The sequence below is a fragment of the Arvicola amphibius genome, chromosome 10, assembly GCF_903992535.2.
Source record: "Arvicola amphibius chromosome 10, mArvAmp1.2, whole genome shotgun sequence".
Lineage (NCBI taxonomy): Eukaryota > Metazoa > Chordata > Mammalia > Rodentia > Cricetidae > Arvicola > Arvicola amphibius.
This window is the reverse complement of record NC_052056.1, coordinates 56,356,168-56,419,153: the sequence shown is the minus strand read 5'-3', so window position 1 is coordinate 56,419,153 and position 62,986 is coordinate 56,356,168. Positions and strand designations below refer to the sequence as shown.

The following is a 62,986-nucleotide window of genomic DNA, read 5'->3' as shown; positions in this document are numbered from 1 at the left end:
ACCCCGCCTCTACTTCCTGCCTGGCTGTCCTGCCTATACTTCCTGCCTGGATACTGGCCAATCAGCGTTTATTTAAAATATAATTGACAGGATACAGACCATTGTCCCACAGCACTTTCCCCTCTTTAAAAAAAAATAAGAACTCTGAATCTAATATCTTTTGTTTTCTCACCATTAGCCATAACAACTTATAACCAACATTCTAAACAAAGGAAAATATCCATAGTCCATTATTTTTTTTGGGAGGGGGGATGTGGGCATAGTTTTCCAGGCTACTTCCTGCTGGTTGTGGGCACTGGTAATCTTCTGGGGACCTAAAGAAAATTTATAATTATCATCAAGTCATGACTGGAGTATTCTGTGAGGCTTGATCATCTCAGGCAGCTGTCTTGAATCTGTTCAGGATGTAGAACTCAGACATCTGGGCCATCTGCTCCTATCAGAGTTTTCAGGTGGTCTTCCTTGATCAAACCTGATTTTTCTTAACTCAGAATGAATCCATAGCCTCTCATTTTCTGTGGAAACAAAAGCAAAACCTCTTCTCCAAAGTAACATATCTTTTGACTTCAATTTTGAAGTCAAGGTATTTTCAAAATACCTATCTTGGATTAATTCAGCAGCATTTATAAACAAATATCTTTTAGTAGCTGTTGCTCCTTCCTCAGCATTCAAACAATTCAAAGAGAGCATAATAATAAACAGTATCCAGATTCTCTGTGTGTTTTCCATCTTTACATGTCTTTATTTTAACCTCTAATTCTTTTATTTTTAGTTTTTGGCTTTTGAGACAGGGTTTCTCTGTGTATGTTTGGCTCTCCTGGAATTTACTCTGTAGACCAGGTTGTCCTTGAACCCACAGAGATCTGCCTGCCTCTGCCACCCAAGTCTTGGGATTAAAGGTGTGTGCCACCAGGCCTTGAACTCACAGAGGTCTGCCTGCCTCTGTCTTCCAAGTCTTGGGATTAAAGATGTGTGCTACCACACCCAACTACTCTCTTTTTTTAAAAAAAAATTTTAAGGACTTTAATTTGCTAAGTCTTTAATTTGCTAAGCAATATGGCTAGAATTAAAGCCCTGGCTTTGGCGGCTGGATCCAGACCATTTCTTAGCTTTCTGAGATTCCAGCCTCATGGCAGAGGTACTGGCCAGAGCCATGTTTATTGCTACAACTCTACGACATTTGAAGGTCCCTGCCACCACCAAAAAGCATGCAGTTAGCTTTTCATTGACACCACTTAAGTGTTTCGTGGCAGGACCTCTTAAAAGAGCTGCAAGGTTTTCAGCTAAAGCTGAGACAGGAAGCCTCTCTTAAATGAGAGTACTTGCTTGCCTCTAGCAAGCAGAGCAAACCCGTGAAAATGAGGCTATCAATAAACTGTGCTTAACTATTCTTTTTCTATCTAGAATTACTTCCCAAGCTCTCTCAAGCTTTTAAGTAGATTTGGTCAGCCCCATGTTGGCACGCCATTCTGTTGTCGTGGGTTTCTGTCCTGCCTGGTCCTTGCATGCCACCACTGCCCGGCTTCTTCCTCCTTTTTCTAAGTAATGGCAGATACAGCCATTTGATCTGATCGGCATTGTCAGCAGAATTTATTTTTCTTTTGCTGTTTTTCTTGTCTGAAAAAATGGCATTCAACATATTTTTATGAAAAACCTGGCAGAGTATGATCATTATTAATATTCTGCTTTATCTTTTTTATTTTTACTAGATTTTGGAAGTATGAGAATATTAAGTAGCACACTTTGAGTTGTAGAGTATCATGAATGTAGATGAAAATACTGTAAATCAGAATGTAGAAAAACTATGGAATAGACTTAATATTTTTATTAGTTTATATAATTTAAAAGTAATTTATGTAAAAAAGTAATTTATGTAACTAAGAAATAGTAATTATGTGACTCTGTGTTCTTTATTGGATTGGCTGAAGATCAGTCAGGTAATGTTGGGGAGCTGGATTTTGGGCATTGGCTTTTCTGACAGGAGATTTTGTTCAGTTGTGCTATTTTGACTCACAGAAGTTCTCTTGTTTATGGAGTATTTGATTATCAATTGTAATATTGCAGAAACATAAGCTCATATCATGTGAGAATCAGAAGGAGTCCTAAAATTATCTACTGAAATAATAATAATAATAATAATTATTATTATTATTACTACTACTACTATTATTATATTGCAGTTCAAAAGAGCTGCTGGCCACACAGCAGGGACTGACTTCTTCGTTTTGAGTAGGAACAGAAGCCCAGGGGTGATATCCGACTTGTCTACAGCTGTAGCAGTCAGTAGTAAACTGTAGAGACATGTTACTGTATCCCAAACTTTCTTTATTCCTTCTCTGTTAACCTTTCCATTTAGTGAGGGCAAAAGTCTTTGCATTTTAAAGAGGAAACAATGCTTTTAAGGCATACCTTCAATGGCAGAGTTGTAGCAAACAGCTAAATCTTTCAGAACTTTGAATGAATGTTCTCCAAAAAAATGTGATTTTTAATAAAATTGTTTATAGAGCAACAATAACAGTAGGGAATGGTGGCACGTATGTATGATCATAGTGCTTGGCTGTGGATGGAGGGGTCAGGAGTTCGAGGCCACCGTTAGCTAAGTAGTGAGATTCAGACGCCAGCCTGGGCTACCTGGGATTCTATCTCAAAAAACAGCAATAGTGAAGTTAGTACTTTAGGAAAGACCCACTGCCTGGGACTACATTTATTTGTTGACAGGTAGTATTATAGGATGCCAAAGAAGATAATTTTCTCAAGAAACACTGATTTTGATCTTTCATCTTGCCTTTTATAGGACAACAGATCAGAATTTTACTCTCTCAGTGTGTGAAAGGTCTAATTATGACAGCTGATAATATTCAAGTCATTTGCTTTTTATGTATAACTATAAAAGGACACCATACTATGCATGTTTTAGAAAATGTTTGGTCACATAGTTGTATATTTGTAAATAACTCCATTCTTTAATTACATGAGCACCATTCTTGAGTGTATGTTTTTCCTTTATTTATTTTAGGTTATTTTAATTATGAATTATACGGGTGCCATTTTTGAGTGTATGTTTTTCCTTTATTTATTTTAAATATATAACATCATAATAGTGTACTTTCTTGTTATCTATTTAAGACAAGTCTAGTAATACTTTTCAGAAATACTTTCAGGAGTATGCAGGATTTAAATATTATCCTACATCTGGTAATTTTTTCATATAAAGTATTAAGATTGGATTTATAACAATAATATATTTTTTTCTGAAGTAAGAAGGAGAAATACAGTCATTGGATTATTCCTCATCCATAAAGAAAAGAAAAAAAATTGGCTTGGTTACATGGTTGTTTAATATAAATTCTTATTTTGCCCCACCTGTGTTAAAAGCAGTTTATTGTAGTTATGTTTTCAACTTTAAATACTTAGTAATTTTTTCCTTTCTTTCTCTTAATTTTTTTTCTTTTTTCTTTTTCTTTCTCTTTTTGAGACAACATCTCTCTATAAAGCTCCGCTGTTCTGGAACTCACCAAGATCCTCCTGCCTCAGCCTCTTGAGTGCTGGGATCAAAGGCATGCGCCACCATACCCAGCCATAGTACCCTTATTCTTGAAGTGAAGCAGAAGTAGTTCGTAAGGAACATTTTAAAAAGTTTCTTTTGAGATGTTGGGGGGGGGGGTATGTTGCCTAGACTGGTCTTGAGCTCCTGACCTCAAATAATCCTCCTGATTCAGCCTTCAGAGTAGTTGGGACTACAGGCATAGAAACATTAAATTCTAAATTTTCATGATAAAGCCAATTGTGCCATATTAAAGTTAAAAATCAAGTAAACAAGGCTGTCCTCATAGTCTTGACGAGAAATTAATCACTGTCCTTTTAGAATGAGGTGCTTCTCATCTGTGACTGAATAGAAATTACACTGAATTTAAATTCTTTTATTGATTTTAGTGGCTATTCAGTTTCTTTGAATGTTTTGTAATAATCTGTGTGTGTGGTGTTGGCATCCTGGGCAAGCACGTACCACTTAACTGCACTGCAGCCCTGTGTGTCAGAATATCACTGATGTTGGCAATAAGAGTTTAAAAATTATTTGACTTTGTACTATTTTAGTTTTTAAAAAGATGTTACTATAAATAGTGCATATCTAAGGTGACTGGCGTCTGATGAAGGCTGTGTTATGTTGTACTTTCTGTTTGTACTTGAGTTTGTCTAATCTTAAATAAAAGTTTATACCTTTGCATGTGACAGCTGGTTATTTCAGTGTTATGACGGTTATTGTGCCCATGTGTCGGTGAAGTTAGAACAGGTTTTAGTTCAGAAAGTCCAGAGTGCTAACATTGTACAAAGAAAGTATGAGAGTCATTGGTTCCACAGCCCCACTCTCTCTCAACAAAAGAAGCATGGGGATTTTATCCAAGGCATCTCTGCGTATTCCTAGGAGGGTGAGTCCACTGGGAAGCACACTCAGTGCATTAAGGAGTACATTCCTGGACATGATCAGGTTAAAGTCCTAGTTTAAAAGAAATGGTAGACACACGTTATTTTAGGTGTACTTAACTCTAGGTCATGTTACAGTGATGGGCAGAAATGCCTCTGGGCATGCTCAGTTGCTCTATAAAGTTTTGTAAAAATTTTTTGGATGACAGTTTGGCTGTTTTTAAAAAATATTTAACTTTATTTTATGTGCGTTTGGTATGAGGGTGTCAGATTCCCTGGAACTGGGGTTACAGACAGTTGTGAGCTGCCATGTGGGTGCTGGGAATTGAACCTGTGTCCTTTGGGAGAGCCAACTGCCGAACCATCTCTCCAGCCCCTTGCTGTTCTTTTTTTTAATTTAAAGATGTATTTTTATTTTATTTGTATGGGTGTTTAGTTTGATGTGTCACCACATGTGTGTGTTTATAGAGGCCAGAGGGAGGTATTAGATTCTTTGGAACTGGAGCTACAAGTAGTTGTGGGACACCACGTAGGTGCTGGGAACTCACCCTGGATGCTCTTAACCACTGAGCCATCTCTCCATCCCTGAATCAAAAAGTTTTAGCTGAGAATAAAGGAATGGATACAGTAAAGGTGTATTCACACAGGCCTTTGCCCGTGGAGGTGTCTGCCTTTCCAAGTCACTAACAGATGCCCTTTGGCTAGTGATCCTTGATTTATTTTATTTTATTTTATTTTATTTTTTGAGACAGGATTTCCCCGTGTAACAATCCTTGCTGTCCCAGAACTTGGTTCATAGACCAGACTGGCCTCAAACTCACAGAGATCCACCTACCTCTGCCTCCCAAGTGCTGGGATCAAAGGTGTGTGCCACCACCGCCTGGCCTGATCCTTGCTTATTTCTGCACACAACATATGATGCCTTTGCCTAAGTGATCATGACAGGCCTTGCCTGGCATCTCATACTCCCTCTTTCCTTTTCTTTTCTTTCCTTTCCTTTCCTTTCCTTTCCTTTCCTTTCCTTTCCTTTCCTTTCCTTTCCCCTTTCTCCCTTCTTCCCTTCTTCCCTTCTTCCCTTCTTCCCTTCTTCCCTCCCTCTCTCCCTCCCTCCCTTCCTCCCTCTCTTCTTTCCTTCTTTCCTTTTCTTGAGACAGGGTCTTCTTGTGTAGTTCTGGCTCTCCTGGAACTCACTATGTAGACCATTTTGGCCTTGAACTGATCGAGATCCGCCTGCCTCTGTTTCCCAAGTACTGGGACTAAAGATGTGCGCTACTATACCCAGCTGACTCAAAACTCTGGAGCTGTGGTGGGTGCCCTGGTCCCAGAAGGTAGTCCCAACAGAGGACATAGTACCCAGTGTCAGGCCAGCAACAGTTATCAAGTTGTGGAAACGGTCAGGCAGTGGCTTACCTGACAGCCCAGGAAGCTTTGAACAGCTGAAGAACCTCCAGGGCAGGAAGACAGGAAGTGGAAGTAGAAAAACCAGAACTGAAAGCTGTAAGGAACTAAGGAAGACAACATGCTAGTCCTGGTCTCTAGAAGCAGAGAGCTAGCAAATCCCAGGCCAGAAGGTCACAGACCCCAGGCTGAGAGTTGTAATACAGGCCGCTTGTCAAGGGCTAAGGGTTCTGATCAAGGTCTATAACACTAGGAGGATTTTGATACTCAAGGCATGGACAGAGACAAACAATAAAGGATGCCACTTGTTGCCACTCACTGCTGCCCAGTGCATGCCTGAGAAAATGGAAACCTGTTCAGCCAGCTGATGGTGACAACGGGGATCAAGCCTAGACCCTTGTACACACCAGAGAAAGATTCTACCACTCTCTTAGTTCCTAGCTTGAGTCCTTCCTGATCTCAGGCTCTTATAGCACTGTCATCAATAAGTATCAAGATAATTAATGCCAGTTGTAATTCATATTAACTCTTCTTCAACCTGGGAGCACAGTCTGGCAGCAGGTCTCCCTACCTCCAACATTTTTCTCGGGTTAAAGGACTAACCCTACTATGCTTTATGAACTGAACTTTTGAGAAACACAGCTGAGCCAGATGTCTTTTGTCCCACATAGGCTCTCCAATCCTCTAGGCACTCTTCTCAGCGCCTCAGTTTCCCCAAGCTGCTGCTGACATTGCTCCAGTTAAATGTCCAAACTAGGATAATCAAGAATTGAGGGTGGAGTTGAGTGGAGTATTTTGGCACTTTTGCCAAGAGACTAACTTCAAAGAAAGAAGCTTCAAGGCCCTGCTATCTTCATGCTCCTGCGAACCCTGTTTCTCTGGGACCAGCAACTCCACTGCTGCAGGGACTGCTTTGTGGCTAGTTCTCGGGCAGAGAAAATCCTGCTGAGGGAAGCTCTAGGGAAACGCTGATATCCAAGGTCCTTAGTATTTGAGTCTCCAGAGAGGACCAGCCCTCGGGCCAGAGTGCAGGAGGGGCATAGTCACAAGAGTACAAGAGCCCCGTGGCGCCGGGTAGCACAGGCGGTGCCAACTCCTTGTCCTCGCCTCTGGGCACAGCACCCTGCTTGCGCGGCTGTCCGTCAACATCCCTGCCCCGCCCCTCCCGTAGTCGGACCAATCGTAGCCGGGGGTCGGGGGTGAGGCGCCGTAGCCGGGTCAGGAAGCCGGGAAAGAACGGCCTGGTGCAGAGGCCACCGATCGGGGCGTTCACATCCTTTCGAAGGGCGTGCTGCGGGTGAGACTCGAGACCCGGTGAGTGCGAGCTGCGACTGTGCAAGGAGCGGGGCGGAGCTTGTCCCGGGAGCGCCAGGTGCCGCGTGCCTCGTGCGCCCCTCGGCTGCTGAGCCCTGTGTTCCACGCGAGACCCCTCCACCACGCGTCCCTGGCGACTCCAGCCCGGTGTGGGGAGCTGCGGCTCCGGGAGTCCGGATTGCGTGTCAAGGCCCCAGAGCAGAGGCCCCGAAGGAAAGCGCAGGCAAGATCCTCAAGCCCTGGGCTGCGGCAGCCGGGGACCAGAGGATCCCAGCCGCTGCAGAGATGGGGCGGGGCGAGGTTGGGCATCTCCATCCTCAGTTTCTTCACTTGCTCCAGCGCCGCTGCACCCGGTAGCTGACATCTGAGGTGGCCCGCACCCGAGAACGCAGCCAAGCCCCTGTACCCCCTCCCACCCCGTAACGCCTTTCTTTTCTTACACCCGGTGCAGAGAGCTTGGCTACACAGCTCTCAGCCGTTATCACTTGTCTCATCGCTGCCCTGGGAGCCAGCTGTCTCTTGGCTGGTTGTCCTGTGATACTTTGGACTAGTGTGGCCTTACTGAGATGCAGTTTTGAACACATCAGGGTAACCATAAAGGGAGAAACGAGTATGTCACGGGACTCAGTGTAATGTTGAATTTTTTACTTTCTCCTTGATCCAAATCCAGAAGGGCAGTGGTACTAAGGGGATTACGAGGCAGAATTTTGCATAATGAACATGAAATTGTAATTCCCCCCTTGCCTTTCATCATTTACTTCGAAGGAAGAATGTTACCATATTTCCAACAGATAAAGAACCACACTGCTCGGGTGGTCGTGCCCTCCTCCCATTGTCATTATTTGTCATTTGGAACAGGGTGTGTTTGAAGCTGGCAGAATGCCTAGACTCTTGTGGCTGTCTGATTCCTCTGAAGGGGATGGCACACCATACTTTAACTCTGCAATGCTGGGCTCTGCCCCCTTTTGACTGGGTTTGCTATCTTCTTTCCATGTCTGTTATTCTTTTATCTCCCCTGGGTTGATAAAGTGCTGTAATTTGTTACTGAATAAGGAAACGAAGGGATAGGGCACCGAAGAGGGAATGGTTGTCCCAAGTGCCCCAGAATCGAACTGTCCCAAAAGAACGCAGGAAGGCACAATTCAAAATTCATTTTAGTACCACCAGCCCTTACGAACTGTTGTAAGTAATACCCCCTGGCCACTCTGTTTATGGTTCTTCTACTTGACTGTAGACTATAGCTATCAAGGGACCATTAATGAACAGGAGTATCAATCCTATTCCCGTAGATTCTGGTATAATTTATTGTATGGGCCCAGGGCCTCATATTTAAAAGTTTCCACAATGATTGTTAATTTGCAATGACCTATTTTTCGCCCTTATAGCACTTACTGTTTGACTTACTAAGCTTTTCCATTTGCCACGCAGCCTCCATGAATGTACTGGGTCCTGCTGTGAGGCACTCGGATTGAGAAGGTCTAGGTGAGTCAGCACTTTGGGTCATTTGATGTGGAAGTATATGATGGAGAAATGGGAGCCACAGAAAGGAGTCCTGCTTCATGTGTTCACATTTCGTCTTGGGCTTGAATGGATCTCCATTTCTTTCTGTCCAACTTCCTCTGTTAAATCTCGAGTTCTTTTTTTATTTGTTTGTTTGTTGAGGCAGAGTTTCTCTTCATAACCCAGGCTATCCTGGAATTCACTGTGTAGACCAGGCTGGCCTTGTACTTACAGAGATCTACTTGCTTCTGCTTCCCGGGTGCTGGGACTAAAGTGGTGTGTCATCATGCCTGGCTGTTTCTCAATATTTTAAAACTTCAGTTTTTTGTTTTGTTTTGTGTCAGAGCTGGCTCCAACAAAGTCAGCCATGGTACCAGGAAAGGGCCATGAGAATCAAGGAAATGGCAGATTGAAAGAAATTAAGACAGAAAACACAGGATAGATCCAAGAGGTCTGAAGGTCAATACCACCGAGCCCCGAGTTTATTTCTCAGCCAGCATATATACTAATTGCAGGCAGGAGCCGATCAAAGAACAGCATAATCAGTCAACTACCCCCTGTACTGTTCCTGAGAGAAAGAAGCAAGTAGCTTCGTTATGTGTTCTGCGAATCCTTCTAGCAGCAAACAGTTTTAATAATTTTTAACTAGCTGTGCCTTTGACTGGCATTCAGCAGCCTGTCCAATTTGGGTTTTGTGTGGCGCTGTTTAGGAGGGTGGACTTATTGCCTTTTCCATCTCGTGTCTTCTCTCCCCTTCCTCTCTCCAGAACCCAGGATCGTGCATTAGAGGCAAGTACTCTATCACTTATATCCCCAGCCCAGGCACTAACTCACTCTAATATGAATGTCAACTTTTAAAAGAGATTTTCTGGCCCTCAGCATGGTGTGTTACAGAATGCACCTCTGCAATGTTTGTTTCACGGGTTGACTCGTGTAAAAAGCTAATACTGTGGGAGAATTGGAAACTTAATACAGTAGACCAGGCACTGTGCTGCACGCCTTTAATCCCAGCACCTGGGAAGCAGAGGCAGGGGGATCTCTATGAGTTCTAGGCAAATCTGGTCTACAGAGTGAGTTTCAAATAACACCAACAAAAACACATCTTAAAAAATGGGGAAAAAATAAGAAATATTATCCTTGAGTTGCTTTTATTCTGATATATAGCTTCTTTATTTTTTTAATTTTTAAAATTTATTTTTATTTTATGTGCATTGGTGCCTGCGTGCATGTCTGTGTGAGGGTGTCAGATCTTAAGAATTACAGACAGTAGTTACTGGCCATGTGAGTGCTGGGAATTGAACTTGGGTCCTCTGGAAGAGCAGTCAGTGCTCTTAATTACTGAGATCTCTCCATCCAGCCCCAGCTTCTTTACTTTCCTCTCTCTCTCTCTCTCTCTCTCCTCTCTCTCTCTCTCTCTCTCTCTCTCTCTTTCTTTTGGATTTTTGAGACAGGGTTTCTCTGTAGCTTTGAAGCCTGTCTTGGAACTAGCTTTTGTAGACCAGGCTGGCCTCGAACTCACAGAGATCCGCCTGCCTCTACCTCCCGAGTGCTGGACTTAAAGGTGTGCGCCACTGTGGCCCAGCTTCTTTACTTTCATAAAGTATGGTCCTGACTGGAGCAATTAGAAACACATACAGAGTGAGCTGCTAAGAAGTGAAGATACGTGGGGTTCAGTTTAGCCTTGTCCCCACTCTGCAGCTGGGCTGGGGAAGAGCCGACATGGTTCTTGTGGGATGATAATGGCCCGGACAGGTGGAGTGGAGGAGTGGGAATAAGGGCTTCTAGGTCCAGCAGAAAGCCAAGGGGAGGGATGATGCAATCGAACTATTGTGAGCTACTTCAAATTCTCATCATGCACTCTTTCCATCTTTGTCTGTGGCTACCCTCCAAGAAATCCTCCATGAGAGCAAAATACCGGTACCTCTCTGTTTACCGGTATCAAATATCAGTTATATACTCGCTGTTTTGGGGATTTTCATTCTGTATGTGTGTTACTTTTGCTGTACGTCATTGACTTTATAGTTCCCAATTCATATGGACTGTATAGCACTTAATGTTCTCATTTTTAAAATTCTCTCCCCCTTCCTCTCTCTGTGTGTTCGTGTGTGTGCATGTGTGCGTGTTCATGTGTGTGTGTGTGCGCGTTTGTGCGCGTGCGTGCGTGTGTGCGTGCATGCGTGCGTGCGTGCGTGTGTGTGTGTGTGTGTGTGTGTGTGTGTGTGTGTGACACGCAGAGGTTCAAGGACAGCTTCTAGGAGTCAGTTCTCTCCTTCTCCCTTGTGGGTTCTGGTTATCGAACGCAGGCTGTTGGGCTTTCCAGCCAGCACCTTGACCCCCTGAGTCGTCTCACTGGCCCCCTTTTAAGGAATAATCATTTCTAATAAGTGAAGAGCTTAAGTGTTTAAGGTAGCCACGCCCTCTGGCTTACACCAAACACCATCTCTTACCTGTTTTTAAGTGTATACACTTTCTCTCACAAGGTCTGTAGTCGCGTGTATTTGATTTGCAGCCACAGGCGACTGGAGCAGCGGGTGCTGGAAACAGCCGCTAGCAGCTCTGGCCCAGAGAGTGGAAACATTGCCAGTGCTGGTGCAGAGCCGAAGCCTGCGGCGTGAGAGTGCCAGGGACCTGTTCAGAGGCGGCAGAAGCGGGAGTTGGGGAAAGGCAGTTATTTTTGTCCAACCTCTAAACAGTAAGGAGAGTGATTCTGGTCACGCTTTCCAGGACAACATCCAATGACCGAGCAGAGAAAAATATTGGTCGCGGTAGCTGGGGCGAGGATGTCCAGCGAAGTCACAGGTGAGGGCTGACCCCGTGGTTCTTGCCTTCAGAATCAGTGACCTAAGTTTAGTTCTCGGGCCACACATGGTAGAAGGAGAGAACCAACTCTTGTCAACTGTCCTCTGACCTCCTCATGCGCACTGTGGCACAAACACACACAAATGTAAATTAAAAAAAATTAAAAAGTATAAAAGTTTTAAGTAATAGATGATAATGTAGATTAATCAGGACTGCCTCTGCCCCTTCTAAATTCCGAAGATGATGTCAACTCAAGTCTGAATTTCAGGGCAATACAATAAAAAAGAAGATAAAAATGAGTATCAGTAAACATTAATAAGGGTTTCAATACAGGCAATGCCAAAGTGCCCAAGCCACAAGATGTAGGCATACGTAAAGGCAGCAGCAGCTAAGGGGTTGACATGTGAAGGTATAAATAAAATTCACTTGCAGAGAGCAAAAGTAAAGAACAGAACTGGAATGAGATTCAAGGTGTCCCTCAACAGAAAATGTCACTTCAAAGAGCACTTTTTCTGTTTTAGAAACAGACAGTTACTTCCTTACATGTCTTTTTGGTGGAAGTGTGCAGCAGCAGCAGCAGGAGAGAGAGAGAGAGAGAGAGAGAGAGAGAGAGAGAGAGAGAGAGAGAGAGGGAGGGAGGGAGGGAGGGAGGGAGGGAGGGAGGGAGGGAGGGAGGGAGGGAGGGAGGGAAGGAAGGAAGAGGGACGAGGGAGAGGGAGGAGAAAGGATATCGCAGATGAGAGAGAAGTCTAGCTTTCCTTCAAGACTTTGATGCTACAGTGCCTCGTCCATGGGTGCTTCAGTTTTCGCTTTACAGAAAGTAACAGAATGGCCTTACACTGATATAGAAATTAAGCCATTCTTGAAACAAGAATTCCCATGGTACACTAGAAGAAAATTAGAGTCTCTACAGAAATTCCTCCATTTTCTACTGAATTGTTGTTTTTTAGAAGGAAAGAGATCAGAGCAGAGCAAATGTTTCTTGGGTTTTTCTTCTTGGAAAATGTTGTGTACTCTTTTTTTTTTGGTATTTGTTTTTTTGAGACAACATTTATCCGTGTAACTGCCCCAGGTGTTCTGGAACTCACTCTGTAGATCAGGCTGGCCTGAACTCATAAAAGATCTGCTTGTCTTTGCTTCCCGAGTGCTGGGTTTAAAGGCGTGTATTATTCTTTCTGCCAACACATAAGGTGTGCAGATATCTGTTTCCTGCTATAAAAAAAGAAGTTATGGCAATTTTATAAGTCTTATAAACTTATGTTTATCTGAGTAAAAAAATAATTAAAATCATTACTGATTTGCAGCACTTCTCCCCCCCCCCCCCAAACCCAGCAACCGTAGCAACAACATAAAAGCAGCAACTGGAAAGAACATTTTGAATTTGTTAGGAGACTCTAGTCCTTTGCCCCTAAACATCTGTGATAAAAGAACCAGGACCTCTTATAAATTCTTCAAGCTAAGTGTCTTCAGAACAGGTGTCTTTCTTCTTATACCTTATCTCTTCCCTGAAGGACTAAAGGACCACCTGTCGGAAGCTGTAAACCCAAAGGTCGTTTGATGTCTTGCTGGGGAGATTGTGGTGTTCTGGCTTTCCAGTGGGTCAGGATGGTTCTCACAGGGTTCTGGGACTCTGTATAAAAACACAAGGCCTCCTAACACTCTTTACAGCTAACGAACATGGTGATGCTATATAACTTAAGCTATAAGGGAAGTGAGGTGGTTTTACTTAGAACTCTAGAAATTTAACGTTTACTTTTATTTCATAATTTCCGAATTTGAAGACTTTTTTCCATTAAATTTCTCAGGTAAATAGTTAATAAGGTAATTATTAGCATCTCTGAATCGAAGCTTGGGGTTGGAAGAAGAAACTGAAGCCGTTATCTGGAGATAAGGTATTACTGTTCCCAGGCCCTTTGCTTTGTCTCTGTGACGTAAGGCCCAGGGGAGAGAATGGACTTTTCTTTCTGTTACAGCTGGTTAGACTTTCATGTCTCTTGTTTACTGAAGGAAAACATGCCTCTTGAACCATTGCAGTCTCTCCTCGGCAGAACTCTTACAATCGCTGGCAGACTAGAAGCAAATTAAACCGAACACGCATCCGCAGCTCAAACGACGACAACATGGAGCTTTGAAGGTGGAAGTAGCATGGTGTCGGCCATGGGTCATCAGGACACAGCCGGACAATGTGGACCACTTTCTTCAAACTACGAGTCTTCTGCTGTCTGTTTGCAGTGCTAATGGTGGTGGCCTTGGTCGTCAATGTCACTCAGGTGGAGGTGAGTGCTCAGATCGGAGCCAGTTGCAGTTTTCCATTGCTGTGGCATTTGATCATTTCTAGCATCCCACTGCTGTGGCAGTCACTGAAGACACAGGCGTGAAGACAGGATGCCTCGCCTGTGGAGCTCGGGTCTGAGTGTGTGGGAGAAAATACACCAATATTTGCGATGCTTAGACTAGATAGACAGTGTCATATTCTGAAGCTTTTTGTAATTAGCTCATGAATATTAGAAATTTTTGGATTTGGGAGATTTATTTATTTCAGACAAGAGTTTCCCTATGTAGCCCTAGCTGACCTCAAGCTCAGAGATCTGTCTTTTTCTGTCTCTTTGTTTTTTTCAAGACAGGGTTTCTCTGTGTTGTAGCTCAGGCTGCCCTGAAATTCGTTTTGTAGACCAGGCTGGCCTTGAACTCACAGAGATCCTCCTGCCTCTGCCTATTGAGTGCTGGGACTAAAGGCGTGCGCCACCACTGCCCTGCCTCTTCTCTTGAGTGCTGGAATTAAAGCATGTATCAGCACACTGAGCTTGGATTTGGGAGTTTTACATAGAAGTCACTGACTGAAATATTTGTAATTCAAAAATCTTGAAGTCAGATGTGTTCCTAAACCTGAATGAACACACCAAAATTTAAGTTTGGACTTTGGATGTGTTTCAGATTCTGGTGTTCTGGATTACTACCGTATTAGGTTTCCATTGTTTATTTTATGTTATTATTGTTCCTTAGACGGCTGTTTGTTTCCTAAGGAGAGACAGAAATGTTGTGGTTCTGAGTGAGTGGGGAGGTGCGTAAACTGGGAGGAGCAGGGTGGAGGGGAAACTGTCTCAGAATATATTGCATACAAAATTTAAACAGATTTTAAAATCCGTTTTCAGTAAAAGAAAAAAAAAGAATGTTACCTACAATCATAGGTATTCATCATAGTTGGAGGTTGGAGAAGTGGCTCAGAGGTTAAGAGCATTGGCTGCTCTTCCAGAGGTCTTGAGTTCAATTCCCAGCAACCACATGGTGGCTCACAACCATCTATAATGAGCCCTGGTGCCCTCTTCTGGCCTGCAGGCAGTCATGCAGGCAGAACACTGTATACCTAATATATAAGTAAATCTTTTAAATAATAATAATTGAGGAATGTAGTAATGATGACTGGCAGTGCTTGTGAAAGTGCTGAAAAGAAAAGGAAGGAAGCTGGAGGCCTCCCTTCCCCTACTTAGCCACAGCTACAGGCTGCCTCTACTAGCTGTAGGCAGGACCCTTCTGGTCAGCTTGACCCCATTAACTCGGTTTTTGCATCCCATACAGTAAAACCACAGCTTCTAATATCTAGACCACAGAAACTGCTTTAACCAGCATTGCAGCTGACATTGGGGTGGCATTGGAGCAAAAGCCAAATCATCAGCAGCTCTTCTCTTTCCATGGGGACCAAGGAGAGTGGCTACTTCATGGCTACTTTAGAGTAAGGAAGGTGGAGCTTCCTGCAGGAGGGGATTACACAGCCTGGCCACAGGGTGAAGGACAGTTGCAGGGGAGGAATTGATGAATCTGCCTTTTTAAAGAAATTACAACACTGTTTGACCAATAGCTTATGCATATTTCTAGCTAACTTGTATGTCTTAAGTTAACCCATTTCTATTAATCTGTGAATCACCACAAGTCTGTGTCCTACTGGTAAGGTTCTGACTGGCATCTGATGTCTTTCTCTTTTGGCAACTACATAGCATCTCCTAGACTCTACCTATTCTCTGTATATATCTCTGTTCGGATTTCCCGCCTGGCTTTGCTCTGATAAGCCATTGGCCAAAAAAACTTGTGTCTGTGCTACTGGGGTTATATTTAGAAAGTGGTCTCCTGTGCTAATGCGTACAAATGTACTTTCCACTTTCTCTTCTATGAGGTTCAGTGTGTTTGGTTTTATGTGGAGGTCTTTGATCCATTTGGACTTGAGTTTTGTGCATGACAATAGATATGGATCTATTTTCATTCTTCTACATGTTGATATCCACTTATGCCAGCTCCATTTGCTTTCTTTTTTCCATGTTATATATTTTGCTTCTTTATCAAAAATCAGGTGTTCTAAGGTGAGTGGATTGATAACTGTGTCTTTGATTTGGTTCCATTGGTTCTCCTGTCTGTTTTTTTCTTTCTCTCTCTTTTTTAATTGATTTTTATTGAGCTCTACATTTTTCTCTGCTCCCCTCCCTACCTCTCCCCTTCCCCCTTCAGCCCTTCCCCAAGGTCCCCATGCTCCAGATTTACTCAGGAGATCTTGACTTTTTCTACTTTTCATGTAGATTAGATCTATGTAAGTCTCTCTTAGTGTCCTCATAGTTCTCTGGGATTGTGGTTTGTAGGCTGGTTTTCTTTGCTTTATGTTTTAAAATCACCTATGAATGAGTACATGTGATAATTGTCTTTCTGTGTCTGGGTTACTTTACTCAAAATAATGTTTTTTTTTAGCTCCATCCATGTCTGTTTCTATGCCAATACCAGGCTGTATTCAGTACTGTAGCTTTGTAGTAGAGTTTGAAGTCAGGGATTGTGATGCCTCCAGAAGTTCCTTTATTGTACAGGATTGTTTTGGCTCTCCTGGGTTTTTTGCTTTTCCATATAAAGTTGAATATTATTCTTTCGAGTTCTGTGAAGAATTTTGCTGGGATTTTGAAGAGTTTTGTATTGAATCTGTAGATTGCTTTTGGTAAAATTGCTGTTTTTACTATGTTAATTCTACCTACCAAAAGAGCATGGGAGATCTTTCCATTTTCTGGTGTCTTCTTCAGTTTCTTTCTTCCAAGACTTAAAGTTCTTGTCATACAGGTCTTCCATTTGTTTGGTTAGAGTTACTCTGAGATATTTTATGTTATTTGTTGATATTGTGAAGGGTGCTGTTTCTCTGATTCCTTTCTCAGCCCATTTATTATCCATGTAAAGGAGGGCTGCTGATTTTTTTGAGTTAATCTTGTATCCTGCTACATTACTGAAGGTGTTTATGAGTTGTAGAAGTTCCTTGGTCAACTTTTTGGGGTCACTTATGTAAACTATCATACATATCATCAGCAAATAGTGAGAGATTGACTTCTTCTTTTCCGGTTTGTATCTCCTTGATCTCCTTTTGTTGTCTTTTTGCTCTAGCTAGAACCTCAAGTGCTGTATTGAATAGATATGGAGAAAGTGGACATCTTTGTCTTGTTCCTGATTTCAGTGGGATTGCTTTTGAGTTTCTTTCCATTTAGTTTGATTTTGACTGTTGGCTTTCTGTGTATTGCCTTTATTATGTTTAGATATATTTCTTGTATTTCTACTCTCTCCAAGACCTTTATCATGAAGGGATCTTGTATTTTGTTGAAGACTTTTTCAGCATCTAATGAGATGATCATGTAGGGTTTTTTCCAGTTTATTTATATGGTGGATTACATTGACAGATTTTTGTATGTTGAACCATCCCTGCATCTTTGGGATGAAGCTGACTTGATCATGGTGGATGATTTTTCTGATGTGTTCTTGGATTCGGCTTGCCAGTATTATTTAGAGTATTTTTGCATCAATGTTCATGAGTGAGATTGGTCTGTAATTCTCTTTCTTAGCAATGTCTTTGTGTGGTTTTGGTATCAGGGTAATTGTAGCCTCATAAAAAGAGTTTAGCAATGTTCCTTCTGTTTCTATTGTGTGGAACAATTTGGGGAGTATTGGTATCTGTTCTTTGAAAATCTTGTAGAATTCTGAGCTGAAACCATCTGGTCGTGGGCTTTTTTTGGTTGGGAATCTTTTGATGACTGTTTCTATTTCTTCAGCAGTTATAGGTCTATTTAATTTACTTCTCTGGTCTTGATTTAATTTTGGTAAATGATATTTATCTAGAAAATTGTCCGTTATTTAAGTTTTCCAGTTCTGTGGAGTGTAGGTTTTCAAAGTATGACCTGATGATTGTCTGAATTTCCTCCGTGTCTGTTGTTATGTCCCTCTTTTCATTTCTGATTTTGTTAATTTGAATATTTTTTATGTGGCTTTTGGTTAGTTTGGATAAAGGTTTGCCTATTTTGTTGATTTTCTTGAAGAGCCAACTCTTTGTCTCATTGATTCTTTGTTTTGTTGTCTTTGTTTCTATTTTGTTGATTTCAGTTCTCAATATGATTATTTCCTGCTGTCTAGTCCTCCTGGGTGAGTTTGCTTCTGTTAGTTCTAGAGTTTTCAGGTGTTCTGTTAACTCACTAGTGTGGGATTTTCCCTGCTTTTTTATGTAGGCATTTAGTGCAGTGAACTTTCTTCTTAACACTGCTTTCATTGTGTCCCATCAATTTGAGTATGTTGTGTGGTCATTTCATTGAATTTTAGGAAGTGTTTAATTTTTCCTTTATTTCTTCCTTGACCTATTGATGATTCAGGTGAGCATTGTTTGATTTCCATGTGTTTGTGGGCTTTCTGAAATTAATGTTGCTATTGAATTCTGATTTTAAGCCATGGTGATCAGGTAAGATATATGGGGCTATTCCAACTTTTTGTGTCTGTTGAGGTTTGCTTTGTTACCTAGTTTGTGGTCAGTTTTTGAGAAGGTTTCATGAGGTGCTGAGAAGAAAGTACATTGTTTTATGTTTGGATGGAATGTTCTATAGATGTCCGTCAAGTCCATTTGATTCATAAGACCTGTTAGTTCCCTTATTTCTTTATTCATTTTTTGTCTGAGTAACCTGCCCAATGGTGAGAGGGGAGTGTTGAAGTCTCCCACTATTAGTGTGTGGGGTTTAATGTATGATTTAAACTTTAGTAGTGTTTCTTTTACACATGAGGGTGCCCTTGTATTTGGGGCATAGACGTTCAGTATTGAGATTTCCTCTTTTTTTTTAAAAAAAAATATTATTTATTTATTATGTATACAATATTCTGTCTGTGTGTATACCTGCAGGCCAGAAGAGGGCACCAGACCCCATTACAGATGGTTGTGAGCCACCATGTGGTTGCTGGGAATTGAACTCAGCACCTTTGGAAGAGCAGGCAGTGCTCTTAACCTCTGAGCCATCTCTCCAGCCCCTGAGATTTCCTCTTGATGGATTTTTCCTGTGACAAATATGAAATGTCCTTCTTTGTCTCTTTCAACTGATTTTAGTTTGAAGTCTATTTTGTTAGATATTAGGATAGCTACACCTGCTTGTTTCTTAGGTCTATTTGATTGGAAATTTTTTCCCCAACCCTTTACTTTGAGGTGATTGATGTCTGTCTTTGAGTTTGAAGTGTGTTTCTTGTATCCAGCAGAAGAATAGATTCTCTTTTCTTATTCAATCTGTTAGCCTGTGTCTTTTTACAGGTGAGTTGAGTCCATTTATATTAAGGGATATTAATGACCAGTGATTGCTAGTTCCTGTTATTTTAGTTTTCATTGTTAGTGATGTTATTTGTGTTTGTTTTCCTTTCTTTGGGATTTGCTGCTGTGAGATCATCTATTTTCTGTCTAGCTAACTTCCTTGCATTAGAGTTTTCCTTCTAATACTTTGTGAAGGACTGGGTTTGTGACTAGGTATTGGTTAAATCTGGTTTTGTCATGGAATATTTTGTTTTCTCTATCTATGGTGATTGAAAGTTTTGCTGGATATAGTAGTCTGGGCTGGCATCCACGGTCTGTTAATGTTTGCAAAATGCTTGATTAGGACCTTCTGGGCTTTCATTGTTTCTGTTGAGAAGTCAGGTGTAATTCCGATAGGGCTGCCTTTATATGTTACTTGGCCTTTTTCATTTGCAGCTCTTAATATTCTTTCTTTATTTTGTATGTTTACTGTTTTGATTATTATATGGCAAGGGGCCTTTTTTCTTGATCCAGTATATTTGGTGTTCTGTAAACTTTTCATAGCTTCATATACATATCTTTCTTTAGGTTTAAGTTTTCCTCTATAATTTTGTTGAATATATTTTCTGTGCTTTTGAGTTGGACTTATTCTTTTATCCCTATTATTCTTAGCTTTTGTGTTTTCATGGTGTTCCATATTTCCGGATATTTTGTGTAAACTTTTGTTAGATTTAATGTTTTCTTTAACTGATGAGTCTGTTTTCTTTATTGTAAATTCAGTGCTTGAGATTATCTCTCCCATCTATTGTATTCTGCTGTTCATGCTTGCATTTGTGGATCCTGATTGTTTTTTCATATTTTCCATTTCCAGAATTCCCCCAGTTTGTGTTTTCTGTATTGTCTCTATTTTGATTTTCAAGGCTTGAATCGTTTCTTTCATGTGTTTGATTGCTTTTTCTTGGTTTTCTTTAAGGGATTTGTTGATTTCTTCCAATTTTATGTTTGTCTTTTCCTCCATTTCTTTGAGGGAATTTTTTATTTCCTCTTTAAGGGCCTCAAATGTTTTCCTAAAGTTATTTTTAGGTAATTTTCTTCTGCTTCATGCATATTGGGTTGTTTAGGTCTTGTTGTTGTAGAACCACTAGTTTTTGTTGGTGTCGTGTTGCTCTTTGTGGTGTTGAGTGTGTTCTTTCTTACCTGGTCTACCCATCTTTTTCTCCTATTGGGGCTGTGTCTCTGGTGATCAATCATCCAGGTGACAGTGGAGCCAAGGCTCAGATGGTTGCTCCTCGTGGTATAGTCAGGGCCATGGATCCAGTCAATTCGATGTCACTAGGTGTTCCTGGAGATGGCTTGGCACTCCTGGGGGTCTCTCTGCAATCCCAGAGGTCTTTCAGGTCTGCTATCATGGAGGTTGCTGGCTCCGGCCTGTTTTCATGGAGGTCCCTGGCTCAGCTGGTTCCGCAGATGTTTTTTTTTTTTTTTTTTTTTTTTTTTTTTTTTTTTTTTTTTTTTTTTGTTTTTAAGACAGGGTTTCCCTGTAGTTTCTAGAGCCTGTCCTGGAACTAGCTCTTGTAGACCAGGCTGGCCTCGAACTCAGAGATCCGCCTGCCTCTGCCTCCCGAGTACTGCCGCAGATGTTTTTGACTTGGACCTGCTCCCTCAGGCAGTCTCTCCCTTGTACCTGCTCCTGTGAAGGTTGCTTCTCTGGGCCTGCTCTGGTGGAGGTGGCTGGCTCAGGCCTTGTCCGGTGGAAGTTACTAGCTTAGTCCTGTTCCCATAGATATCTCTGGCTTGGGCCTAGTTCTGCAGAGGTCTCTGGCTGGGGCCTGTTCCCTTGGCAGTAGCTCCCTGGTACCAGCTGATGAGTCTGTCTTGGATACTCTGTATGACTGAAGGGCGGGGAACATGGCTCCCTCAGCCCCTCACAAATGCTTGAGAGACTCTAGCCCTCTTCCAGAATTCCTCTGCTGAACACATATATGGCTAAATTTATGGAGCAGTTTCTACAGAAAAGATGGTAGCCAGCCATTTTGTTTTGTTTCTTGTAGTGATTTTTAGGATGAAAGTCTTAGATGAGCAAGGCATTTCTTTGCTTATTCAGGTTAGCACAAGAATCAATCTTTCTTTCTTCCCTTCCTTCCTTCCTTCCTTCCTTCCTTCCTTCCTTCCTTCCTTCCTTCCTTCCTTCCTTCCTTCCTTCCTTCCTTCCTTCCTTCCTTCCTTGTTTATTTATTTGTTATGTATAGTGTTCTGCCTGCATGTACGCCTGTAGGCCAGAAGAGGGCACCAGATCTGATTTCAGATGGTTGTGAGCCAACATGTGGTTACTGGGAATTGAACTCAGGACCTCTGGAAGAATAGCCAGTGCTCCTAACTGCTAAGCCATCTCTCCAGCCCAGCACAAGAATTTCTAGAGGCTAAGCCATAGGCCTTTTCATTTCTTCAGCTGTTGTGTAGCAGAACACCAACTCTCATTATAAAATGGACAGAGTCCTCCATAATTTTTGCAAGCCATCGAGTACTTTGAAGAATACAAAGTGATTCTGTTCAAGATTAATGTCTTGAAGATTAAGCATAACATCTAGGAACTGATCTCTTTTATTTGCTTACACTGTTCTCATGTTTTGCTGTAGGCAAGGCAGTGTCGGCGCCATATTGACAATTCCTTGCACTTGAGAGCTTTCAGTTATAAATATCCATCTAGGTATTTTGATAACATAACACAGAACTTGTGATACATCTTGATTATTTTAAATCTCTCTCTCTCTCTCTCTCTGTGTGTGTGTGTGTGTGTGTGTGTGTGGTGTGAATGCTGCTTGCCACAGATTGCGTATTGATGTCAGAAGACAACATAGGATTTTGTTCCTCACCCTCCACTTTGTTTGAAGCAGGTCTCTTTGTTGTTCTTCTCTAGGTACACCAGGCTAGCTGGCCTGTGGTCTTCCGAGGAGCCTCTTGTCTCACCTCCCATCTCGCCGTAGGAGTGCTGGGATATCGGGAGCTTGCTATTGCATCTGGCTTTGCATGGGTTCTGGGGATTCCAATTTAGGTTCTCAACCTTGTGTGGCAAGAGCCATCTCCCCAGCCCCAGGGAACATATCAGTGTACATGTCAGTGGGACTAAGCACAGTCACTTGTGCAACTACTCCACTGTCTCTAGAACTTCATTCTTGTTGGCTGAAATTCTGGATCTGTTAAATAATTGTCCTCCTCTCCCCCAGCTTCTGTCTCCTAATTATCAGTTTTCTGTTCTATGAATTTCGTGAGTCTAGATGCTGCACATGATAGGATCATATTTTTTGTGACTTATTTCTATTAGTGTAAGGTTTTCAAGATTCATCTCTATCGTAGTATGAATCACATTTTTTTATTTCTGGATTGGATCTCATTCTGTAGTCCAACCGATCATGGCACTCACTCTATACCCAACGTGGCTTCATGCTCTTGGCAATCCTTATGCCTCAGGCTCCCGAATGCTGGGATTACGCATGTGAAACACCATTAACCTTTGCTTCTTAGTTGAAATGTTTAGAGTCCTTATATTTAATGTATTTGTTGAGAGGATCATGGTTATACACCATTTTGTCATTTATATTCATCTTATTCCCTTCCCTTTTTCTGCTTTGTTTCACATCGAGAAATTATTTTAATCTGTTTTATATTTTTTGGGGGGTTGTTAGTAATAAGTCTGTTATTTTTAGTAATTCTTTTAGGGCTTACAGTATATATATTTAATATCACACTCTGTGGTCAAATGGTATTCTACCTCATGTAGTATGAGCACCTTGCTACATGGATATTCATTTCTCCTCTGTGGTTTTTCTGCTGTTAACATATACTTTACTTCTGCATATCACATACACCCTATTGTTTAAAACATGGTTTTCACATCATTAAAAATAATAAAAACCTGGTATGTAACACGTGTATGTAGCACATGTATGTTGCACATGAATTTGCTTTTTAGTAGCGTTGGGTCTTGTTTGCGGATCTGTATTTCAGTCTCAGAATAGTTTCTTTCTTTTGAACTGTCTTTGACATTTCTTGTGATGCAGGTTTGTTGGTGATAAATGTGTTTACCTTTGGTAGATTTGCAAAAAAAATCCTATATAGCCATCAAAAATATTTACTACAGCTTTGGCTTTAGCATAGTTTTAGTATTATAGAATAATTACACTGAAAGTAGAGTTCTCAGATTGCCCTTCCTCATTCCAGTTTCCTATTACTAAAATATGACAGAAGTGGATTTTTTTTTATTTTGTATTTTTATCTTCCCTGAACAGTCTCTCAACCACATCTGCTCTACCACATCAGCTTCGTGGCTCTGTTTGACTCCATTGCATAGCCCTGTCATAGTTTATGTAGCATCCAACTGATGAATTTTGTCTCTAAGGACAGTGCAGTAGTCAGTGTTCTCTAGAGGAACAGAGGTGATAGACTAAGTGGATATACATTATATATCATATATATTACATAATATACACATATGATGTATATGATATATATTCCCCATTAGTTCACCAACATGGTGTATTTTCTTCCTGTTTCTATGGGAAATAAAGCTCACCTAGGTTTCCAAGGTGGCGGAGAAGTAGCAAAGTGCATGTTTTTTCTGACTGGGAATCCCGTGCTCTTTATTGTTGATGCCACTTCCTTTATCAGAACTAGGGCATGTAACCATCATGAGACATAGGCAACCTCATTGCTCAGATGTTAAAGCTGAAACTCAGTGGCTTGAAAAGTTCTTGTTAATCTGGTCTCTGCTTATATCTCCATCTTTCCTTATCTGGAACTTATAGTTCCCCTCCTCACATATTCTTTTTTTTTCCAGTTTATTTATTTTTTATTAAAAATTGCCATCTCCTCCCCTCCTCCTCTCCCTTCCCTCCCCTCCCCTCCACCCACACCCCCACTCCCTCCCTCTTGAGGCCAAACAGTCATCAGGGTTCTCTACACTATGTTGAGACCAAGGTCCTCCCAACTCCCCCCAGGTCCAGGAAGGTGAGCAACCGAACTGATAAGGCTCACACAGAGCCCGTCCATGTCGTAGAGTCCAAGCCCATCGCCATTGTCCTTGGCTCCTCGGTCAGCCTCCACCATCAGCCACCCTCAGAGAGTCCGATTTGGTCACATGTTCCATCAGTCCCATTCCAAGTGGACTTGGTGGTCTCCCATTAGTTTTGTCCTGCCGTCTCAGTGGGTGAACGCATCCCTCATGGTTCTGACTTTCTCATGATCTCTCTCCATCCGCTCCTCATCAGAACTTTGGGAGCTCAGTCCGGTGCTCCAATGTAGGGCTCTGTCTCTATCTCCATCCATCGCCAGGTGAAGGTTAAGGCTCACAGTGAGCCCGTCCATGCTGTAGAGTTCACATTCATTGCCGTTGTCCTTGGTTTCTCAGTCCTCCTCCACCGTCAGCCACATTCAGAGAGCCCGGTTTGGTCCCCTGTTCCATCAGGCGTTTATCCTCACATATTCTTAATGCTCTCTGTGGCCCCAGGGTCTTTGGACTGTCTATTCCTTTTCCCTGCCACTTTTGTCTGGTAAACTTATGCTCTTCCTTCAGCTTGAACTTAAATATCTCTGTCTTGTGACTCAAGTTCGATTTTATGTGGTTCCATTGCCTCTGTTTTAGTTTGGATCTCAAATGGTTTCTAAAGCTCATTTTTTTCGTTCAAGTCTTCATCCAAATGTATTGGTACTTCCTGCAAATGATTATACCTAGGGGATTCTGAACTTATCTACAGAGTGACCGGGTGATAGACTCATCGCATAATTTGCAATGGGGAGGTAGTGGGCCTAGTTGGAGATATTGGGTCACAGGGGAGAGCCAGTGAGATGTGTAGCAGACGTGAAGTAGCCTCGCTCTCCCCGTGTGTGCCTACCACCGTGCTCCTCTGCTTTCCCACAGGGGTGCACTGAAACTTCTGAAAGTGTGAGCTGATTTTCTCAGGTATTTTCTCACAGTGACAGAAAGCTGACAAACACACCTCTGTGTGCTTCCACGTCAGCACACAGGACCTACAACCTGTGTTGCCAGATGTGTCTGTCTCCTCATCTGTCTGCCCCAGTCATCTCCAAGGAACATAGGACATCACTTCTAATTTGTAAACCCAGGACCAGCTCCTGCTGAGTAGTCTGGCCTCTTGGAATAGGCAGGCATATTCCAGGTTACTGGAACCTCAGCCACTTCTGTGGGTTTTACCAGCAGCCTGTTTCACTCCTGCATGGTTTCCCACTTAACACCTGCAGCTGGGGTATAGACTCTGCACTAAAAACAATTTTATGTATATAAGGAAGAGACTCTCCCAGCAGTGAATTGCTTGATAGTGGCCTTGATGTTGGCTTTATGTTGCTACAGCCTTCTTCCTGTTCTTTGCAGTAAACCCTGGCCTTGCCCACATGACTGGGAGGTGCTGGAGGACAGGAATTAGCTGTGCTCCCCACCAGATCACCTCATGCCAGGTGGCATTCGAGTGTATGAGGAGCCAAACTAAATGAGAACTGAATAACTGTCTTGGCAGCTGATAACATTTTAAGACTCACCAACCTGCTCCATTCCCAGCCCAAAGCTTGCTGCTCAGAGGAAAATGTCACTGTCACTGTGGTAGTCCTTTTTTTGTGGTTTTATTTTTTTTTAAAAAATTCTTCCCTTACACATTATATCTCGATCGAAGTTTCCCCTCCCTCCACTCCTTTCAGTTCCTTCCCCCAGTTCCCTTCCTGCCCTTCCCCCAGTTTCTTTCTTTCTTTTTTAATATTTAACTTTGGTATGAAGGTGCCAGATACCCTGGAACTGGAGTTATAGACAGTTGTGAGCTGCCCTGTGGGTGCAGGGGATTGAACCCAGTTCCTCTGGGAGAGCAGCAGTGATCTTGACCCCTGAGCCATCTCTCCAGCCCCTCCCCCGTTTCATTCCTCCTATGTTTCCCTTCAAAAAAAGGAGTAGGCCTTCCAGAGATATCACCGAACGTGGCATAACAAGTTACAGTTAGACTAGGAACAAACTCTCATCACGGGTAGACAACCAAGTAAAAGGAAAAGGGTCTCAAGAGCATGTAAAAGAGTCAGAGTCACCCCCACTTCCCACTCTTAGGAGTCCCGCAAGAACACCCAGCTAATATAACCATAACTTATATGCAGAGCCTTAACAGGTCTGTGATTGTCACTTCAGTCTGTGGGCCCCTGTGGGCCCTGCTTAGTTGATTCTGTGGGCTTTGTTACTGTGGTATCCTTGTTCCCTTTGGCTACTACAATTCTTTCTCCCTGTCTTTTGTGGGACTCCCCTGGCTCTCCCTAGTGCTTAGCTGAGGGTCTCTGCATCTGTTTCCATCAGTTGCCGGAGGAAGCCTCTCTGATGACAGTTGGGCTAGGCACCGATCTATGAGTATAGCAGAATATCATTAGGAATCATCTCATTGATTTTTTTTTCCAGTCATGTTTGATTCTATCCTGGGTCTCTGGGCTGTCCAGACTCTGGTGTCTGGCCATCCAGGCCATGTTAGGCATTGGCTCCCTCTTGTGTGAATCTCAAGTTGGACCGGTTATTGGTTGGCTGCTCCCACAACTTCTGTGCCAACTTCACCCCAGCACATCTTGCCAGCAGAACAGACTGTAGGTTGAAGGTTTTGTGGATGGGTTGAAGTCCCAGTTTCATTACTGGAAGCCTTGCCTGGTTATAGAAGAAGGCGTATGCAGGCTGTGTATCTCCCATTACTAGGAGTCTTCGCTAGGGTAACTCCCGTAGATTCCAGGGAGTTTCTACCGCATTAGGTTTCCATCCCCCCATCCCTAGAACCCCTCAATTCCAGTCTTCTCTCCTAGTACTCTCTCCTTCCACCCCACCCCCTGCCCAATCCCTCCTGTTCCCATTCTCCCCTGCCCCCAGTGTTTGTTTCTCATGGTTGTAGGGGTAATGAGTTCAAGCTCAAGGTCCCACGCCAATCCAGGGCCAGAGAGAGCCCTATTCTACCTTGCAGTGGCCCACCTTCTCACTGGCCACACGGGGTAGAAAGCTTCTCCTCCTCCTTCTCCTTTGCTTTTTTGAGACAAGATTCAAACTGTAGCCCAAAAGAGCCTGGAAGCTGCATCGATCCTTCTACCCCATCCCCCAGGGTTCTGAGATACAAAGCATGGGCCACCATGCCCAGCTTTTTCTCTGTTCCTGCGAAGCCACTTGATGCCACTGTGAGAATCTGTTCCAATCACCTCATTTGACCCCAGCTTCCTTTCAAAAGACTCATCTGTGAACCATCGCTTTGAGATGTGGACATCAGTGTGTAAGTTGGGGACCATACCTGACCCTGTAGGAACAAATTTGGATGGCTTCGGGCCTTCCTGTCCCCGAATCACCCTACCCCTTCATTCTTGTTATTTAGCCTTTTATCCAGAATGGCTTTTAGTGTGAGCGATGCTGCACATTACAGTTTATTAGGCTTTAGTAAGAAGCAGGATTTCTGAATTTCCTAAATTCAGTGAGAGACCAGTGGCCTGGAAGAAGTCAATCAAAATATGATGTACAACTGAGATCTAAGGTGTATGACTGCCAAGAGTTGCCGTAACCCCTGAGAAATGTAGGTTTCTCTTAAATACATCGATTCATGTTTCTCTAGTAATTAAATGGATGTAAGGAGGGAGTCTCTGGTCTAGCTGTTAGAGCTGGCGGCAGGTGGTAGAGTAACTCTGTTTCCACACCGTGTCCTGCACTGTAAGAGTTGTGTGACCATTGGAAGGCACTTAGCTGCCCTGCGTCAGTTTCCTGATTTACAGGTATGAATGATAAAGTGTCCTCAGTGGATCTGCCTAGCACACTGGAAACACCCCAGCAGATGCTACATGCTGCACAGGACGGCACGGTTGGTCAAGATGGTGATGCTGAGATTTGCGTGCCCGAGGCTTGGCATCAGCAAATAGTTTATGGCTACCATTTCCCAGTTACTGTACAACTGGCTTTCCAGAGTTGATTAGTGGAAGCAGATGGTCTTTCTTTTTGATGAGCGTTTGCTTCTGGGATTATTACTACTTTTTTGTTATTTTTAAATTGACACATCGTATCTCCATGTTAACGAGACCAATGGGATCAGATGTGAGATCTTTTTCTTTACTTTTTGCTGTTTGAAAATAGAGCCCATTCTGTAGCCCAGGCTGGCCCAGGACTCACTGTCTAGCTCAGGGTGATCCTCCTGCCTTACCTTCTCAAGTGCTGGATTACACATGTATACCAGCAGGCCTGGCACAGTGAGATTTCACTGGTGAGACAATGCTTATCTTTGTTTTCAGTTGTGCTGTGAATTTCATTCTCTCATTGGTTTTAACCTCTTTGATGTCAGTGTGCTCTGACCTTGGATCAAGGTCACAAGTGCACAAGACCTTGGATTTGTGTTTAGAGTTTTTACTAAATTTTTTTTTTTTGAGACAGGGTTTCTCTGTAGCTTTGGAGCCTGTCCTGGAACTAGTTCAAGGCTGGCCTCGAACTCACAGAGATCCACCTGCCCCTGCCTCCCAAGTGCTGGGATTAAAAGTGTGCGCCACCACCACCCGGCTAGTTTTTACTAAATTTGGTATTTTTTTTTTAAAGGAGAGAAATCTTTATTTTCTTGCTTCACAGATAAGTCTTAGCTGAATTGGTTGCTTTTTGGGGATTAGTCAAAGAGGCCGAATCCCCTGTTTTCATCTAGCTCTGCTGCCGCTTCTTTTGCAGTTTTGTTGGGACTTTGCTAGCAGAGGTAACTGCGGAGTGGTGCCGACCATGTTTACAGAAAGTCCTTGCACCCTAGTTAACGCAGTCTAGAAACTCTCTCACAGATGCGCCCACAGGTTTGTCTCCTAAGCGGTTCCAGATGCTCAAGTTAGTTAGTATTAACCCTCACACCTAGTCAGCACTTGGAAATCTGCTACCAGTTTTCCCAGAAAAGGCCAGTCCCATTTGCTCATCCCCATTGATGATCGCACAGGGTACTGATGTAATTGTATGTGGACACGTGGTGGCAGGACTGTGAATACCATCTGTTATGTCTACTGTTTTGGAGTTGTGGGTGCTGTCCTTGCTGTCCACCTGCTGGGATATCAGTCTGAAGGTGAAGAGGGAGATGCCCAGTCTTGTGGCTTTGTTGGCTTCCACTTTCTCTCCAGTCTTGATCAGTTGTGAATTTCTTGGAATTCAGTGGTTCCCTTGGAGATTTTTGTGGTAATGGCTAGACCTGGAAACAAGAGTTTCTTTGCCCACCTCTCACCCCAGTAGTCAAACGTGGGAAGCACTAACCTTCAGTGTGATGACATTCGGGGCGGGACACTGCAGAGAAAGTAAGATCTATATTTTTTTGTGAGGGGCCCTTATGAGATTAATGCTCTTCTAGGGAGAGGAAAAGAGAGAAGTTAAGGAAAGGCTGTGCCCATAAACTGTGGCTTTTTATAAGTTGGAAAGAGGAAAATTTCCAGGAACTAATCATGCCCACCCTCTGATCTCAGACAGCTTCCAGAGTCTGAGACATCTTGTTAGTACAGATGCAGGTCATGAAGGCAGAGTTCTTCTTGGTCCAGACTAGTAACATTCCATGGGGCAGTGGTGCCCGCACAAGAGGCACTGGGTTGGCCAGCAGCACATTTCTTCTCTCAGTGAGACTCTTCATGGTCAACCTGACGAGAGCATGGTCTTTTCTTTCCTTCTGATCTGAAAGCTGTGTCAAAGTTGTTTACCAGCTCTGCTTCCTGAGCACGCGTTGCCTTGCCTTCAGGATCAGAGGATAAGGTTTTCGCCTCTTGGCGCCTCCATGGTGCTATTAAATAGAGGACTCTTACTAGTGACTAGAGGTCCATGTCTCTGTCTCTCTGTTGGCATGTGTTTGTGTGTGTTTCAGTCTCTAGCCCGAAGCTCATAAATGGTAGTGCATAGAGTGCAGACAGGCATTATGTGCTATACTCATCAGTACTCTGCGTGGCACACACACACACACACACACACACACACACACATCCACACAATTTTAGGCAAATTATGATGAGAATTTACAGGATATAGCAATAACTTCAGAAAGAGAAAATGTGCCATGCTTGCACTAGCATGTTTGTGTGAGGTCAAGGAACAACTTTTGGGAGTCAGTGTTCTACTTTGTTTTGAGGCAAGATGTCACTGTTTTGTGTACTCCAGGCTAGCTGGCTGATAAGCTTTTGGCAGATTTTTTTTTCTGTCTCCACCTCCCATCTCACCATGGTGAGTTTGCTGTTGCTATCACTACATCTTACTTTTTTTTTGTGGATCCTGGGGATCAAACTCAGGGTCTATAGGCTTGTATGGCAAGTGACTTTTTTTTTTTTTAACCCACTGAGCATCTCCCCAGCCCCTGCTTGACTACTTGATGCAATACTCCTCAGTTCCATCTCTTTGGCTTAGGCGATTGCATCCTTTTTCACCCCTTCCTGTGCTTCAGCCTGGAACCTCTCAAGGGAGTAAATGGAAGGAAGTTGCTTCAGATGGGGGAGCTCAGCCTGCTAACTGTTTCCTACAGACTGTTGGGGATGCGAGAGAAATAATACTGCAGAAGGAGAGCAAAGGGCATAGAACATAGATGGGTCGCATAGACCCTGGGTAGGATGGGTGCCCTTCCCTTGTGGGTAATCTTGTTATGTTATTACTGCAGATGTAGTGGGAGCCACGTGGCGTGCCTTCCCCTCATGGGAGAGGGCAAGATGCCACGATGGTGGCAGAGGTCTTTGCTACAGATGAGTTGTTAGGGAATTCTTGCTCGCGGAGCAAGCAGAGGGTGGAAAGGTGGAAGGAGGATGGAATCCAGAAGGTTTGTGTATAGGAGACTGAAAGAGAGGATGCAGCATGGAGCCCAGCCTGCAGGACCATGGAAAGGAGCAGATTTTAGCTCCGTAATGTGGGTGTGTTTATACCCGTGTTAGTTTTTAACTACATCAAAGAGCATGAGTGTAATAATAGAGGGAAAAAGACAATCTATAGCTCTCGGATAGGCGAGGCGAAGTGGGGAGGGAGGGAGAGATCAAGAGAGACAGGCAAGCGGACTTTTAAAAAGTGTTAGGAAAAGTCCCTTTTAGTTCTGATGCATTCTTGGAAACTTCTGGACTGAATGCCAGTTAGCAGCTCTAATTATCCCCATGAATAGCCTTAGTGATAATGAGGAAGGGGGGTGGCAGCAACCAGTGGTGAAAGACAGTTCCCATCTTGGAAACAATAAGTGAGCCTTATTGGAGTGGGGTGGACTCTTCTATTGAAAGCAGAGGTCACTGTGTCCCGCATGAGAGACCTGCTGTGAATTTCAAATGCTTCTGTGTATTGTGGTGAGTGTGCAGTGATAGGGCAAAGGCTCTGAATATTGGCAGCCTCCCATCCTTAATCCATTCCCTCCCTCCCTCCCTCCCTCCCTCCCTCCCTCCCTCCCTCCCTCCCTTCTTCCTTCCCTTCCTCCCTCCCTCCCTCCCTCCCTCCCTCCTTCCCTCCCTCCCTCCCTCCCTCCCTCCCTCCCTCCCTCCGTCCCTCCCTCCCTCTCTTTCTTTCTTTTCTTCCTCCCCCCCCCCTCTCTCTTTTTCTTTCTTGTCAGGGTTTTTCTCTGTAACAGTCCTGGCTGTTCTGGAATCCGCTCTGTAGACCAAGCTGGCCTCGAACTCACTGAGATCTACTTGTCTCTGCTTCCCAAGTGCTAGGATTAAAGGCATGCGCCACCAGGCCTAGCTAATTTTTAAAATTTTTTTTTATTAACTTCCAAAGAATTAGTTTTTATTTTGGTAGTTTTGAAACGATGTTTGATTAGGTTATTTCCTTCCCTCCTTTCTTCTTCATCCCTGCCCTGTCCATTGGTCCCTCACTTCACACTAGGCTTCCATCTCCAGCACCTCTTGTTCTCTTGCGGTCCTCTATGTGGTTTCGGAGTCTGGATCCACTCTCCATTTTATTTGTTCTTTTAATTTTAATTTTGCAACAGGGTCTTGCTGTGTTGCTCTTGGTGCCCTCTAACTTGCCATGCTCCTATGTTAGCCATCCAAGGGCTGGGATTATAGGCATGCAAAACTGTACAGGTGGGCTGTAGATGGACCTTTCCTCCCCCTACATATGGAAGAAAGCCGGGTGGCTTAGCACTAAGTGACTGGTGACTCCTCCGCTTGGTCACATCGGCCTGCCAGCAGATCTTGGGAGGTTGTTCTGGCTACACGTGGAATGAGAGGCACAGCAAGACAGGAAGCAGGTAAAGGGATAGGAAGAATATGTGTACACTGTGAGCATGAAATGCATGATTTGGCCCCTCTTACTGTCTCAGCAGCTAGGAAGGAAAAGCGAGGCAGAAACCTTTCCTGAAAGGCGTCCTGTAGCCAGGGGGAGTTTTCAGTGTCACTTCTGGTTTTCCCCAAGACACTTTTTTTAAATTATATTTTTTTATTATTTAAAAATGTAAATAACTTTTGAACGTATTCTTCCCCTCCACCAAGTCCTTCCAGATCCTCTTCCCTCTCACCTACCCAGCTTTTGAATTCTTTCTCAACTTAAAACAAGCAAAAACCCAATACAGCAACAAAACCTTCCAAATCCAAGAAAAGAAAACCAAAAAGGAAACAAACCCAAAACAACAAAAACCTGAAACTCCATAAAACTGTAGCCAAATAAAAGCACATACAAAGACTGTGGAGTCCATTGTATGTTGTTCACCTCTTCCTGAACACGAGGCCTGTCCTGGACCGGTTGATATGGAATACCCAGTGTCACTCCTGGAGAAAACTGATTTTCCCTCTCCCGGCAGGTACAAGTGACAGTTCAGCTGTTAACCTTTACCCTAGTGGCTAGGTTTTCATTCACTAGTTCATTTCATTTCATTCAGTATTAAAAATATAATAAGATATATATATATACATATATATATATACACACACACATATGAAGATAAAGTATAATAAGATAAAAACCATCACACATCACATCAAAGTTGAACAAGACAAACCAACAGAAGGAAAAGATCCCAAGATAAGAAACAAGATTCAAAGACCCACTAGTTCAAACTCTCCGGAATCCCATAAAAACTCAATGTTGGAAGTCCTGGTATACATAGAATACCTTAGGGACAGACCTGTGCATGCGACTTCAGTCTCTGTGAGTCCATGTGAGCTTTGCTCATGTTGATTTAGAAGGCCTTGTTCTCTTGGTGTCCTCCATCTGCTTTGGCTCTTAGACTCTTTCTGCTTCTTCTTCCATGGGCTTCCCTGGCTGTGAGGGGAGGGAGTTGATGGAGACATCCCAACTAGAGCACACAGCTCCAAGGACTCTTTCTCTCTGCAAAATGGCTTTGGTTCCCATTCACTGTAGGAGAAAGCCTCTCTGAGGATAGCTGAAGAAGACCCTGATCTATATTAATTTAGCAAAATACATGAGCATTCATTTTACCACTGTACTTTTTTCTCTTTTAGACTAGTATTATTTGATTTTTTCCTAGTCCCTGGGCTATCTAGTTTATGGTTCTTGGTCCCAAAGCAGTGATGGGTATGGGTTCCATCTTGTGGAGTGGGCCTTAAGTCAAATCAGATATTGGTTGGTTACTCCCACAGGCTTTGTGCCACCATTGTCCTAGTGTATCTTGCAGGTAGGACATTGTAGATAAAGGGTTTGTGGCAGGCATGGTGTTTATGTGCAGACCTGTATCAAAGATGCTGGAAGTAGGGGTGAAGGCTCTGTGTAGGCATTAGCTCAACTTCTCTACCTTCAGTGAGGTACATAGGTGTTATTGTCAGCAGCAGGGCCTTGCTGTTGTTTTGTGGAGAGGAACCTGCTGTCTTGGTAACAGCCTTGGTTGTTTGGGGATTTCCATGGGACCCCTTTGACCTACAACTCAATTAGATGTAACGCAGTCCCGGTACTGGGAGCTTTGATGATAAGAGATGGCCAGTTGGGAGTCTGTCTCCCCTAATAGTTAAATAACTAAATGATTTCATTTAGTTCGCTTTCATTTATGTACATGTTTTAGAAAATTTCTACTATATTTGGTTTCTGTACTACTCCTAAAATGCCCCTTATTTTTAGCTCTCTCTTTACGCACCTCACCAGCCCAACCCCCTCCACTTACTCCTCTCGCTACAGTCCTCCCCACCCACCCATAACTATCTGTCCTATTTCCCTTTCCTAACAAGATCTGTCTGTTTCCTACAGCCCCTTACTCTACACCTACACTCTGTGAGTCAATGGATTGTAACGTGGCTATCATCACTTCACGGCTAATATCCAAATATAAGCAAATACATACCATATCCATCGCTCGGCATTTGGGATACCTCACTCAGGATGATTTTTTTTTCCTAGCTCCATCCATTTGCCCGGAAATTTTATGATGCCATTTTTTAATGTCTGAGTAGTACTCCGTTGTGTAAATGTACCATATTGTCTGTATTCATTCTTCTGTTGAGGGACATCTAGGTTGTTTCCAATGTCTGGTTATTATGAATAGAGTAGTAATGGTTGAGCAAGTGTCTCTATGGTAGGGTGAAGCGTCCTTTGGGTGTATGCCCAAGAGTGGTGTAGCTGGATCTTGAGGTAGATTGAATCTCGTCTTACTGAGGAACCACCATACTATTTTTATAGAGGTGGTATAGGTTTACACTCCTACCATCAATGGATGAGTGTCCCTCTTAGTCCACATCTTCACCAACATGAACTGTCACTTATGTTATTGATTTGCATTTTCCTGATGGTTAAGGATGTTCAACATTTCTTTAAGTGTTTCTCAGCTATTTGAGATTCCTTTGTTGAGAATTCTCTGTTTAGGACTGTACCCCATTTTGGAGATTAGACCAATATTATGTCTTGATTTTTCCATTTCTAAAAGTCACAATTTAAATTTTCTGTTTTGTAAATTTCCATTTAACAACGGTTCTGTAGAAATTGAAGCCTATCTCCTGAGAAGGAGAACATAAGCTTTTCATAGGAGTGTTTTCTCTCTTTTTTGATTCCTTAAATGTCAGTAATCATAAAAATGTCCGATTTCTTTTCATTATAAACTTGAATATGTTATTACTTTGACTCCTCATCCCTGAAGCTTCTTAAAGAGTGAAAATTCTTCTCCCCACCCGATTGATCATAATTTGACATTTCTTTGATCAATATGAAGTACTTTCACTTCCCAGGGTATGAAGAATTCTTTGGCATGGAAGTTATAAAGCTGCTCACATGACAGGTGAAATGGTAGAGGTTGTGAGTCATCTCCTGGAATTTCTGCATCTACCATCTGGAGGGTCCCACCATCCCGGGGTGTCATCACACACAGTCACTGGACACTGTTTACATGCTTCCTCTAGCCTGTCTTCCCTGCCTGAAACTTGACAAACTGTGACTTCTGTCATCCAAATGTCACACTTGGCCTTGACTACCTCCTGCCGGCATGTCCAGTGGCTATCTCTAACATCTTCCTCCTCTTTAGCTGTGATGGCAGAACTGCATCTCTTATTTCCATCCTTTATCTATTCAGTTCAGTGTTTAGTGCTTGTTCTAAAGTTTGCCACACACATAGAATCGCTCTCTCCTGTAACTTGTGTTAATGTCGTCCACCCATTCACATGTGAATATACAAATTGTTTCTGTTATCGCTTTGAACAAATCATTGTCTCTCAGATCAGTTAAATATAAGAAAAATAGCCACAGTGGTGGGTGGAATACGTCTCTGGTCTTGCTCCTCTGATACTAAAGCAGGAGGATCATGTGAGCCCAGCAGTTTAAGAGCAGTTTGAGCAGTGTATTGAAACTTCCTATCAAAGATAAACCAAGCGGGCTGGAGATGGCCCAGTGGTTAAGAGCACTTGCTACTGTTCCAGAGAATCTGAGCTCTGTTCCCAGCACCCACATCAGGTGGCTCACAACCACTTGTAACTCCAACTCTGGGGGTTCTGAGAACCTTCTGGACTTCTGGGCACCCGAACACCACTACAAAATACACGCACCCTACCTACTCACCCCCATTCACACACACCGGACTACATCTTTAAAAAATAATCTCAAATAAAACAGGAGAAAATATTTTTGCTTTACATTCACAATCCCGTCTCTCATCTTTTCTTTATTAGATTCACACTTCTGATCTATGTAATTTTATTTCTTCCTGTAAAACTTCACTGTAACATTTCTTTCTTGGCAGATCTATTGGTAACACCTTTCTTTATTAAAAAAAAAAAACATTTATTTTGAGATCATAATTCCATCATTTCCCCCTTCTCTTTCCTCCCTCCAAACCCTCCCATATACAACTCATTGCTCTCTTTCAAATTCGTGGCCTTCTTTTTCATTATCTCTGTTACACCCCCCCGCCCCACACACACATATTCAGGAGTCCCATAAAAGCTGCTTAGAGGACCTGGTCCAGACCCGTGCAGGCATTATATTTGCTGCTTCAGTCTCTGAGTTCATATGAGCTTTGCTCGTGTTGATATAAAGGGCATTATTCTGCTGGTGTCCTCCATCCCCTCTGGATCTTGCATTCTTTCTACCTCCTCTTGCATGGGATCCCTGAGTTCTGAGAAGAGGGATTTAATGGAGACATCCCAATTAGAGCTGTGTGTTCCAGGTCTCTTTCTCTGCATATTGTCTGCCTGTGGGTCTCTGTATCTGTTGCCGTCTGTTTCAGGAGGAAGCCTCTCTGATGACGGCTGAATTTACTGTGAGTATAGCAGAATATCATTAGGAGTCATTGCATCACTGGTTTGTTTTTGACCAGTAATTAAGTGCCCTAGGTCTCTGGACTATCTATCTAGTCCCTGGTTCTTGGTCGCCCAAACAGTGTTAGGTATTGGTTCCTTCTCATGGAATGGGCCTTACTTAAGTCAGGTCAGATATTGGTTGGTTACTCCCAAAAGCTTTGTGCCACCATTGCCCTAGCATATTTTGGAGGCAGAACTGCATTGTAGATAAAAGGCACTGTGTCTGGGTTTGTGTTTATGTTTCTCTTGAGTCCCTTCCTTTACCAAAGACACTAGAAGGTTGGGGTTACGGTTCTGTGTAAGTATCAGCTTGACCTCTTCATGTTCATTTTGTGTGGGTGTTGCTTCAGCAATGAGAAATTAGTGGAGGCAACAGCCTGGGTTGTTTGGGAATTTCCATGGGGCCCCTTTGTCCAACAACTCGATTGGATATGTAACCCAGTTCTGTCACTGGAAGCTTTGTTTGGTGACAAGAGATGGCCATTTGGGACTGTTTCCTCCATTATTTGGAGACTTCATTAGGCTTGCCTTCATACATTTTAGGAGGTTTCCACTGCAGTAGGCTTCCATACAATCCCCCAAATGCCCCTCAGTTCTAGGTGTCATTCCTCAAATTCTCTCCCTCAGTACCATCTCCCCTCCTCACTTGATTCTCCTGATCCCATTCTCCCACCCCCAGTTCACCTATAAAATCTATTCTATTTCCCTATCCCAGTGAGATCCATGTGTCCCCTCAGTCCCTTCCACTATACCTAGCTTCTATGGGTCTACCAATGGATGTAGCTTGGTTAGCACTCATTTAATGGCTAATATCCACACATAAGCAAATGCATACTATAGTTATCTTTCTGGATCTGGTTACATTTAGGATGTTTTTCTTCTAGTTCCATACGTTTGCCTGCAAATTTCATGATGTCATTTTTCAAATGTCTGAGTAATATTCAGTTCTAAGAATCATATTCTTTACATCATGGACTGCAGTGTCTACTAAGCCAACCTCTGATTGTTTAACTTCATTTTGTGCATTAATCTGAGTTAACAACCACGTTCATGTTGGTCTCTAATCCCATTCCCCCAACCACAATTCTGCAAGAATAAGGTGAACCTTCTCTACGTGGAATATTGAATTTAGTTCACAGACATTTTCAAAACTTTTGTCTAATATTCCCACAAATACTTGCATTAGATCTAAATGAGTTGAAATATTTGTAATTTCTCAGGAGGAGGATTAACTGGAGGATCTGACAACTGACTGGTTTATAGACATTATGCTACCCTGTATTTTGTCTTCTCTGTGAACTCCTTAGAAGGTGAACTTGTCATTTTAGACAAAACCAAACACTTTTAAATGAACTTAATGTGACAACACTTACGCTAAACAAGCTCCTGCGGTACTTAACTAAGAGCAGGTCAATAACTGCGCTGATTTAATGGAGGTCTGTTATCAATGTATTGACTTTTTAAAAAGATTTATTTATTATGTATACAGTGCTCTGCCTGCATGTCTGCTTGCAGGCCAGAAGAGGGCGTCAAATCTCATTATAGATGGTTGGGAACAACCATGTGGTTGCTGGGAATTGAACTCAGGACCTCTGGAAGAACAGCCAATGCTCTTAACTGCTGAGCCATCTCTCCAGCCCCCAGTGTATTGACTCTTGATCTTAGAAATGTTTATATCGTACACGTATTGTCTCCAAGTCTTATCTTTATACATATACATTTATTTATTTTAATTTCATTTTACAGTCCAACCACAGTTCTCCCTCTCACTCCTCCTCTCATCCCCCAGTGCCTCCCCACAACCAAGTCTAATCTTTTACCTTATGTAACTTACTCAGAACTTCATAACTTACACAAGAGTCCCAGCTTTCTTTCCCATTTTGGAAGTATCTAGACATCTTAGTCTTTATATACAAATACTTCTTTATTAAAAAATATTCTTTTTCCTTTTCACTCCATTTGTTCTCTTTTTTAATACAATGACATATAGTAACATTAACAAATAATGTTCTTCCATGATTGCACATGCAAAAATGATAGCATTGATGTATTTTGCCATAAAGATGAATGGAACCCATGAAAATCAACTCACTGAATTTTCTTTAAATAAAATACCGCAGATGTCTAAGGAAAGCAGGAAATGCTCGCATAGGGACCAGCTTCAGGTGTGGGTGCCCCCGGATGACCATGCCACATTTCATGTTTTCAGCACAGGAAGCCATCTTGTGAAATGCTATGCAGCATGCAAATAGGCTTGGGAAGGGACACTGTTCTTCTGGTACCCGGACAGGGTTTGGGGTTTTGCTCTCAAGCCAGTGAAAGTATCTCCTCTTTTCTTAGTGTGCCCCTCAGCGCCATCTGTATGATCAACCTCTGAACCTGGCATTGCCAGTGTTAGGGGACGAAGAGCTCACTGTACTCTCGGGACAATCTTCAGCTTTCTGGACATTATGATATGCTTACCATCCATGTCTTTTTCATCAGTGATTTCATAAATGATCTTTTAGTTAGATTGTCCTCTTTTAGCAATTTTTTTAAAAAGTGTGTTTCTTTATGTTGTGTGTATAAGTGCGTGCTCTGGCCACTGTGTACATCTTGCTGGAACTGATTCTATTCTTCCACCATCAGGGTTCTGAGACTCGAACTCAGTTCATCAGTCTTAGTGGCCATTTGCTCAGCTAGCCGTCTCAGTGGTCCGGATGATATCTTTGATAGTCTGGTGTTCCCAGGCTACCTCGGTGGGCTTTCCCAATGTGTCGCTCTCACAGCCTTTTCCTACATTCATACCGGGATATGATTGTTTCCTAGGAGTTCCCGTCCTTAACCTTAGCCTTGTCTGGCTGCAAAAGCAGTTTGGGCTTCTGGAGGCAGCAGCAGGAGCACAAATCATTTTTGTAATCTGAAGTTATAGCAGCTCCAGACAGTAGTGGCCCGAGCCCAAGGTGCTGCCACACTTTACCCATTGCTGCGGGTCCCTGGAGCCGCCTGCAGCCTGAGGACCCACCATATGTGTGTCTGCTGGTCCCCAGAGCCACCCACAGCCTGAGGGGCCACTATATATGTGTCTGTGGGTCCCCGGAGCCGCCCGCAGCCTGAGGAGCCACCCGCAGCCTGAGGTGCCACCATATGTGTGTCTGCAGGTCCCCAGAGCCATCCACAGCCTGAGGGGCCACCATATGTGTGTCTGTGGGTCCCCGAGTGGCCATCAGAGGCATTAGCCTGAGACTTAGTTGCTTAATTGTAAAAATTGTTTTGTATTTTTTTAAGGCTTTTGTGGTGCTGAGCATTGAGCTGAGGGCCTTGTCTGTGTGCAGCAAGCACAGAGCCACTGAGCTACCTACACTCATTGTTGACTTAAATTCCCTGTCTGATAAGTCCAGCACTCCTGCACCTGATGTGGCTGCTCCTGCTTGCTGTCTTCAAATTCTGTTTTGTTTTTTTAACTTTTAACAATTGAATTTGCCTTGCAGTTTGTTGTTGAATTCTGGACACAGTGAGCTTGGTGAAAGAAGCTGCTCTGTGGGCTTGTGGTAAAATGGTAGCTTGTACGCGGGGGATGAGGAGCATTCTGGTGGTCTGTGTTTCATTGGAGTCCTTTGGTAAGCACGTACCCCCGCGTGTGGACTTCCTTCGTGTGTGCTGGTTCCTACCCTTGGTACAGGCTGGAGCTGGAGGTTTCTCTTTTCCCAGTTGTGTTTCGGGTATGGAAAAGTAGCTTCTCACCTGGTGTCTTAGTTAGGGTTTCTTTTGCTGTGAAGAGACACCATGACCACCGCAGCTTTTAAAAGCTTTCAGGTTCAGAGGTTTAGCCCGTAATCATCCTGGCAGAAAGCATGGTGGCATGCAGGCAGACATGGTACTGCAGAAGGAGCTGAGAGCTCTCCATTCAGATTAGCAGGCCACAGGAAAGCATGACACTGGGCCTGGCTCACTCTGGTGACACACTTTCTCCACCAGGGCCACGCCTACTTCTACAAGGCCACGCCTCCTAATAGCCACTCCCTGAGCCGGTGGTGACCATTTTCATTGGGGCACCGCACTTGGTTACTGCTCATCAATATTCCTTTATAAAAGATGGGTTTCTTTCTCCATTCCATGGCTAGAAGCTCAAGGGAACTGTTCTCTGATAATTCACTGTAAGAATCCACATACAGCTCCCAGAGGTAAGATTTGTGAAGCTACAGAGACCTCTCTATGAATTTTCCGTAAATCTTGTTCAGCTACAATAACTGTGAAACTTGCAGGCTGCTTTGAAACAGTTTAATCTCAGTTGACGTTATACAAATTTAAACCAATATAGAGATTTGTTTGCCTAATATTCAGAGAAATGTGGTTTCTGTTGTCTTTCTCCTTAGTACTTGGACCATGAGACGCTCTCAGGGACATTCATCGACAGCAGTGGACAGTTTGTTTCCCCGCAGGCTACGGGCATTAGCCGGAATCCATACTGTGGTTATGAGCACCAGGTCCTGTCCAGTCAGGAACGCTTAGAAGAGGATGCATTGCTTGCTGCCTCAAAGTGGCAGGTGCCTGATGTGGACTTGGTCCCTTTTATGAAGAGCACCGACCCTTCCTCCAGCTATTTTGTCATCTTGAATTCTGCAGCCTTCTTCAAGGTGGGGAGCCAGCTGGAGGTGCTGGTTCACGTGCACGATTTTGAAGGGAAGCCCAAGAAGTATGGCGGAGACTACCTGCAGGCCAGAATTCACTCGCCCAAGCTGCAGGCAGGGGCCGTGGGCAGAGTGGTAGACTACCAGAATGGATTTTACAAAGTGTTTTTTACTCTGCTCTGGCCTGGCAGAGTTAGAGTGTCCATATCTCTGGTTCACCCCAGTGAAGGGATCAGAGTTCTTCAGTACCTGCAGGAAGCGAAACCAGACAGAGTCTATTTCAAGAGTCTCTTCCGCTCGGGAAGGATTTCGGAAACGATGAAGTGCAATGTGTGCCTCCCGGGAAGTCTTCCCCTGTGCAACTTTACAGACCTCTACACCGGAGAGCCCTGGTTCTGCTTCAAACCAAAGAAGCTCCCCTGCAGCAGCAGAATCAACCACTTCAAGGGCGGATACATGAAGGGCCTTCTCACTGCTGCAGACAGTGCTTTCTTTCAGAGGTACGCCTTCCGGGTGCTGGGGGGTAAAAGAGGTCTGCCCCATTGTCTTTGCCACATTTAGGAGACCCTTGTAGGTATGCATTTTGTGTCTGTCTGAACCTGGCCCCGTCAGAAGAGGCGTCGCATAAGAAAACCAGGATTTGCACTTTTGTTCAGTGTTTTAAAGGGAAGTTTAGTGCTTATTTAACTTTAAGTTAAAGACCTTTTACCCTTCAACCCTTCAATCTTTGTTCTTATTCTGCTGTTTTGTTTTGTTTTTTTTTTTTTCCCCGAGACAGGGTATCTCTAGCCTTGGAGTCTGTCCCGGAACCAGCTCTTATAGACCAGGCTGGCCTCAAACTCACAGAGATCTGCCTGCCTCTGCCTCCCAAGTGCTGGGATTAAAGTTATGTGCTACCATTTAAAAAAAAAACAACAAGATTATCAGGAGATGGCTTAGTACATGCTTGCTGTGCAAGTCTGACACCTGAGTTCCGTCCTCTGAACCCACATAAAAACCTGCTGTGGCACACGTCTGTAATCCTAGCACTCCTGTGGCAAGATGGATGGGAGACAGAAATATCAGAGTTGTCCAGAAGCTTGCAAGCCAGCTGGCCTGAGTATGCAGCATGGCAGAAACAAGAGAGACCCTACCTTAACAAAGTGGGAGGCCAGAACTAACGCTCAAAAAGTAGTTCTCTGACCCACCCCCCATGCTGTGGCACTGTGTATTCTGCTCCCTGACTCTGACCCTGGAATAGAGGGCTGGTCACTGGTACTTGAGGGTCGTGAGTGATGCTAAAATGTTGAAGAAACAGATCAGCTTTTAAATATTATAAATGCTTATCTATAATAAATGGATATGGCAGTATTACTGAGCTAACTTAGTAAGCATAGGAGCAGGGTATTCCACAGTAAACCCTGTATTTTAACAGCTGTTGAAAGTACTATGGTATTGTGCTAAAATACTTATTTTCAGCATAAAACAGAATGTTTTTCAGCACAGCCAGTATATGGTAATGGGCAGAATGAAAAAATATAGAATCAGTCTGAATTGAAATTTGTGTTTTTTCTGAACTGAAATAACAGCCCTGGGGAAAAGTTATGTTGGATAGGAGAAATTACTTCTACTGTTCTATTGTAGCAGGGTAACTATGGCTGACAATAACTAACTGAACATTTAAAAAAAATAAGTAGAGTCGAATTTGAATGTTTCCAGCATAAACAAGTGGTAAATATTTGCGATGATATACCATTTTCCCTTTTCTAAGCATTATATATAAGCATGCATTAAAGGTACAAAGATACGTGCTTTGTACGTGTCTGTGATTGCTAAGTGACAAAAACTTATAAAACTATAACAAACTATAAAAATGAAGTTATAAAACTACCTGATCAAAAACACAATCGTTTGGAAGAACATATAAATGTATATTTTAAAGAATTTAAAAGATTTATTCTTTGTGTATGGGTATTTTGCCTGCGTGAATGTGTGACGTATGTGTGTACTCCATGTGCATGCTTGGTGTTGATGGAGGTCAGAAGAAGGAACCAGGGCCACAGATGGTTGGGAACCACGATGTGGGTGCTAGGAGTCAAACCCAGGTCCTTTCTAAGAGCAGCGAGTGCACTTAACGGTGGAGCCATCTCCTCAGTCCTTCTAAATAGTTTCTTTTCTGAATTGACTTTTTTTTATAGAGCATACTTTGGTGGCATCTTTCCTCCATCCCTAACACTACTGGCTTCTCCCCATGAATATTTTCACTCCCATATAAAATGCCTGGATGCAGGGCTCTGGTAGAGAACTATTTTCATTGAGTAAAGTTAGACATCCTGAAGTTTGAATATTTAATATTTAACGGATTCTCATATTGGAAGGAAAAATGTTTTTGTGAAGTGTGTAGTTGTAGGAGCTTCTTAAATAAAACCGATTTTCCACTTTCCACAAGTCAGCGTGTAGTCCTGTCCTGATGTCAGTGAACTCTTGTCATACACTTCTTTTCAGGGCCAGCAGAGGGAGCCTGATTCCATGCATTTACTAGACAGTGCTCTAGAAGAACAGTGTTTTGTGTGGCTGAATAAACAAAACAAAACAAAGACGAAAAACATCCTACACATAAATCTAAAAGTTTATTTATGTTTATATTTATTTATTTGGTTTTTCAAGGCAGGCTTTCTCTGTGTAGCCCTGGTTGTCCTCAAACTTGCTCTGTAGACCAGGACAGCCTTGAAATCACTGAGATGCGCCTGCCTCTGTCTCCCAAGTGCTGCCTGGATACTTACACATTTTCAAGACCAAGTTTTACTATATAACTGGCAAGAAAGCCCACCTTCCTGCTGCAGCCTCGTAAATGATGAAAATTACAGGTGTGTGCTACCATGCCAAGTTTCAAGGATTTCATTTCTTTTAATTTTAAAATTAAATTTATTTTTTTTAAAGTTTCATGTATGTATACTGTATTTACATATTTTAAGTTTGAGCTCAGACCCAAGACTTGCTATTTTTCAATGAATGTGAGCACGTTACTTTATTTCTATGCATTTTTTTTTTTTTGCCTCTATGTGAAGACTATCCAGGTGGATTGGGTCGTCAGTCTGTCCAGTGGCTCCCAGTGAAGAGGAAGCATGGTTGTAATTTAACCAAGTTTCATGTGGAAAGTAGTGGGATAAAGGGATAGAGAGTTGAATAGCAAAACATGTAAAGACATTCCTAACACTACATCCCAGCATTAGAGATAAAAGCACAGGAAGACCCTGTTACTACAGAAAGAGAAAAAGATGCCGTGTGCCTGCCTGGACCGGGATTGGCTGGCTAAGTTGTAGGTTATAGTACGTCATCCTCCTGAAGCTCTCTACAACTGGGATGATTGGCTAGGGTACGTGTTTGAGGTCGCTTCATTTGATGGAAACCTATTGATATTGTCAATTCATTACCCTTCACACTGCTGACATTCTACCTAGCAGTAGGTTCTCTTCAAAGAGAAAGGAAACTGGTCTTAATGACTTGGACACAGTACTCTGAGCTCCCTCGAGCTTATTTTGACCTTTGTCCAAGGCTGTCTACCTTGCTTAGGTTAGAAAAAATTAAGAAGCTTTGCTGTCATTTTGTTTGTTTGAGATAGGAGCTCATGATAGCCCAGGCTGGCCTGGAATTCACTGCGTAGCCTCATTTTTTCCAAGTGTTGAATTATAGACAGAGTGATTGCACCTGGATAGCTTTGAGGTTTGGTTCTTCAAATCATAGGTAGACAATTAAGGATCTTTGTTCTTTATCCTTAGGAGAGAGACAATGTTGGTCTTGGGAAGGACTCTCCCTCAAAGATTCTATTATAAGGGCAGGCATTTCAAAATGACAATATCATGGAGAAGTTCTTTTATTTTTTAACATGATTTATACTTTCTTTCTGGGCATGGTGGTTCATACCTGTAGCCCAAACTTCGGAGGCCAGGGCAAGAGGATTGGGAGTTCAAGGGTAGCCTGGGCTCAAACAGAATAAAACCTAACAGAGGGGGAAGGGTGGATAGCCCAATCTGTAAAGCGATTGATGTACAGACATGGGGAACCGGGTTAGGTCTCTAGAACACACTGAGGGTCTAGGTGTGGGGGTGGGTGTATGTGATCCCAGCAGAGAGTGGCAAAGACAAGCAGTCTCCTGGGTCTTACTTACAAGCCAGGCAGCCTAACCTACTCGGTGAGCCTCAGAACAGTGAGAAACCCTGTCTGAGGTTGTTCTCTGGCCTTCCTACCATACATGCACACACATGAACAAGTGAATGTTTGCATGCATACCTGTACTCACACATGTACACGAAAAACCCAACCAACCCAAACCAGTCCGACCAAAGTAAGCATACAATAACCCTGCAGCTGCTGTAAGTTTTTGGGAAACTTTGATGTTATCACCACCCGCCTGTCTTCTTTTAGATTCTTGGTTGTTAGTGTTATCCATATTTGTTTTTCTTATCCTCAACATGTGCTTTATGTGTACGCTTGTGTCTGTTTTCCTGTTGGAAATAGAGTAAGCTGCAGCCATCAGAGCACCGACCCCAGCAGCAAACATCTCCAAGAGCAGGGGTGTCCAGCATGTCATCATAGCAGTTATCACAGTTGGGATGTTTGTCACCGATACAGCACTGGTGACCATGTTTGGGTGCCCCCAGTATTGTCCTTTGTTAATTATGTGATCTATGATAACAAAGTATATCTGCATGATCTACGATCACATTCTATACTTTGTTATCTTTTTAAATTGAGGAAAATTCTTTCATCTCTTGTGCCTTTTATGGTATGGACAATTTCAATATTGAGTTTTGTTGCTGTTGTTGTTTTTTGAGACAGGTTTCCCTGTGTAACAGTCCTAGCTGTCCTGGAACTAGCTCTTGTAGACCAGGCTGTCCTCAAACTCACAGAGATTCACCTGCCTCTGCCTCCCGCGTGCTGGGATTAAAGGTGTGCACCGCCACCGTCCGGCCCAATATTGATATGTTTATAAAATGTTTTCTTATTTTAGATTTGCTTTGTTGTTTTTATACAACTAAATTGAGGTTAAATATTTTTGCAGGAAAATTATGGCGAAAACTGTCCTTAAAAGCTTTATGTGAAAGTTATTATGTATTTTTGGATGAAAAAAACTCCAAGTTTGTGAGAGTGGTTTACATGTGTGCTCTTGAAAGTCATCACATGTCGCTGTGTAAGATAAGGAATTCTGTTGTTCTCTGGTGTAGCCAGCCCTGTAGAGATCCTTCATTACTTGTTTTATGTCTCTGTTCTATAGAATATCAAGTCCCATTAGGGAGGAGATTCTGGGAGTCTTACCACATAAGCCAGAGCCAGAACGGTGCCCAGGATGTAAGTGACGCTTTCTCATCATCCCTAGGATGAACACATTGTTCTCGAACAGGGAGCGGTGGAAATATCCCACAGGAGGCCAAGCAGTCTACAGTTTTAAAGCTCGTTTTTGATAGGAGTACCAGAGTCCCAGCAGTGACTCTTCTGGATTCCCAGGCCTTGCTGCTGGCTCTCCTTTCAGTTCTCCTTCAGTTTTTCAAGAGAATTTACTGAGCATAGCGCTAGTCCGCGGCCTGAGCTAAGTGCTAGAGATTCAAAGTGAGCGAAGCCCCGCCCATATCCTTGAGGGGTGTGTGTCGTGGTAAGGGGGGCAGACACCATGGAGTCCGCACTGGTGAACAAAGGACTGTTTGAGTACTATTTGGAGACAGGGCATCTCCATGGGGACTCCTCCCAGACCTGGGCTTGCCTTAGGAACCTAGCATACTTAGTTCAGCAGAGGACTTGTGACCCCAAAATCATGTAGTAACAAAGTAGAATTCTGTTTTCAAAAGGAATATTCAACCTGGAGTTAGATACTGTGGAGTTGCATTCCTAAGACTGGCTAAGTAGTATGTATAGTTTATTTGTGTGTGTGTGTGTGTGTGTGTGTGTGTGTGTGTGAAGACATTGAGGATTTAGTAATTTCTCTTCAGTGTGTAGTACCTTCTCCCAAGAGCCCTAGCTTATTAACTATTAGTCATATCGCTTAATTTTTCTGCTTCACTATAAGGCGCCGTGAAAGCGTATGTATTTTTCACTTACAGATAAACATATACAACTGCAAACAAATGTCCCTGAATCTCAGTCTAAACTTGTGATTTTTTTTTCAATTTCTTCCCAAGTGGTGTCAATATCAAAATGCCGATCAACTCCAGTGGACCCGACTGGGTGACTGTGATTTCCAGGAGAACGAAAGGTAAAATTAAATGAGCTTGATGATGATTCTTTTTTTTTTTTTTTAAGAGTGTTAATTTGTTATTTTCTGAGTGTTCCCCCTGTGTGTGTGTATGCACACTGCAGGCCTGCAGTACTCAGGAGCCAGGTCAGGGCGCTGGAGCTCCTGGGGCCGGAGTGTCGGAAGACTGTGAGGGGCCCTGGAGGAGCTGGGAACCCAGCCGGGGGCTTCTGCGGGAGCAGCTGTGCTCCTCACTGCTGGGTCATCTCTCCAGCCCAGATGTGTTGTTTCGATGTTAAGGGGTTTGATGTACAAGACGTGTTTCACCCGTTCTTATGCCATGGCTTCTTCTGAGCGCGAACTGAGAATAGTGAGGGCTTATGTTTAAAACTCAGCTAGATCTTGTGTACTTAATGCTGGGCTGTTCTAGGTGTGCTAATGTACAAGTTGTCTTCTTTTTCCTCCACTATACACTCTATACTTATTTAGAGCCTCTAGGGCTATGTTTTCTAATATGGAAGCGTCTAACCTTTTGTGGCTATTAAGACAGAAATGACTCAAAATAAAATTAAAAACCTAGCCTTTAATCCCAGCACTCGGGAGGCAGAGGCAGGCGGATCTCTCTGAGTTCGAGGCCAGCCTGGTCTACAAGAGCTAGTTCCAGGACAGGCTCTAGAAACTACAGGGAAACCCTGTCTCGAAAAACCAAAAAAAAAAAAAAAAAAAAAAAAAAAATTAAAAATCTAAAAACCCAGTTGGTAACTTGATATCATGTTTGGCGGTATGTGCTGTTGGATCGTGTTGTACTATAGGTAATCAAGACAGGCATGTAAATAGTTACGGAAAGTGTTTAAACACTTGAGTAGAGGAGGAATTTAGGATTCGGTAGAAAAGTGTCCATTTTTTTTAGCATTTCTAAGGCCTGGGCTCAGTCTGTGGTTGACACTGTCTCACACCAGCACCTACAAACCGGTGAGTTGACACAATTCTGATCTATGGGTGTAAGTATTAATAATGAAGAGTAAGCTGGGAACAGCAGCTTACATCTGTCATCGTTGGGAGGCTGAGGCAGGGGGACTGCTTTGAGTCCAGACTAACTTGAACTACATAGTGAGATTCTGTCTCACAGCACCAAAACCATAAAAGAATGAAACTCAGAGGAGTAAGCGTGCTGTCTTTGCTGCAGGAAATTTAGAGAGCAGGAGGCTTACATAGGAGAAAACTTTGTAGTTATTGAGGACATTTATCCCCCACATGACATGTATTGCCATCCCCTTTGCCACAAGTACTGGATATACAATACACGTGCACCCAGAAGGATGGGTATTATATATGCCTAATGTAAGCTATTCAGAACGAATCAAGGAGCCAGGACCACCTCAAGGGGGCATTGTGCTCCTTTGTTTCCTGCAAAACCAAATCCCCTGCACCCAGAGATCAGATTTTCTTCACTGCATCAAACCAGAAGTCTTCAGGTTTTGCTTGTTTGTTTTGTTTTTCTCAATTAATCTGAGTTTTAAACTGTGATAGTCACATATTTTAAAACGCTGGTATCTGGTTCAGAATTCATGAAGAATCATGTGATCTAAAAAAGGTTTGTAGACCAGATAGAGATAGTGTCTGGCGTCCACAGTTAGGTGAAGTCTCAGCCTTCTGGTGAAGATCTGTATTTGATTTACACTTGAACCAGATGGCTTGCTCCTAGTAGGGGATGTGTGTGTGGAGTGTCATTAGTGAAAACACTTACCTTCAACGACCAGAATTCCTTCCAACCCGCAGCCAAGGTGTTAGTAGATGTGATGTTTGTTCCTCAATAATACTACACTTCAAACTCCTTACCCCACTAATGAGTCTGCCCTTCTTCCTTCCACTCTGCCATGCTTGCCAGGTTTGTGATGTTCCCAGGCATCCTGTAGAGTCCTAGGTTAATAGCAGGGGATTTTCGTTTTTCATTTTTTTAATAGTGGAAAATTCCATATTGAAGGTGGACAGAACATGCAGGAAGACTCCAGGAGCCAGAAAGAGGTAGCTCAGCTTCAGTACTGAGGGACTCGTGGTCACATTGCTTTATATTCACCTGCATGCTCCATTATATTATTCTGAAGCAGAGCTTTTACTGGTTACCTCTGCCCACAGGTCCCAGATCGGCCACGAATTGGCACGGGCTTGTGGTGATAAACTATTTTTTTAAATATTTATTTATTTATTATGTATACATAATAAATATGTCTGTGTATGTATGTATGTGTGTGTATGTCTATGTGTGTGTCTGCAGGCCAGAAGAGGGCACCAGACCTCATTACAGATGGTTGTGAGCCACCATGTGGTTGCCGGGAATTGAACTCAGAACCTTTGGAAGAGCAGGCAGTGCTCTTAACCACTGAGCCATCTCTCCAGCCCGTGATAGACTATTTTATGTAGAGAGAAGATAGGTTCGATTCACTTGGATTTTTTTTTTTAATGGAAGAAGGTAACTTAATGTTATTAGGCACTGAATACTGTGGCTTTGAGTGAGGAACTCCTACGTAGCAGGTACATAATTAGTGGAAAATTTACTTTGAGTATCCAAGGAGCCCAGATAGAGGGAGCTTCCCAGAAGGCCTCATTGACAGAGGTGGTACTTTATGACCCTAAGCAGGCTCTGTCTTTCCTTCCACACAAACATTATGTTTCTACTTAAACTTTCACCCACTAACTTCAACTTCTGTTGGATTCAAATGTAGCAATGGTTTCTGTGGCATTCCTTTTAAGAGTTATTTTTTAAAAAGATTTTTTATATATGTATTTATTATGCATTCAATGTTCTGTTTGCATGTTTGCTTGCATACCAGAAGAAGGCATCAGCTCTCACTACAGATGGTTTTGAGCCACCATATGGCTTCTGGAATTTGAACTCAGGACCTCTGGAAGAGAAGTCAATGCTCTTAACCTCTGAGCCATCTCTCCTGCCCCTCCTTTCCAGGTTTATTAATTGGAATATTAGCATGAAGAAGGGTTGTCAATTTTCATGTCTATATCACTGTAGACATTATTTTGTTTCTTTTAATTTAACTAACTTTATTTATTTTTTGAGATAGGGTTTCATAATATAACCCTGGCTCTCTAGGTACTCACTTTGTAGAACAGGCTGGCCTTGAACTCCCAGAAAGTGCTGAGACCAAAGGTGTGCACCACCATGCCCAGCTATTTTATTTTTGAGATAAAATTTAGCTTAACCCCATCATTGTGTGTGTGTGTGTGTGTGTGTGTGTGTGTGTGTGTGTACCAGAATTGTTCCAAATTTGACAGTTGAGTTTGGATTCTGTAAACCCATGCTGGCCTCAAATATGAAGTCTGCCTGCCCTGGCCTCCCCGGTGTGGGATTGCGAGTATGAACCACTTTTCTTCGCCCTGTTGATCTATGCGTATCTCTTCATTGAGCACTTCCTTACTTTCTGACACCATAAGATGTTTTAGGCTCATTTTGTATCCTCCCCACCCCAACCTTAAGAGTTCAGAATCTTAGCTGGGTGGTGGTGGTGTACACCTTTAATCTCAGCACTCAGGAGGCAGAGGAAGGTGGGTCTCTGTGAAAAGAGTTCAGAATCTTTTCTTAAACTCTCTCTCTCTCTCTCACCAATTTAAACAGGAAGATGGCGACACATAAGCACTTTTTACCAGGCTCTGAATAACATTGTCAAGGAAGATTTTTAGATCAATTTGAATGAATTCATAATCTTTCCCCTTATTTTTTTATGGTTTTATATTTTGAAGCTTTTTTCCCTACAAGTTTTACTATTTATGTTTAAGCTAATTCATTTTCCCCATGTGTTTAGAGTGCAGTGTATTTCTTAAGATCGCCATAATTACCGTTACATGAAGCTATATTTCCAGTTAAAAGCAAGAAACAGTTTTTAGTTGGAGTAGACCTGCTTATCAGAAAGGACAAGTGTCTGGTGACAGACAGACTTCCCCAGTGTCGGAATTACTGGTGACTTTCCTTTCCTATCTGTGCTGTGGTCCCTACGCTTTCCCAGCTAACTCCCTCAGGGACCTTGATGGACCCTACCCTTGTTGGGAATTGAACTCATACCTTATTGGGAACCTCACCTATCTTGCTGAGATGGTTCCCAAACTTATGCCCTTAGTTCTCATGGAATTCTTCTCATCCTGCTCTTTGTAGTTGGTTGAGGAAAATTTCTCAGTCTTTTTTTTCTCTCCTTGTGTTCTGTTTTCGGTCCAGCTAGCACTCATTAGGCTAATGGACAATGTAGAGCTGTATAGTGCTATCCTCCCCAGCCCCAGGCAGAGTAATGTCACCATCATAAGCCTAGCAGTGTGTGCTCCCCACAGCTGGGCCTGTTGACTGTTGGCACTCCCTCAGAGAAGCAGGGCACTGGGAGTCATTGGTCTCTCACCTGAGTATCTAGCGGCTCTCTTAGCCCTTTGCCTTAGCGGCAGGTGGCCTTTGGGGTCTTGGGTGGGGGTAGAGGAGGTAGGCTGGGGAGACTATGAGAAGGGGGACACCATCTGTGGCTACTGGGGAGTTGCCTCCTGTTGCTAAGTGAAGGCTTTAGGACCAGAGCACCCCTGGCAGCAGCCCCTCCTCCATTCTCTGTGAGAATGCCTAGTAGACTCTGGTTCCCCAGGGTGAACTTCGGTAGAACTGAACCTTGGTTCGTTTGGGGGACTGTTGTGGGTGGGGTATAGATACTGATTAGTCTCCCCCATGGAGAAAATTCTTTTTTTTTTTTTTTGGTTTTGCGAGACAGGGTTTCCCTGTAGTTTCTAGAGCCTGTCCTGGAACTAGCTCTTGTAGACCAGGCTGGCCTCGAACTCAGAGATCCGCTTGCCTCTGCCTCCCGAGTGCTGGGATTAAAGGCGTGCGCCACCACCGCCCGGCTGAGAAAATTCTTGCAAAACATGAGATAGCAGTACCCGTTGGAGAAAAACATCAGATCTGGCCCTTGAAGAGAAGCTAAGATATTTAGAGAAGGCGGGACAGTACTTGCAAGTAATCAAAAAAATGTGCCTTCTGATTTTACATAAGGAGTCTCAAAAAGTTTTTTTTTTTTGAAGTAAGCCAAAAACATATTTATATTTTGCATAAAGATCTGTCTTGGTAAAATTTCCCCTTTACTAATATTCAGAATAACAATTTAGTAATACCAAATTTTTATTTTTCGTCTTAATTTTTATTCCAAAGAAATAGTAGATTGGGGTTATGTTATCAATTTAAGAGAATTTCATATCTTAGTGATTTGAAGGCCCAAGTTGAAGTTCCAAGAAACACTTTTTAAGCTACGTCAAATTATTCTAAACCAGTCAGGAAACGCTGTTGTACAAATTGACCGTAAGGGGGCGGTATAGGCACACACATTCCACTCTTAAACAGCGCCATGCATTTAAAGAATGACTGCCAGTTACAGTAATTGATTTGCTTTGCTTAACTAAACTCTGCTAGTAAATATAATTAACATTCTCATGGAAATGGTAATTGCTTCCTGTGTGATATATACTTTTCCTTTTAACATGTATTTGACTCAAAATAACTGAATCTGCCAAATTACCAGGGGTAAAAACTGTAACTTCAAAATCACTTTTAATTCTCATTCCAGTGTTTTCTTGTGCCCCAGGTGTGTTCTCTGTAGCTCTCTGGCTATGCAGTATTGACACATTAAATCACAGAGGACAGGCGAGATAGCTCAGCTGGTCAAGCCCAGACTGCCGTGCCTGATTACCTGAGTTTGATCCCTGGCACCCTCATAGCAGGAGAGAACCAGCTCCTACAAGTTGTCTTTTGACTTCCATAAATGCGCACATGTGCACGCATGCGCGCACACACACACATAGTGTAATAATAAAACGAGGGAGTTTTTAGGCAGGCAAAGGTGAAACAATGTTTGATCGTTTGCTGAGGTTTTGTTTGCTCGCTGAGATTTTTGGTCTTGTTTTGTGATGGTGTTTTGCTGTGTTCCTCAGCTGGTCTTGAACTTCTGAGTGGTGTAGCTGTAACTCCAAGTGTACTCTGCTATATTTTCCTAAGGAAATTGCTCTTCAATAAAAGTCCAATAAATGTTTGTTCTTTGCTTTTCTACGCTTTGGTATTCATACTTGCCAAACTAAAACTTTTGCCAAATATCAGTTACTTTTCCACTTAGTCTGTGAACTAACAAAGAGTTAGCGGGTGCTTAAGGTAAAAGAGAATATTAACGCTCAGGGAAATGCTACAGTTATATGACAACGGAACATGCCATCCTCAAGCTGGCAGGCCAGCAATTATGTGAGCGTAGGTGTATCTATGGGAAGTTTTCGCCTATTTTTGGAGGTAAATATTTTCCTGTTTTTATTAAACATAAACTAGCAAGCTAGAAAATAGACATTTTAAAAGAGAGAATTGGACATACAAAATAATTTGAATTGAGTATATGGACAGTGTTAAGGAGCCAAATACCCTGTAATAGTCATAAACAGGCTGACTTAAATTTCTAGGTCACAGTGTTTACATTCCGATTGTGGCTTAAGACTCTCCCACATCAACTGGTAACAGAAACGATTGAACTGTGGTTGTTGTTGAACCCTGGGGTGTATAAGGAAGTGGCATAAAATGACTGGTGTTATTTGGAGATTATGAGTTTGAATAATTAAGAAAGGAGTAAGTCTATAACCTCAGGGAAGAGATGAAAGAAATGGCTGACATCTCTGTGCTCCCTCTTTTTCTCTGATGACCTGGTATGGTACCTGGGAAGCTGGGCTTTGGGTCTCACCTGCCTGCCTCAGGTTCTGACAGTGTCTGAGTCAGGCCTGGGCCCTCGCTCTGCTTGCTCACTTTGAGCAGCAGGAATGCTAATCGGAACTTTAAAGAGATGGTGGTAGCTTCCTTGAAATGACATGCTTCCTTTCCCCAAACTGACCCTGGAGCAAGGGATGCTAGCTAATACTTTGTGTTTCGAAGCCTTGCCACCTTGCTGTGTGTCACTTCCACAGTGGCATTTCCCAAGGGAAGTGCTAGGGCAGAGAGGTGTTGACTCTCCCTAAAAGGTGTCCTAGTGCTGGCGTTACCATGTGTAGGCTACGGAGGTTGAGCACACATAGCTGATGCTTTTCAGTGGTGCCTATGATTCCTATAATCCACCACATAGCATTGCTTTCTTGTCTGTAGTCGACAATGGTGGTTTTCTGAATTAAAATCTGAATTGGGAACACATGGATTAAACCTTTAATGGACTGGGAAACATTGTATTAATATTCCTATATTAATATACATATATACATAATCTCATATATATAAAACTTAATGTGAAATTAACTCATCATTTTCTTTCAGGCATTGGGATTAAAAACTGATCCTCTCATTCTGAAATAACGCTGGGCAGATACTTTTCCCTGGGTTTCGTTTTCCTTTATTTTGCATGTTGATGAACACACACACACATACACACACACACAATGCCTAATGTGCCTTTTCCCCCGGTGTCCTCCAATACTCCATAATCACTTCTCATCTTCCCATTTTAGAATATGGGGAAAGCCTGGGATTTCTTCAAGCTAAGACAACAGGAAGTATTGTTGTAAGCTTGTAGGACAGCAAATGTGTGGGTATAGGTTTTTTTTTTTTCCTTCTTCTTCTGAAAACTTTTTCTCTTTTTGTATCTGTTTTTGGAGATGAAATTCAGAATCTTATAATAGATTTCCCCCTTTTCTTTGCAGAAACTGATGACCTAGAAGTATCTCAAGGTTCAGGAACTTTTCCTTCTGGATATTTCTACAAAGACCAGTGGAGGCCCAGGAGGTTTAAGATGCGCCGTTTTAATGACCCTGATAACATCACAGAATGCTTGCAGAGAAAAATGGTATATTTATTTGGTGACTCCACCATCAGGCAGTGGTTTGAATACCTCACTATGTTTGTCCCAGGTTGGTGCTTTTGCTTTTGGTTTCATAACTGTTTCCCTGTGTACGTGAAATCAGATTTGAAAGGAGCAGGCTCCCTTTGGTGCCCGAAGAGAGGCGTCAGGTGGGGAGGCAGTTTCTCTGTGGGACTAAAGATGTATCTTAACCCTGGAAGTTGTGTGCCAGCATCTGGTCAGCCGTAGAGTCTTGGATGTGGCAGAAAGGAGGTCTCTCACAGAGGCTTAACCCGCTGTCTCTCTCTGGCCTGGGATGAGCCACCTGCTCTGCAGGACTTCATTCTCTGTGTCAGATTAGAGAGCTGAACTATGTCACCAAACAGGTGTCACCTCACTTCTGCTAATCTGGATTATAAAACAGTTGGCACTACCAGCTATTTCTTTTCTGGTTCTGTTTGGCTCATTCCTTTACTGGAAGGAATTAGCCAAGTGGGTCCTTGTAGCAAAGGCATCTCTTGGGCCTCTCCTCAATGGGACTCTGAGACAGAGATGGTTTCTGTTGAGAGACTCTGGGTATGTCCCAGCATTCTTAGCGTCTGCCCAGCTCAGATTCAGAATAAGACTGGGCTGGTTGGAGACCTACCACTTATCCACAGGAGGCATTCTCTTCTTCTCTAGGGTCACGTGCTCACCTATTAAGGACCAGGTGATGCTATTTGTGTTTCTGTGTATGGGCGCTAATGGGTGTGTGTGAAGAAATCGTGCGGGAGGCCAAGGTCAACCCTGGGTGTTGTTCTTCGGCTCTGTCCAGCTTGCTTTGTGAGGCAGTCTCGTTGGCCAGTGATCCTGAGAGACCTGGCTGTCCCCGCCTCTCCAGCACCATGATTACAAGTGTTTGTGCCATCTCCCTACTTTGTTTGAGTTCCGGGGATCAAACTCAGGTCCTCATTCATATTTTTATCAAAAGCACCAATTGAGCCATTTCCTCAGCCTATATGGGGACTATTTTTTTTAATGGTTCCAAGTGGCGTTTTATATTTTCTCTTTAATATTTCTTTATATATGTATTTATGTATATGGGTACTTTGTCTGCACGTAAATCTACACACCAGAAGAGGACATCAGACAGTTGCCATGGGGGTGCTAGGAATTGAACTCAGGACCTTTGGAAGAACAGTGAGTGCTCTTAATCACTGAACCATCTCTCCTACCCTGTAAATGGAGTCTTTTTTAAAAAAATAATATAAATTCTCATTGTTTTGTGTATGAGTTGCTTATGACTTTTAAAAAAAATTATCTCTAATTTACTTTTTAAAAGAAAAAGAAGTAGATTTTACTCCAAAGAGTAGAAAGTCAATTTCAGTTTTTCGGTGAAACAGACCTGGTCGAGTTCTGGTTATTGAAGCAGAGATTAAACATTTGGAGGAGGAAGTCATGTGTGGCACGGTGCTGGGTGAGCCTTGGTGCTGACCAGGCAGGCCTGCAAGGCGTTTGTAGTTGCTTCTTCATAATTTCTGATGACGTAGCTTGATATTTCCTTTAATAGCAATGATCACATAGGCTGTTTTGATGATTTTCCACCAAACCCTTTACAGACAGGTTTTCATCTGATATAATACAGCCTTGTGTGGGTGCCTGATCTTTATCAAACGATGATAGCGTGAACTTTTATTCGCTTTAACTCCGGACGCTACATAGTAATGAACGAAGGCGGAGAGTCTAAAGGAGAAGCTCAGGACCGCATAGAGCATACAATGGAATCTGTCTTTAACCCTTAAGGGGAATATAGTCTGATGCGTCCTTTTCAGAATTGACCATAAACTGTGAGGCAAGACACTGATGTCTGCCTTGGTTGATTCATGGCACCTGTGGTAGTGGGCACTGGGCAGCTACTAAGGAAATGTGACTGGAATTGCATTAACAACATTTATTATTATGTATGTATGTATGTATGTATGTATGTATTTAATGTGAGACAGGTTTCACTGTGTACTCTTGCTAGCCTACAGAAGGACGCTTAAAAGAAATCCCACACTAGCTCAGAATTGAGTATAATAGAGGGTTATTTATTTAGGGGTAGACTCATAGTTCACAATCCTCTGCTCCAACGGGGGACAGCAACCGAGTCCAGCAGCCGGGAAAGAGGCCGGATGCACACTTTTCATTGGCATATACCGTATAAGAGGCCACGCCCAAGTGGGAATTCCTACAGCACTAGCTTGCCCTTTGCTTTATATATCTACCTGGCCTCAACTTTGTGGGGATCCTCCTGCCTCTGCTTCCCATGCACTCAGATTGTGTAGGAACTGGGCCTTGAAACACGACTTAGAGGTGCGGGGGGCGGAAGGATTTCCACATCGTGCTGCTGACTCACTTCCTTCCTCCCCCTCTCTCGCTTTCCTTTCCTTTCCTTTCCTTTCCTTTCCTTTCCTTTCCTTTCCTTTCCTTTCCTTTCCTTTCCTTTCCTTTCTCCTTTCTCCTTTCTCCTTTCTCCTTTCTCCTTTCTCCTTTCCTTTCCTTTCTTCTTGAGACGAATATCACTATCTGGCTAGCCTGGAACTCAAAATATAGACCAGACTGGCTTCAAACTCATAGAGATCTGCCTGCCTCTGCCTCCCAGTGCTAGGATTAAGGGCACGAGCCACCACTTAACGTAGATATTTCTTATGTTAGACAACTTTTCTTGTAGGACATTAGTATGGTTTTCCAACCATAGGGTAAAAATAAAAGTCAAAAGAAACAGAACTGCTTTTTTTCTTTTGTTTATTAGAAAAACAAGAAACTTGTTTTTGTTTTTTTTTATTCAGGAGTATAATTTAGATTTATTTATTTGTTTACCTTTGTTGAGGCAAGATCTCTCTCTGTAGCTCTGGATAGCTTTGAACTCAGCAATCCCCCTGTCTTGGCCTCCTAGGTACTGGTATTATAACCATATGTTACCATTCTTGGCTTGAAAGTTTATTTCTAATTTGACAAATAATTGCATGTATTTATAGGGTACAATGGGATCTGTTGACAGAATGATCTTATCATATGCTTATTTATTTGCAGTGGGAACCTTTAAAATCTCTCTGGGTGTTTCTGAAGTATGTTATTGTCAACTGCATGGCAGGTCTCCTAAACTGACTCTTCCTCATTAGAATAGCTACCCTTGATTAACTTCTTCTTTGCCTCCCAAGCTCCCTGACTTTCAGTGAGTTTCTACTCTCTAAGAGTTGGACTTTTTTTTTAAACTTATTTTATGTGCATTGATGTTTTGCCTGCATGTATATCTGTGTGAGGTTGTCAGATCTTGGAGTTACAGATAGTTGTCAGCTGCCACGTGGGTGCTGGGAATTGAACTTAGGTCCTCTGGAAGAGCAGTCAGTGCTCTTTTTTTAAGATTTATTTCTGCATATGAGTGCTCTATCTACATGTACACCTTTATGCCAGAAAAGGGCATCAGATCCCACTATAGATCAGAGCCACCATGTGGTTGCTGGGAATTGAACTCAGAACTTCTGGAAGAACAGCCAGTGCTCTTAACCACTGAACCGTCTCTCTAGCCCCCAGCGAGTTAAACTCTTAAAGTTACTGCATATAAGGAAGGTTGTGGAATATTTATCTTTCTGTCTGGCTTATTTTACTTAGTGTGACATCCTTCCAGACTTATACATGTTTTTTTCAAATGGCAGAATTTTCCAAAAGATGTTTGTGGTTACTGAAATATGCTTATAAAATAGAAGCTACAGCCCCATCCTAGGAGACAGAATACTCATTTATTATAAGGATAACATATGAATGTCAACTTCATTCTTAAATATTCTGTGAGTTGTGAAAATAACAAGATTTCTTGGCTTAATGGAGGTTATCATCTTAGACATATACAGACTCTCTCACTGATAATATTGCTTCTTATGTGATGTTTTGGAGTAATTTGAATAATTAGGGCACTAGACAAAAGGTCCACTGATTCAAAGTGGGACACAGAGAATGGGTATTCCTTTTATACTTACATTGAGCCTCTTTGTTGTACTGCCATTTTAAAAAATATTTGGAAAAAGCACTTAACTATTCAAAATGTATGTGTTTAGATTGAATTTTTTCATTAATTTGATGTTTTCCTTGTTTCAGATTTAGTGGAGTTTAATTTGGGTAGTCCGAAGAACGTTGGTCCCTTCCTTGCAGTGGACCAGAAACACAACATCTTGCTCAAATATCGCTGCCATGGTCCACCTATCCGCTTCACGAGTGTCTTCAGTAATGAGCTTCACTATGTGGCCAATGAACTGAATGGGATTGTGGGAGGGAAGAACACAGTGGTGGCCATAGCAGTGTGGTCTCACTTTAGCACATTCCCCTTGGAAGTATATATCCGGAGGCTCAGGAACATCCGACGAGCTGTGGTCCAACTCCTGGATCGAAGCCCTAAGACTGTGGTTGTCATCCGGACAGGCAATGCCCAAGAGCTGGGGCCCGAGGTCAGCCTTTTCAACAGTGACTGGTACAACTTTCAGCTGGACACTATCCTTCGGAGGATGTTCTCAGGGGTTGGAGTCTATCTTGTTGATGCCTGGGAGATGACCTTGGCTCATCATCTACCCCACAAGCTGCATCCAGATGAAGTGATTGTGAAGAACCAACTGGACATGTTCTTGTCTTACGTATGCCCCTTGGAGACCTAACTATCTACTAAAGAAATCACATTCAGTGACCTTTCCAATTGACTTGTAGTATGGAAAATTTGTGATTGGCTCCATTGTGAGATGGATGCTATCAGTATGTTTGACATTTCAGAAAAAGAGCTGTACTTTGCATAATGACTTGTAAAGAACTTAGGCAGTGTAGACTGCATTTGTATCTACCTGTAGGATTTTTCCGTCTTGACATAGCCATTGTAGAGCTCTTATTAACAGCATCTACACACTGTATTGCCCTGTAACCAAAGATGCTAACGAGTGTATTTGAGCTAGCTTCTCCCGGGGCGGAGATTTCTGTGCTAATGCCTACCTGAAGTGTTTTGAGTAAACAGAATGGATAGATTTGGTTGGCAGTGCTATGTCTTCCATTTGCCCAGTAAAAGAAATGGAACATGTCTTCATAAACAGCACAAGGATCCCTGCTCAGGAATAGAGCATTTATCAGCAGAGGTTCTCATGGCCATGCTGAAGACTGCTGTATCTCAGGAGTTTCTATTGACTTTTTCCCCCCTGAATTACTTGGAAAGGCCAATGTGTGTGGTCAGAATTTTATAATAAGGATATTAACAATTTCCTGCTTTTGTCTAGGGAAGAAGCTAAACAGAAGAGCAGAAATCTGTGCTTTGAATTGGTATTCGTGTTTGATAATTATTTCTTACTAGATTCAGCTACGTTTTAGGTGATGAATAGTTATTCTAGAATGACTGCTTTTGGAAACAAATATGGAAACAGAAGTTTATTTTCATGTTCTGGAGCGTGTGCATTTTGAGAACTGATTCTTATGTAAAGAATGCTGCTGACTGTCATAATATTGTAGACTTTCTCCAATCAGCAGTTCCAAGTGTTTCTCTTTTCTTTTAACTGTCATGAAGCATATGCTGAATTAGACGTTAAACCAGATCAGAAATGAATAAAATTAGATATTGAAGTCCATGGTAGGTATTTTTTGATTTGGGCATAAATTATACATACACATTATCTCATGCTTGGAAATAAAAAGCTACTATTTAGCTATCTGTTATTCCTGCTAGTTTTCATCTTTTTGGACTGTGGCTCAAACTTGAGACCTTGACCATACTAGGCAGACACTTTGCTCTATGGAGTTACATTCCTAACCCATTTCTGAACGTCCAAAAATAAAAGGAATGGCCATTTTTATTGGACTTTGTCTTAATACTATTAAATGGTTTGAATTAAAATTAGGATATTTAATAAGTAGTTTTTGCATTACAAGAGGTTATAATTTACTTTCGCTTTCCCTAAACAGACATGTATAAACAGTGGGTTGTCTTAGGAGATAAAGACAAATGCTTAAAGCAAGAAAAAAAAATGCACCCTCCAAAGAATGAAAAATTGGAGCTTGTAATGTAGAGGATTTAAGTTCTTCCTTTTCTACTCTTGAGGAGACCAATAAGTTTATAAAATATTTTGTGGGGGAAAGTTTTATAATTGTTTTTGGAGTCTGAGCCAGTGAAGCTAAATATTTATGACAGCTTAGTTTTTGCGGGACTGAGCTTGAAACTACTGGGGCCTTGTGCATGATAGGCAAGCTTTCTGACCCTGCACTAAACACCCGGTTCTTTTTTTTTTAAACTTTTTATTTTTAGAGAAAGTCTTGAATTTGGTTTGTTGCTTACATAGATAGGCTTTGAAGCTGCTATCTTCCTGCCTTAGCCTCTCCAGTAACTGGACCTATATAGGGTTTGCCACTGGCCTGGTTAAAATGGCTTGCTTTAAATGGTCCTTAAGCTTGCAGTGTTTGATAAAAATGAATCAGAGGCTCTACCTCCAGGAATTATGGAATTAATCTTTGTGATAAATGCCCGGAGATTCTGATGCACTTGTAGGGTTCCATATTTTGAGAAACAGTGACAAAGAAAAGATTGATCTAGAGAAGTAACATTGCTTATCTATTATTCAAAGACTTTATCAAGTTCTTAATTCTGGTCATGATTCAGAAATGTAGCTGATAAACTGGGCGGTGGTGGCACACACCTTTAATCCTAGCACTCGGGAGGCAGAGGCAGGAGGATCTCTGAGTTCGAGGCCAGCCTGGTCTTCAAGAGCTAGTTCCAGGACAGGCTCCATAGCTACAGCGAAACCCTGTTTCAAAAACACCAAACCAAACAGAAATACAGGTGACATTAGCTCATTTTTTTCCCCACAAGACGGCGTGGGAGAGAGACCACACACAGCACACGGACACACACAAACGCGGGATACGGAACCGCTCCGTGCCAGAATCACACGGAACCGGGCTTCGAACTCGGGACCTCGCTCGTGCCAACGCCGCATGCCTTACACGCTGAGCTACCACCCAGCTCTAGCTCATTTTTTTTTTTAATAGGAAGAACTCAAGTTTGAATTGAACTAAGGTATGTGGAGTCCATGGCCCTGCTTAGCTACAACTTGTTTGACTTCTAGGAAGAGATTTTATGTTAGAGAACTTTTTTATGTATTTATGTATTTATTTATTTATTTATTTATTATGTATACAATATTCTGGCTGTGTGTATGCCTGCAGGCCAGAAGAGGGCACCAGACCCCATTACAGATGGTTGTGAGCCACCATGTGGTTGCTGGGAATTGAACTCAGGACCTTTGGAAGAGCAGGCAATGCTCTTAACCTCTGAGCCATCTCTCCAGCCCCTTTGGAGAACTTTTGAACATTTCCTTAGGGAGGATTTTGGGAGGAAGCCAAAGAATCCCTTTCCCAGTGAAGATTCAAGGACCAGCCACCATTGGTTTAGAGTGATTTCCATGGCTGGTTTCTTGTGGCCTTGTTCAGTTTCTGCTTTTCAGTTTGCTGCATGAGGTCGTAGAGGTTTGGTGGCTCAGTTTCTTGAAGCCCCTTAAGCACTTCCATCCCCTGTTGATCTTTATCCACTCTGGTGTGGGAATGTTTATCCAAATTAGAATGTCGCTTAAATATTTCCCAGAACAGTTAGGTACAGGTTGAGCATTTCTAAAAGTTCAGAACTCTCCACAATCTAAAGCTT

The 62,986-nt window shown here is 42.6% G+C and overlaps 1 protein-coding gene across 2 annotated transcripts; it reads left to right on the top strand.

Moving 5' to 3' along the window:
* Positions 1–7,048: 7,048 nt before the first annotated feature.
* Nxpe3 (neurexophilin and PC-esterase domain family member 3) lies at positions 7,049–61,010 on the top strand. Of its 2 annotated transcripts, XM_038345973.1 has the most exons (7): positions 7,049–7,134; positions 8,563–8,616; positions 13,468–13,709; positions 41,020–41,774; positions 47,427–47,500; positions 55,169–55,375; positions 59,422–61,010. In XM_038345973.1, the coding sequence occupies exons 3-7, from the start codon at positions 13,617–13,619 to the stop codon at positions 59,970–59,972; spliced, it is 1,680 nt and encodes a 559-aa protein (XP_038201901.1). In that variant the 5' UTR covers positions 7,049–7,134; positions 8,563–8,616; positions 13,468–13,616; the 3' UTR covers positions 59,973–61,010. The 2 variants fall into 2 exon arrangements, with proteins under 2 accessions (XP_038201901.1, XP_038201902.1); XM_038345974.1 differs by lacking the exons at positions 7,049–7,134; positions 8,563–8,616 and adding an exon at positions 13,286–13,325 and having other exon boundaries at positions 13,441–13,709.
* Positions 61,011–62,986: the final 1,976 nt, after the last annotated feature.

Excerpts from the sequence above, each read along its gene's own strand:
- Nxpe3 (XM_038345973.1), top strand. The coding sequence starts at position 13,617 with ATGTGGACCACTTTCTTCAAACTACGAGTCTTCTGCTGTCTGTTTGCA. Across the intron at positions 41,775-47,426 it reads GACAGTGCTTTCTTTCAGAG|TGGTGTCAATATCAAAATGC; the intron begins GTACGCCTTCCG and ends TTTCTTCCCAAG. Across the intron at positions 47,501-55,168 it reads GATTTCCAGGAGAACGAAAG|AAACTGATGACCTAGAAGTA; the intron begins GTAAAATTAAAT and ends TTTTCTTTGCAG.